This window comes from Polypterus senegalus, chromosome 1 (assembly GCF_016835505.1).
Source record: "Polypterus senegalus isolate Bchr_013 chromosome 1, ASM1683550v1, whole genome shotgun sequence".
Taxonomy (NCBI): Eukaryota; Metazoa; Chordata; class Cladistia; order Polypteriformes; family Polypteridae; genus Polypterus; species Polypterus senegalus.
Genome location: NC_053154.1, coordinates 124,267,218 through 124,339,306, shown reverse-complemented (window position 1 = coordinate 124,339,306; position 72,089 = coordinate 124,267,218). Strand labels below are relative to the sequence as shown.

At 36.5% G+C, this 72,089-nt stretch overlaps 4 protein-coding genes across 4 annotated transcripts in view; all 4 read right to left on the bottom strand.

Moving 5' to 3' along the window:
- LOC120518202 (extracellular calcium-sensing receptor-like) overlaps nucleotides 1-2,873 on the bottom strand; it is a 4,700-nt gene extending 1,827 nt beyond the window's left edge. Inside the window, exons 1-4 of the mRNA XM_039740861.1 lie at nucleotides 2,719-2,873; nucleotides 2,132-2,423; nucleotides 779-1,609; nucleotides 386-613 (exon numbers count right to left, since the gene is read on the bottom strand). Of these exons, the coding sequence (XP_039596795.1) occupies nucleotides 386-613; nucleotides 779-1,609; nucleotides 2,132-2,423; nucleotides 2,719-2,768 (1,401 nt within the window). The 5' untranslated portion in view covers nucleotides 2,769-2,873. The remainder of the gene's footprint in view (nucleotides 1-385; nucleotides 614-778; nucleotides 1,610-2,131; nucleotides 2,424-2,718) is intronic.
- Nucleotides 2,874-14,060: 11,187 nt separating this feature from the next.
- LOC120529828 (extracellular calcium-sensing receptor-like) lies at nucleotides 14,061-20,698 on the bottom strand. The gene is made up of 7 exons (XM_039754051.1): nucleotides 20,484-20,698; nucleotides 19,600-19,891; nucleotides 18,406-18,759; nucleotides 17,932-18,216; nucleotides 17,308-17,535; nucleotides 16,625-16,748; nucleotides 14,061-14,956 (listed from the first exon to the last, which is right to left on the bottom strand). Exons 1-7 carry the CDS (start codon nucleotides 20,696-20,698, stop codon nucleotides 14,061-14,063), a joined length of 2,394 nt encoding a protein of 797 aa, XP_039609985.1.
- A 6,355-nt stretch (nucleotides 20,699-27,053) lies between these two features.
- On the bottom strand, nucleotides 27,054-43,616 carry LOC120529768 (extracellular calcium-sensing receptor-like). Its single transcript, XM_039753932.1, has 7 exons — nucleotides 43,446-43,616; nucleotides 38,536-38,687; nucleotides 37,875-38,166; nucleotides 36,471-37,283; nucleotides 35,380-35,589; nucleotides 34,255-34,378; nucleotides 27,054-27,949 (listed from the first exon to the last, which is right to left on the bottom strand). The coding sequence occupies exons 1-7, from the start codon at nucleotides 43,614-43,616 to the stop codon at nucleotides 27,054-27,056; spliced, it is 2,658 nt and encodes an 885-aa protein (XP_039609866.1).
- Nucleotides 43,617-53,802: 10,186 nt separating this feature from the next.
- Nucleotides 53,803-60,302, bottom strand: LOC120518195 (extracellular calcium-sensing receptor-like). The gene is made up of 6 exons (XM_039740851.1): nucleotides 60,145-60,302; nucleotides 59,576-59,867; nucleotides 58,298-59,122; nucleotides 56,536-56,763; nucleotides 55,954-56,077; nucleotides 53,803-54,698 (listed from the first exon to the last, which is right to left on the bottom strand). The coding sequence occupies exons 1-6, from the start codon at nucleotides 60,231-60,233 to the stop codon at nucleotides 53,803-53,805; spliced, it is 2,454 nt and encodes an 817-aa protein (XP_039596785.1). The 5' UTR covers nucleotides 60,234-60,302.
- Between the last annotated feature and the right edge of the window lie 11,787 nt (nucleotides 60,303-72,089).

Here is a 72,089-nt window from a genome sequence, read left to right as displayed (position 1 = left end):
ATAATTAATACATGTTCATGATTTATTAAGCCTTTATATACAAAGATAATTGGTCAGGTAAATGTTTTATCTTGTATATGTGACATATAGCTCTTTATTTTATGTAACAGTGACCAGTAATAATTATTAAAAAAACATTTCTATAAATAGAGAGCAATTAAATTCTGTTTGTTATGACTATGCTGTGATGGTATCAGGTAGGAATGAAAAAAATGTGCATTTTTTTTTCTATAATTATAGCCAATTAATGAAAACACATCTGAGGTTTATGCCACCAGTTCAATGTTTACAGGTATAAAAGTGTGAGTGATTTAAAGTTTATTCCCTTTATGTATGACTTGTTTATAACTTTAAAAAAGTAGTGAAATGAAATATGATACTGTACTTTTTTAGATTCAAAGTTCCAAAATATTTCATTCTCTGCGAGTGTGACCATCTGCCCAGCAGTGCCTAATTTACTAAAAATGCCAACATTTTTGGCAATCAAAGTTTCATTATCATTCAGTTGCCAGTTTACAATGTCATACACAGCAACGGCATCACCATTTTCATCAAAAGCCACTCTTTCCCCCAAAGAATTCATGAAATCAATATTTTTAAGATAATGTAACAGCTGCAGAAAAAGAAACATTTCAAAAAGGAATTAATATATACATGGAAAAGCTCTTCATATCATAATAGAAATTACATTTTAGATATTTATGATATAAAGCCATTTTACAAGTCATTTTAAACATATAAAGTAAATAAATATAAAACTGAAATAATAAATTGTCACCTGCCATGGCTGCACATTTTGAATATCTGCACAGACATTGTTAGCAAATGGTCCTTTTTTATCCACACACCTCATCATGTTGTCAAGGGCATGTGCTACAGCATAAACTGCCTTATAAACATTATAGGCGTTTCGTAAATCTGATACATCACTATAAGCTGTATTAGTGCTTTTAACATCTTCATGTCCAGAACATAATTTGACATTAAGTGAACGATTTGACATATTTTCTTTGATATTTTCTTCAAATTTACATTGAAAGATAGTTTCCCAAAACTGTACCACTAAATTGTTTTTGGGATCAAAATCAAGATGAATCTGGAGAAGAAAATCTTGCAGACCTTGGATTTTTCCTCTCCGAAATGCTATCCCTATTGTGCCACCAAATGATGCATAGTTCTTATTAATAACTAAAGCACCAGCGGTGCTCCACCCTTCACTGGCAATCCACTGCCTGCCTGTAATGTTTTGTCGCACAATCTCATCCATCAGAGCTTTTAATTCTACCTCTGATGAGAATGCCACAATAACTTTTGCAGATGAATTTTTAATGACTTTCACTATTTGAAGAACATCATCCTTTTCACTGACTTTATGGATGGTTTCCGAAAAGGCTATACATCCAAATGCTTTGACGTCTTCTTGAAAGATTTTAATTGCATTTTGTCCATAATCATCATCACTTGCTATAGCTCCAACCCATGTCCATCCGTAATGTTTAATGATTTCTATCATTGCTTTCACCTGAAATGCATCACTGGGAATTGTTCTAAAGAATGTAGGAAATTCTTGTTTGTTGCTTAAACAGGAACAGGAAGCAGAGTAACTCACCTTTAGAAACAAAAAAGGAAGAAATGAACATGAATTTCTAGCCAAAGTTGCCTAGTTTTGGATTATGTGAGCAGGTCACATAATCTATGATTACTGCAATGAGAGAAGTACAGTATGTAAATATAACGTATGGTAAATTAAAGGAAAATGTATAAAGAATCCATATGAAGCAAAATCTTAAACAATATATGAGTATATTTAATAGTTATTATAGTGGTCTGTAATTTATTCTCTGCTGTTCTGAATTTCTAAGCACTGTTTTATAAACTAGTAAAGCAAACATACTCTGTTAATTATTTGCGAATTATATGAATTGAATTAAAGTTATGCATTCTACTGAACAAATTTTATATCATTTATTAGTTTCATTTATTTATATTGTAACTTAACAGTACATAATAATATCTGTATTATCTTCATACATAATTTATGAATTTTCCCTACCACTTAATCTGTGAGTGTTCATTGCATAGATAATTGTCATCCAGTCATTTTAAAGAAACTGTAATAACAATACCGTACCATAGGTATCTGGAAAAGACTAAGCATCCTTGATATTGCAATTGAATGTGTTGACACGGGGTCCCCTATGATAGCAATGACAGGAGGAGTCCCCTCACAGTCAGATCCACCAGCGACTTCAGTGTTTCCACTAATGAGAGCAGCTGCTACTCTCAGGGCCACTGGCAGCTTCACACAGTTGTCATAAATTCTGTAACCCAGAGTTACATTTGGAAGAATGTTCTCATTCCTGTTGATTTCTTCAATAGCAAATATCATTGTCTGTGCCCACTGAAACACAGACAACTCCAATCTTTTCAAAACAAAACAAAAAGTTCAGTACTGTTCATTTGTGAAACACATCAATGCACGCACATCTTCTTTTCAGTCAAACTTTTTAAAATTATAATAGCTGAATTAAAATAACCTCTAAAGATATACATATATTACAGAGAATTTAATCAGAAAAATAAATTGTAAATTATTCAGTTTCAGCACATTTTGAAATATTTCTCATCTTTAGGCTATTCAACATTAATTTTGCATTGCTGGCATTGTTGAAACATATTTAGTGACTTAAAACTAAACATGTCATTAGCATCACTTACCTTTCACATTTCCATTGTTGAGGTTTAAACTTAAAAGACAGGTCAGTCATAATCACTTCAAAGCTTATTTCAAAAATACCTCCTAAAATGATGTCACCCTTTTTATATAGTCCATTTAGTTCAAATTGTTCTTGAATATTACAGACAGGTTGTTCAAGAACAGGAACTGAAAAGGCAAACCTTATAAACAAAGAGATACATAGTAAGCATTGCATTGTTGGAGCAAGCTGCTGTGCATTGTTATGCATTATATTCTATATAAATACTATATATATACTGTATATACTGTCTCTCTCTCACTCTCTCTCTCTCTCTCCCTCCCTCTCTCCCTGTTTCTTTTTTAGTCTAAAAATACTTCACTGCCATTATGATCATCTTAAATGTGATTCCCAGTACAGAAGTGTGATGCATTTAAAATGTATCCTGTAACATTTTCAGTTTTTAATACATTAAAGAGACTATTTTCCTGGTAAAAGCACAGAATGATTGAAAAAAAATGTCTAGCATTGTTTAGTTATCTTTTTTTGTACATACAGAGGGACAGAGAGCAAGAATCCTGAGGCAGTGTAATGTACTTGATCTGAAATACAATGTGCAAAAATCATAACAAATATGAAAAATACATTAGTGATCAGCCAGGTGAAAATAAATATTCCATGATTGAAGCATAGACATTATATACTGAATGATTTGTACTTTTAGATAAATTGTGTGTTTAAAATTGTTTGTTTTTGATAGTTGATGCCATCTGCTATTTTGAACCAAGTTCTATAATAATAATAATGCAGGAGGACAGACTGAAGTATACAGTGCCTAAAAAATATTCACTTCCTTGGATATTGTCACATTTTATAGATTTTATACATTGAATCACAGCAGATTTAATTTGGTAGAAAAACAGTCTTTAATGTAAAAGTGAAAACAGATCTCTGCAAAGTGGACTCAAATAATTGTGCATATAAAACACAAAATAATTGATTGCATAAGTATTCACTCCTATTTTAAATCTCTGGTGCACTCTGTTGGTTTTAGAAGTCACATAATTAGTTAAATGGGGATCACCTATCTGGGGTTTCAATTGATTGTAGTATAAATGTACCTCATCTGGAATGTCCAGCTTGTTGTCAGTCAGTGTGTTGGCCTAACCTACACAACGAAGGCAAAAGAACACTCCATACAATTCACATTCTCTGGTGGCTCCACTGTGGAGAAGAGAAATACTGGAGAACCATACTTGACTACTTCCATCAGTTTAAGTGGTCCAATGGTGCCACCCTGACAAGAAGGGTGGAACTTTATTTTTTCTTGCTCAGAATGACCAGTATCGTATACAAACAGAGTTGTTTGTTGTATGCAAATGCTAATTTAGACAAGCCAGATTCATCTTGGAACAAAGTGCTTTGGACTGATGATACAAAAATGGAGTTATCTGGTCATAACAAAAAGAGCTTTGCATGGCGGAAGAAGAACAACACCTGCTGCCTACTGTCAAATTTGGTGGAGGTTCCCTCATGCTGTGGGGCTGTGTGGCTAGTTCAGGGACTGGGGCCCTTGTTAAAGACTAGAGTTGGATGAATTCGACCCAATATCAACAAATTCTTCAGGATAATGTTCAAGCATCAGTCACAAGTTGAAGTTACGCAGGGGTTGGATATTCCAACAAGACAATGGTCCAAAACACAGTTCGGAATCTACAAAGGCATTCATGCAGAGGGAGAAGTACAATGTTCTGGAATGGCCGTCACAGTCCCCTGACTTGAATATCATTGAAAATCTATGGTATGATTTGAAGCAGGCTGTCCATTCTCAGCAGCCATCAAATTTAACTGAACTGGAGAGATTTTGTATGGAAGAATGGTCAAAAATACCTCCATCCAGAATCCAGACACTCATCAATGGCTATAGGAGACGTCTAGAGGCTGTTATATTTGCAAAATGGGGCTCAATTAAGTATTGATGTAATATCTCTGTTGGGGTGCCCAAATTTATGCACCTGTCTAGTTTTGTTATGATGCATATTGCATATTTTCTGTTAATCCAATAAACTTAACGTCTACTGTTTCCATAAAGCATGTAATATATTAAAAGGAAGTTGCTACTTTGAAAGTTCATCCAATGATAAACAAAAATCCAAAGAATTAAAAGGGGTTCTCAAACTTTTTCATATGACTGTACTTCCTCTACTGAAGTCTGTGAAAATTGATAGCATACCAGCTATATTTCTGATTATGAAGGTGAGGATACAGTTACCCTCCCTACTGAACAATATTGTTCTAAGCAAAGTTTTAAAGTTCCTGTCTACTATTTTTGAACTTTTTGTAGACTTATTAAATGATTCCATTCATCCAGTATCCAACCTGCTCTATCCTAACTACAGGGTCATGGGGGTCTGCTGGAGCCAATCCCAGCCAACACAGGGTGCAAGGCAGGAAACAAACCCTGAGCAGGGCATCAGCCCACACACGGGACAATTTAGAATCACCAATGCACATAACCTGCATGGCTTTGGACTGTGCGAGGAACCCGGAGTACCCGGAGGATACCCACCATGCAAACTCTACGCCGGGAAGCGAACCCGGGTCTCCTAACTGAGAGGCAGCAGTGCTACCACTGCGACACCATGCACCCTATTAAATGATTATGCACTCCAAATTATATTATATCTTTATGATGGTCACATCATTATGGTGTTATTTTGTTGTTTGTTTTTCTTGCAGGTACAGCTGTTTTGTTCTAGTTTTGCATTGCTAATTTCTCCCAGATTGTGCCTTGTTTGATTATCTGGTGGTGAAGTGCTGGAGATTTAGAGTGGAAATAATAGATTGTTATTTGAAACACATGCATTTCATGTGTGTTTCGTTTCTACAATAATCTGTGTAAACACTTTTTTAAAACAGAAACATTTTTCATATTTTAGTAGTAAATGACAAAATGTAGGCATAAACTATATAATGTATAAAGCCTGATGTTCAAAGATCAAATAAACACTTTCACTAAAGGTTCAAGGAAAACATAACAGCTTCCATGGCGTAGTGGTAAGATTTGCTTGTAACTTGTAATCAAGAGTCCTCGGTTCGATCCCCATTGCCTCCTATATTTGCCGTTTTCAGTAGTGAGCGGCTCTTATTCTTAATATTACATTGTACACTCATAAATTTGGCTAGAGTCTGTAACAGACGGTGTACATTTATAGGACTTGTAAAAGTTACTGTTTTTGTTCACTTTTATTCTCTCAGTCACGATCTCGATACCTACTACCGCCCTAGGGATCTGACGCTGTTTGTTTTTATTTGAAACTGGGAATAACTGTAGATGTGAGTGGTGTTTTGTGGCAATGGAACTGGACATTCTCTGATCTAGAGGGATAAAAGCTGACACACAAATGCTGGTGATCTGCCTTTTTCGTATCTTACCGTCACTTGATTTATTTTATTCAGTTTTATTGAGTGTTCCTGCTCACGCTGAATTAGTATGCGCCTTATGGTCCATGATATCAAAAAAACCCAAAAAAAAAAAACCCACAGACATAGGTACAGGATATATGATACTTGGAATTATTCATTTTATGGCCTGTATAGTACATTTCGGAAAACATTGTGGCACGGATGCAATATTATTCATATTATTCATATTCATTCACATAACATCTTGAGTTCCCCTCAAGTCAGCTTATCAGAAGGTGTTGTGCTGTTCCTCACAGGCACATCATTTTGTGCATCAGACCTTGCAAAGAAATTATTATAGACATGTGTGGTCTTGGTATTAGTGATAGCCTAAATGCCCCGGGACATGTGTTGTGTAAAAGTGGACTTAGTTTTTCCATCCATATGTGTGTTTGGCTGTTTTGAGACCAGGGGCCTCATGCATAACGCTGTGCATAGAAGTCACACTAAAACATGACATAAGGACAAAAGCGGAAATGTTCGTACGCACAAAAAAATCCAGATGCATAAATCTGTGCATTCGCCAACTTCCACATTCTTGTGCTCCATAAATCCCAGTCAGTGTGAATAGTAACTCATGTGCACGTGCCTGCTGCCACTCCCCAAACTCCTCCCAGAATTACACCTTGTTGAATATGCAAATCAATATAAATAGCCCTTAAGCTCAGTGTTCTGTGAAAAGGCAATGGCAAAAGCACGGGGGGCAATAAAAGAATTTCAGCGAATACCAAGTGGAGTCAAGGAAAAACGTACTATTTGTTTGTTTAAACAGTGGTATAAACAACAAAAGGAAGTTGGTTGAGTGACATAGAGTGTCATAGAAACTTGAAAGCTCGCACAGTGCCCGAAATAAAAAAGTAGTTGTCAGATATCAAAGTCACAGTGAAAAGGCGAGTCATAGCCCACCATCTGAGTGTCATATGAAAGCTTATTAGGGTACAGAGAAAAAAATAGACACATAGTGGGAAAAAAGCACGAAATGCCAACTTTAATCTCGAAATTTCCACTTTAATCACAGTGTTTATTTTGTCATTAAAGTAGAACATCATAAACTTCATCTTAAAATCGTTTCATTTGCTTGTTTCTCAAATCCCATCCTCTCCAGGCAGAGGAGCAGCTTCAGCGACAGACTGCTGTCACTGTCCTGCTCGACTGACAGACAGCTTAGCTCGTTCCTCCCCCACACTATGCGACTATTCAATTCCACCTGGTGGGGTAAACGCTAACATTATTCAAAGTTATTGTCTGTTTTTACCTGCATTTGTATTACTATTTAATTTAGTATTTTTTTTTGTATCAGTATGCTGCCGCTGGATTATGTGAATTTCCCCTTGGGATTAATAAAGTATCTATCTATCTATCTATCTATCTATCTATCTATCTATCTATCTATCTATCTATCTATCTATCTATCTATCTATATATTGTCACACACATGTGTTTAGGAGACAGCTAAAGGGCTTGAATACATGTAATTCCATGCCAGACCAGGGGGTGGCGAAGTGCACTAATTTTCCCTCTCAATCTTTTGCAGACCATTCTAGGGAAATCCCACCTGGCTCTGGGGCAGCCAATGACGTCACTTTTGGTTCCGACATTGATGACATCACGTCCTGTACTGGCCTTTAAAGACACCATTTTGTCTCCAGAGAATCAGTTCTGTTTTGGACTTGGTTGAAGGAACATGTCTTTGCTAATGAATCAGTTTTGCAGCTGGGAAAAATTACACGGGTGGCTGCCCCAAACCTTTTCAATGTTTAATGGTTATTTTTGTGACACTATCTATCTATCTATCTATCTATCTATCTATCTATCTATCTATCTATCTATCTATCTATCTATCTATCTATCTATCTATCTAAAGTAGCACGTTAAATGCTTTGTTTTGTATTTGATCTTCTTTGTTCTCTGTGTGTGAATCACTCTGAATAATTAAAATGCTGAGATGTATACTTGATATCATTTTCATGATGATAGAAGTTAAAGCATGTTATTAAACATGGGAACACTGTGGCGCAGTGATTGTTCATGCATCACGCAAGATGCTTGCTGTGCGACTTTCGATGAAATAATTTATTGCAGCAGTACTTTCTCTTTCAAACGTACTAACCCCCAATTCCTGTCCTTACTTTTCTTTCTCTAAATACCCATTTGCCACACAATCACCTCTGTAATAGATGTTAAGCCACCTGTAAGCTTAGAACGCAGTTTCTTCAAAACTTTTAAGGAAAATTGAAATATCTTCGTAGTACATGTTTAATTATTCTATCCATCTATCCTTCCAGTGTTGTGCCAGCCCCAGGAAGAATACAGCACATGGCAGGAACAATCCATGAACGGAGCTCCAACTTCTTGCTAGCGCTGTGGCATCGTCTCCTCACACGTTTAATTATTAACAACATAGATTATTTAAATGATGTTAATGTTTTATCCATATAATATAATAAACATATTTTGCTCCATTTCATCTTAAAAATGATATCATCATCATATGAAAATACGAGCTTTAAAAAGTGGCTCAGATTGTGCAATATTATAACTGTATCGCAAGTTAACAGTGAGGTAATTATATTTATAAGTTCAAAGCTTTCTACAAGGAGCACTTGATGGACTGATTGAGTGTGTTTATAATTCTTGGGATGAAACTGTTTCTGAACCGTGAGGAAAGGCTCTGAAGCATTTGCCGTATGAGAGCAGTTCAATAGACAGCATGGCTGAGGCAGCGTGTGCTTGATGCTGTATACCGATGATTCTCTTTCCAATCAGCTGCTGTACAGCTGTGATTCCCCACTCAGATACAATGATATAAATACTCTGAGTGGTGCAATGAGAGTAATATGGAAAAAGATGATCCGCTGTGGCAACCCCTAACGGGAGCAGCTGAAAGAAGAAGAAGAAGTTGCAGTGAGAGTAACAATGCTAAAGCAGCTATGGTATTTAGAATAGTTTGACCATTATGTGGACCATTATATTGTTACAGGTTAATTACAATCAGATCCATTAAACTAATAAACAAAATGTGGTTAATTTCAGTGTATTTATAAAGTCACGTCAGAGATGTTGATCTAAAAAAGAAAGGGAAACCACACTGGAACAGTAGCACTGCTTTGATGCTGGGTGCCACCAGTTTGCAAAACCGAGCGGAGAACTTGCGTACACCAGGGTTTTAGCTAGCATGAAAATGTGTGTAGCTTTACTCCAAGTTTAGGTTTTATACATTGTGATTTGAGCGTGGAAATGTGCTTGCGCAACATTTTTGTGCATACCCACCATTTATACATGAAGCCCCATGTCACAGGTTTGTCCTTACTGTCACAACGGTGGCCTTCTTTTCGATCTAACGGCCACATCATGGGTTTTCAACAGCACTTCTGAAGACATCCACAGTTTCTGGTTAGCACAAGGTATGATGGTCTTGGAGGCAGTAATATCAGCTGCACCCTTGTTGATAAACTAGTGAAAGATGATGCATACTCCTTTAAAGCTGTGTGTTGTCCATACATGGCAGCTTCCTTGATCATACTCTAATCATTGTGATGGAAAACATCCAACAAAGGTAAGACTGCATCTTCTCACCATTTTGTTATCTGTCTTTGAACTCATTTGAAACATTTTGCAATTGTTTGTGTGTTAGCATTAGCATAATATAGACATGGTCTGAAGATTTAAGGTGAAGAGCCTAGATATAAATTTCACATGTTGGTAAACTTTTGGTAGAACAAACTTTAAATTTGAATGAATAAAATCCACAGTGACAAAAAAACCTTCAGCATTGCAGTGTGCAATCTAAAGATGGCCCTGTAGGGAATGTGCAGCACCTCCTTAGTGTTACAGTCGGGAGGGATGTAATCAGTTAAGAATAACAACTGTAAACTCCAGCTACAGGAAATAAGGACTGCATTTCAATGCTGAAAACTTGACCAAAGGTGAACAGTGGCTTGCGACTGCTTTATAAACCACCATAAAATGTATCTTAACAGACTCTAATGCATTTCTGTTTGTGCAGAAAATGATTAGTATATTTATATTTAGTATATTAGTATATTGAATGGCCCTGTCTGGGATGCTTTTGTGAAGTCATGTTTCATCAAAAATAATAATGTGGTAGTCTCTCATCTTTTTTTAGGTAGTCCAGTTTGTTCTCCAGTAAGCCAACACTGGAAAGGCATGATGGGTGTTAAGGCTGGCTTAGTTAGATTAGTATTTAGCCTCCCTACCACCTTGCACCTTGGTGGAATTCCCTTTCCTGGATGGGACTATAAAATGGATAGCCACGGGAGACAGCACTCCAAGACTATATGCTCCTCCTGTCTACGAGGTAGAAATGTTCCTGGGCAGGTTCTCCAATGCACACACCAGCAGGCATAGTAGGAACTGTAGTCTCTATGTATTGAAGTGAGTTTCCACTCAGATGAATATCCTGGAAAAAGATTCAGTTTATTTTCTGAACTCTGAGTATTACAAATGCACCAAAACATACATAAACAACAAGAACATAAGTCAAGAGAAAAAAAATCCTATTGGAATTATACATGAAGACAAAAACAGCACTGGCATGACCTAATATAGGGCAATATATCAGTGTCCCATTGGGAACCCAGCTGGGTTCAATGGGTGCCATCAACTGAACAATCGAACAAGGTCATTAGCAAATACAGCATATTTGCTGTGAAAAACACTTTGGCAAATTTTTGGCAAATCAACACTACTCACCATGTGTATGTGGACTGGGTGTAAGGAATCGTAGGTGATTGTCTGTTTCATAGCTGGATATTAGAAGTGTGCCATTAAGCACTATCATTTGCCAACATCTGTTGATTCTTGCATGTGTTTTAAATGACATCCTTCCAGTTTAGGCTTACAGGGTGCTCCGCAGGCTTTGCATGTTGCTGATTCAGTGAATGATCTGAGATGTTGCTCTGAAAGACGTTCAAAATTTAATGAAAATGGTATGCCTATCTACATGAAAAAACATTCATCTCTATTTGTGCTATTATTAATATTAGCACAGTTTAAGAAGTGACAAATAAATATAAAGTAAGAGTATACTGTATGTGTATGGTGATCTTACTGCTCACAAAGGGAATCTCAGAAAGCATTTTTGAAATTAAATAACCAATTGCTTAAATATATTGCAATTTAAGGTCACAAATGAGCACTCTTATTATTTGATTCTTGCATTTTTTTAAATTACACTGGAAGCCTTGAACCATGACATTATCAGGAAAAAATTGAGCTCTGTCACAGACAGCAAAATTGCATGTATTAAGTAGACATGTACAACATGAATGATATACAATTTGACAACTATAAAGAAAACTGTTTTTACTTGCAAAACTTTGTCTATATGGGCATTTATGGTGAGTAATACAAAACTAATGAAATGTAACAAAAACTAAAATTTAATTCCTGAAATTCTTAAACTAAATAAAAACAAAATAAGAAAGAAAAACTAAATAAAAACTAAAATTAGAATATGGAAAAAAATTCTAACGTCTAAAACTATTCTAAAACTAGAAAAATACTGCTAAGGCAATAATCATTGAATATGTCTTGAACAGAAACAGGAGCTAGTAAGAATTTGTGTCATCTTCCCCATTATCAGTAGGGCCTTAAGAGTTTGAGACCATATTGACTGAAGCAAAAAGTTAATGTGACATCAACAAGTTGAGTGGTAGGAGCTGTTTTGTAGGTGTTGTATAAGTCCTTGGTGGTGAAGCGGAAACTAGGTCTAAAGACAAAGCTCTTAGTTTAACAACTGATTTTCATCCTTGTCCTCTCCTATGGTCATGAGCTATGGGTAATGGCTGAAAGAGAAAGAATGTGAGTATAAATATGAGAAATGAAGTTTCTTTACAGAGTGGCTAAGTTGGCACTACATGATTGAGTGAGAAGCACAGCGATTTGGGAGAGCCCCAGAGTAGAGTAACTGTTCCTCCTGATTGAAAGGAGCCAATTGAAGTGGTTTGTGCATGATGTAAGGATGCCCCCTGGATGTCATCCCCTAGAGCTGGTGGTGGATTTTAGGAGACCTAGGCCCATCCTGGACCCCTTGATTATCAGAGGCGACTGTGTGCAGAGGGTACAGACCTATAAATACCTGGGAGTGCAGCTGGATGATAAATTGGATTGAACTGCCAATACTGATGCTCTGTGCAAGAGAGGACAGAACCAACTATACAGTACTCTCTTAGAAGACTGGCGTCCTTCAACATCTGCAATAATATGCTGCAGATGTTCTATCAGATGGTTGTGGCGAGTGCCCTCTTCTACGCGGTGGTGTGCTGGGGAGGCAGCATAAAGAAGGACGCCTCATGGCTGGACAAACTGGTGAGAAAGGCAGGCTCTATTGTAGTCATGGAGCTGGACAGTTTGACATCTGTGGCAGAGCGACGGGCGCTGAGCAGGCTCCTGTCAATCATGGAGAATCCACTGCATCCACTGAACAGGATCATCTCCAGACAGAAGAGCAGCTTCAGCGATAGACTCCTGTCACTGTCCTGCTTCACTGACAGACTGAGGGTATCGTTCTTCCCCCACACTATGCGACTCTTCAATTCGACCCAGGGGGGTAAATGTTAACATTATACAAAGTTATTGTCTGTTTTACCTGCATTTTTATCACTCTTTAATATTGTTTTTTATCAGTATGCTGCTGCTGGAGTATGTGAATTTCACCTTGGGATTAATAAAGTATCTATCTATCTATTTGGGCATATCCCACTAGGCTGATACTCCGGGGTAAACTCAATAAGTGCAGTTTGCATTATATCTCTAACTATAACTAGCTTGGGAAAGCCTAGGAAATCTCCAGAAAGAGCTGTAATCTATAGCTGCGGACAGGCAAGTCTGGATTGATTTGCTTGAACTGCTGCAGTTGCAACTGTCACCAGAAAAAGAGTTTTCAGAAAATGAATGAATGAATGAATAAATGCATTAATGAAAATGTTTTCTCTAAGGAGATTCTTGATGTTTATTGCAAATTGAAACAAATACTGTATACAGATATACCTGAAACCACATATAAACACAGCAGTGATCTTATTTTCTCTTAAAAAAGACTTTGCTCAAATATTTGATGCTATATTGAAGTTGTTTTATTGAGGAATAACTATAATTGGTATCATATGCATCATAAGAGTTAGTGAGACACACATCTTAACTTTAACACGGCAAATTCAAACAGTGTAAAGGTAATGAAGTTAAATATTTTTTGTGACAGTTTAGATACTATCATACTCGTTGTCTGTGATGGGTGATCATTTTACCTTAGGTCAGCTCATCAATGACTATTGTGAATTTTTTTTTATTAATCTCAAAAAAACTGGAAAGAGACACAGAATCTGTAGATAATAAAGCTTTACTTTACAAACTTTCACTAAATATTTCAGGTAACAAATAGGTTATAAGTACAGTTTCAGATTTAATAAACAATGAGTGCAAATAAATAACAGAGTGATATATGCAGAGAAAAAAAAGATTTTTTTTAATGAAAAGCATTCACATTATTTAGCAAAATGTGTGGTATATTGTATAGACTCCCCTATATTTAATTACAAAAATATTTTACATGCCAAAAAACACAAACCAATAATTTAATTTAGTGTATTAAACACATCAGTAATTAGTTGTTTTTTAAACGTTCACTATCAAAACATAAAATATCAGGCCTTTAACATCACACAACTCAAATAAACAGAGATGCTTACCAATAACTTCATGTAATATATAAAGAAAATTCCTCCTTTTGCTTGTTCTCTCATCTTTTTGTCATTTATAAATACTTTATACATAAATTATTAAAATGAAAACTATAATAAAGGAATAAAGCCATTTTTGAAACTTTAATATAATAAAAGCATTATATATTATACTATTCAGTTAATAACAAACAATCTTTTATCTACCCATTAGTGCTTTTTTAGTATTTTGCTCAGGTTTAAGCAAAATTATATAACATTTAGGAGTAAATATTGCAAAAAGAATACCAAAGCTTGAAGCTAAAATTGCAAAAACCTCAACTGCCACTGTGTATTTGCCTGGTGAGCTGATATACGCTGGAATAAAAGTGATCCAAACTGCACAGAAGATGAGCATACTGAATGTAATGAATTTGGCTTCATTGAAATTATCTGGTAGCTTTCTAGCAAGAAAGGCTAAAATAAAACAAATGCAAGCCAATAAACCAATATACCCTAGAAGACAGCTAAATCCAAATAAGGAAGCAATGTCACACTCCAGAATAATCTTGGAATTTTGATATTTGGTGTTTTTACTAGGAACGGGTGGGCTTATACTTAGCCATATGACACATATTAACAACTGAATAGCAGTGAAAAAGAACACTGTGCCTCTCTGTTGGGCAATCCCAAACCATTTCATTGCATTACTACCAGGCAGTGTTGCTTTAAACGCCATTATTACAACCAAGGTTTTTACAAGAATACAAGAAATACAGAGCACAAAACTAATTCCAAAAATAGCATACATGAATACACACGTGAAGTGAGAGGGCCGCCCAATAAAACAGAGAGAACAAAGAAAACACAACGTCAGTGATACGAGAAGTAAGAAACTCAATTCTGAATTATTGGCTTTGACAACTGGAGTATTTCGGTATTGGATAAAAATCATTAAAATTCCAATTGTAAGGCAGGCGCCAGATAAAGCAGTTGTAGTTAGTGTTATTCCCATTGCATCTTCATATGACAGGAACTCAATTTCTTTCAAAACACATTGGTTTCTTCCCGCATTTGACCAGAAATCCACTGGGCACTTGAAACATTCAGTAGAATCTAAAAGACGAATGACAAGAATCATGTTTTCTGTCTATTATTGCAAAAAAAATGACTCTCAACTGGCAATTAAAATGATATCTGGTTTACAAAGTAATTTTGGTATGTTCTGCAATTTCTATTTAAATATTTGGTGTTCTGGAGAGTTATTGACATGTTGGTGTTGCTCACCAAACCACACACCATATCTGTGATGCTGAATCTCTGCATATGTGCTAACCTTTAATGATTTGACTGCATATAAAATCAGAATATTGTCAGCGTCCGTACAGAAAAACATTTTTTTGACTTTAGTTTTAGCTATTTTTCATTTTGTAAATTGAAGAAATGCTTGTATTGAATTCTCCAAATATCCACTAGTTTAACTATTACCATGTTAAAGTGGTTCCTAAATTGAGTCTTATGGGACCCTTTTGGAACAGATTTTTATTCCAAATGATCTCATAATCAGTACATCTTTCTTACTTTTAACTGAAACCTTTGCTTACAGAGTTTTCCTTTTTATTCTGTTATGCTCGGAAATTCTGAAATATGTATATTTTTGTTCAAACTTTAATTGATTGTTTCTTTTAACTTTTTTTTAACTCACTTCAATTGTATCCAAATCTTGACTACACTTCATTTCCAAAGTAATTATTACAGTGCCATATTTCTTCTCTGTTCATTTTTTAGTGAGTAGGCTGGTGAAAATGGCAGTGAAGCAGGGGCTACCCTCTAGCATTCAGTGTTACTTGCACTTGTATCTGCACAACTTATCATCTGCCTTTAGATAAAACTATGAATGCAAACCTGATAGAAAAAGGGTAAACATAGCATGAAAACTGCAAAAGAAATCTAAGCATTTAAAGCTATAGGAAGGAATTTAAATATTTCTAAATATATTTTATATATATTTATTTACCAGATAGCTACACAATGAGATAAATTCAAAGAATAATAGAAAATGGTTATAATAAAAATCAAGAGGCATGGGAGTTCCCTGGGGTAAACCTGACAGTCACTGTTACTTACAGCAAATAAAATCTACTGGCACAAAGCTTGGAAACAATGAGGAATGATTTAAGAACATTTATGTTTGGTAGAATGCCCAGTGGAGGCTGGGTGGTCTTTTGCCATTGGAACCCCTGCGGATTTTGCTTTTATTTTCTCCAGCATAATTGTTATTTCTTTTTTTTCTGTCTTCCTAGCAATCTGACCTTATTATTGGACTCATCTTTAGAGACTCACATTATGATATTGTATATAACGATGCTACTCTTCTATATATATATATATGATTTATAAAATCGTATGGATGTATTTATTGACTTTCTCTTTGTTACTTATTGATTAATATTCTTACCTAATCTTATTTTTTTTTTTTCTTGTAACATTCTCTTTTACATATTGTAAAGCACTTTGAGCTTCACTCTTTGTATGAAAGTTTGTCTTAAAAATAAATGTTTTAGTTGTTGTTACTCAGTTAAAATGCAACAACAGTTGTTCATGATATGTGGTATCTTTATTCCAATAAATTTCAACTCAAACTGTTTACATATTTGACAGTCCTAGAGACACAAGATTTCAAGATACAATAAATGCAGGTGCAGCTGATTACATTTCATCTAGGATGAAAACAATTTCCTGTAATAATAGAAAATAGTTTACAGAACAACACACAGAACCTACCAATCTCAGTGCTAATTTCTCCATCTGCACAAGATATGCAGTCAAAACAGCAGATTGGCTGTCCTTTCCGTATTGCTTTTCTGAAACCAGGTAGACAACTTTCAGAACAGACTGATTTGGGAATCTAAAGAAACACAAAAAACAATGTAGAATATGATGTGATATAATAATATATCAGCACATTTTCATTCAAAGAAGGTTTGGATTAAAATTTAAAAATATCTGGAAATCCTCCATCCATTAGTCAAACGAGCTTGATCCAATTTTAGGATAATGTACAACATCAAGCACCAAGCAGAAAATGTCAGCCCTTTCATTGCAGGAGACACACTCATATTTATTAACTGATTTGAAAATGGAAACAATGCACTTGACTTTGAGGTCCCATAAGAAAAGTAATACATATATGGGAGAATGGGCAAACTCCATAAAACCTTCAACTGGACTGAAGCTAGCCTCACGGAACTGGGAGCAATAACATTTATACCACCTTTTCAATATAAAAGAGTTGTTTGACATGCTTTTTCCACATATATTATCACAATGCTACATATTATACTCTCTCTATATATATTAATTATAAATTATAATTATATAACATCAGTATATTTTGTTGTTTGATAAAGCAAAAATTAGCTTTATGGCGACAGTGACATTTTACATCAAAAAAGAGGAAGAACAACCTGCCCAGATTCAAAATTCCAAAACATATTCTCCTTATTCAGCAGAAGTTCCTGCCCAACAGGTGCAGATTCATCAAAAACCCCAATGGCTTTTAGGTTTATAGTCCCATCGTCCAGTTGTTGCCAGTTTATTATGTCATAGATAGCAAGTGCATCTCCATTTTTGTCAAAAGCCACTCGTTCTCCTAATTGGTTAACAAAGTTGACTTCCTTAAAATAATGCAGCAGCTTGAAAGAAAAAAAAAAGTTTTCTTTTGCTAAATGCTTTTCTCTTAAACATTATTAGTATATCATTTAATAAAATGTTAATGTTAATAAAAATATCTTTATGTATGAATTGATGTCATTTTATATTATTTTAAAATGTTTTTTGTGTAAAATGTATTTGTCAATAGTTTTATATTTATGTCATATTAGCCAAAGACAAGGTTTACAGCACTTATTAAATTTTAAGATGCATGGAAACAAATTTGCTCAGCAACTTTTTTTGTATCTCTAAATTCTGTCTAGTTGTTTTTATGGGTATTTTTAATTTTTGAAATTTAGTAAATTAATCTTTAATTACTACAATGTGAAATATAATGCTACCCCAATATATATTTTATTATTAAAGGAATATCCTACCTGCCAAGGTTGAGCATTTTCAATGCTTGCACAAGTGTTGTATTCAAATGGTCCTTTGCCGTTTTCACATGATGATAAAGAATGAAGTGCATGAGCTAGAGCATAGACTGCTTTATAAATATTGTAGGCTACCCTTAAATGAGAGACATCACTATAAGCTGTTTTAGTGGTTTTCATGTCCTCGTGCCCTGTACATTGATCCCCACTTAATAATAATGGACTTTTTCCATACAAATTGTCTTGAAATTTGCATTCAAACATTGTTTCCCAGAACTTGTTAACAATCTGATTATTAGAAGCAAAATCGGGCTGGACTTGAAGAAGAAAATACTGCAGACCAGGGATTTCTCCTCTGCGTACAGCTATTCCTATTGTACCTCCCAAAGTGATCATATTTTCCGGTACGGTTAAAACAGTCGATGTGCTCCAACCTTCACTAGCAATCCATTGCTTTCCAGTTACATTTTGGCGAACAATTTCTTGTGCCAAGTCCATGAAGTCAGTGTCTGCTGAAAATATGACAATAACTTTAGCTGTTGACTCCTTAATTATCTTAACAATTTGAGAGATTTCTTGCGCGGCGTTAGTTTTTGGAATTGTTTCCTTAAAGGCAATGCAGCCAAACTTTTCAGCTTCCTCTATAAAACTTTTTATAGCATTCTGCCCATAGTCATCTTCACTTGCAATGCATCCAATCCATGACCAACCATAATGTTTAACAATGTGAACAATTGCCTTGACTTGGAAAGCATCACTTGGCATAGTTCGGAAAAATGATGGATACTCTTGCTTATTGCTTAAGCAGGAACAGGAAGCTGAATAACTGACCTACAAATAATGACATTGTAAATACGAGACAGAAAGAGAAGTCAGAGTACGATTTAAAAAATGTATATGAAGGTTAAAAGTATTTTTCAGAGTAAAAGTTGGCATTTGCAGTTTAATTTAATAAATTAATCAGTTTTATTATACAGTATATAGCAGCATTAAACATTACTCGATGATGGCAAGATATTACAACAGATAGTGCTGCCGTCTCATACTTCTTCAATGCTAGTTCAGTCTCTAGCTGAGTTTCTCCTTTCTGGAGCTTGCTTATTTTTCCCATGTTTGTATCTGTTTCTTCCCACAGTCTAAACAAGAGCTTTTAGGGTGATTGTTGAATCTAATTTAACCGATTTAGCTATGTTAGTGCCCATGTGCCCAGAGATGAACTGGCACTCCACCCTGGGTCATTTAGAGCTTTTCTTCATACAGCTAGTATATGAAAGAATTGAGAAGAACACACAATATAGAATTAAGTATCTTACTAACATAATTATTTTACAGCTTTTGGGATAGATTAAAATGTATTTACATTTCCCCTCAATAATAATTAATAATAATTAGAATCAATTAATTTTACAGAACAATAAAACAAAACTATATTTAAGATCTGAAGACATCACACTAATTAAAAGTAAAGATAAAACCTTTGTTTTAGAGAGTGTATATAAAATTAAAACTACTTTAAGATGGTATTAAGAGTTTTATTGTAGACAGTTTCCTGCTACTTGAATGTGTTCTAGAAACACCAGAAACACCAACTAATAAGTTGAAGGTGCCTGAATAATTGCTTAAGAATTTAAGAGTTTAATAGTTAAGTATTAAGTATTTACTGTATTTTACCTGAGGTACTTGGAAAGGGTTTAATATTCTTGATATTGCAATTGAGTTTGTAGATGCAGGATCTCCAATAATGGCAAGAACAGGAGGACGCCCTTTGCATTCTTCATCACTTATAACATATTCCAGGCCCCCAAGTAATGAAGCTGCTGCTCTGAGAGCCACTGGAAGTATTGCACAGTTGTCATATATTTGGTATCCTAAAGTTATGTTAGGAAGAAGTGTCTGATTTTTGTTGATTTCCTCTATTGCAAAAATCATTATCTGTACCCATTGGAAAACAACCAAGTCAATCCTAGCAAAAAAGACAAGCATTCATATTGTATGGCTCAAAGAGCACAGCAGTTAAACACATTCTTTAGCACAAGCTGTTTGAAACACCAAATGCTTTGAAGTGTATATTCTCTAAAACTTTCATGATGCAATATAAAGTACCTCAAAACAGTGTTTAGTTAAGGAAAACAATTTAAGGTATTTAAGAAGGGTGTTAGCATGTTGATACATTGCTGGAATTGTAAATACAGAGTTTCAGGAAAATTGTACCATAAATATAAACAGAGGGTAGCACTAATTATATGGGATTGTATATATTTAGAGAAATAAAAAAAATCTCTAATCCTAACCCTAACTTTATATGTATATTCTTTTATCTATAAACACTTTAACTTTCACTTTATGTCTGCAGCCTGTAAGTGCAATTTTTTTTCTTATGCTCAGTTTCTATTGGACCTTATTTAAAAAAACAGATTTCAATATGTACAGTTTTAAAATAAAATCAATATTACAGCATAGAGATGTTAAAAATAAGTTGATAATTCATTTATAATAAAATATTTTTTAAGGCATATCAGTAAGCGAAAGTATCCACATCTATAATCACAACTTACCCTTCACATGTCCATTGTTCAGGTTTTGAGCTGAATGAAAGATCAGGTGTCTTTTTGTTAGATGTTAGCTCAAAAAGACCACCCAATATGACATCTCCTTCTTTGTACAACTGGTTTAGTTGAAATATTTCTTGAATCTTGCATGTTGATTGTTTTACAGATGCAACCACCACAATACAGCATATAGAGAGGGTCACACAGACAATGAATTTCATCATTGCAAAACTTGGAAAATATTTTCAGAGAAGCTTCTTTTATATGCAAAAACCTCCCTCTCAAGAGAGCTTTGTGGAAAACACAGTAATAAAGTGCTGCGTTCATTAGTCCTATAGCAAGCTCTTCTGTCTTGTGCATCTTAAGTTAATTCAGTTGGCAATTTCAATCTAACTTTATTTTTACCTACTGTTTTTTATTATTGTTATTTGACAATGTCTGTCTCTAAAAAACAGCAACTTGTCATGTCAGTGTAGAACATAAAGGGCTATTGATGGTGCATTGACCTTCAGAAGAGTAACAGACCATGGCACATGTGTAGGAGAGAGAGAGAGATAGAGTGAGAGTGGGAACCATGAAGGGTTTTGAGGTGATCCCTTCAAGATGTTTGAAGTCAGTTCACTCATCACTAAAACACCCACATAGACACAGGCAGACCGTGTAAACTCGACACAGAAAATGTCCAATGACCCACAATGCTGAATCCATACAGTGACAGTTATGCCCAATGCACTGCCACCATGCCACTTTCAAATATAATACTTAGATTAAAGAAAGTTAATAATATGAATTTAGATTAAAGTGAGCATTACAGTGCCTAATGTTGTCAGCATCCATAATCAAGTAATTACAATTCCAATTAAAAACTTTCAGGGGTATGAGGCTGGCAAAGTGGCACAGTGGTTAGTACTGTTGCCTTACATTTATTATCTGTACTGTCTAGTTATTGCACACACTGAAAGAGGCAGTGTGCTCCAAATACTGTTGAGTACAGGTTTTATAACTATTGTCCACTCTGTTCTAAAACACATACTAGAAAGTTCTGTTGCACTCTAACATAATGTCCTTGTTTAGTTCTTTTTTACCAAAACAATTCCAATATGTACTTTAGTACACTCTAAATGTAGATTAGGTGTCCTTCAAGGTTTAGTACTTGGACCCGTTTTGTTTTTGTTTTACATGCTGTATCTTGTAGATATGGAGCAAAAGCTTACTCACTTTAATTTCTATAGTACTGTATGATGATACTCAGACCATTTGAGATTTCTCCTATTGTATCCTTAATTAATAGTGTGTGAATTAGTGCTATATAGTGCCCGACCCGGCACAGACTGACATGGAGGCACGTGTAAAATAACACAAAACTGTTTATTTTCTTCAGCTGGAGGGAACGTCTTCCCCATAATTCCCCCAGCCACAACACAGCCCCAAACACAACCAAAACACGCCCTTCTTGCACCACCACTCCTCCTTAGCAACCTCGTCCTCTTCCTCCTTATTCTGGCCCCTGAGTGGTGGTTGCTGGCTCCTTTTATAGTTAACCCGAGTTCCGGCTGCACTTCCGGGTGTGATGAATATGCTGCCCATATGGGCTCAAGAGTCCCAAACACAGCACCCCCTGGCAGTGCCTGCGGGACACAACAGGGCTGCACCCAACTCTAATTCCCAGGGAGCCCTGCGGGAACTGCTCCACCACGGGGCGGGGGGGCATGGGGGGGGGCGGCTATCTAGTGTACAGGGGGAGTTATTGCAGTGTCCAGGGCTGCTCCCCCTGAATATAGTGTGCAGGGGCGTCCCGGTTTGACATGGACGCCGGCCATCTGCCACAAGTGTCAATGAGTTAAATCGGATTAACAATAACTACTTGTATTTTAATACATAAAATGGTACAAACAGCAAAATGATCTTGACACATTTTTTTTAACTCAGTAGGCATAAACATTAGTTTTGCTGTTATTTTTGATCTTTGTGTACCTTTTACCATAAACGTCACAAAACTATCTACAATGTGCACTTTCCACCTAAAAATTTGTTAATAGTAAATTACATTTTTTTTTTCTCAGTTTCCACGATAATAGATAATGATAATAGTTTAACTCATTTCCAGTAGAATTTTCTACAACATTATTAACACAGACTGGTCAACTCATTCTTTTTTTCCAGATTTTAGTTAATTTGCAATTTAAAGAACAAACACATAACTCCAGTTCTTAAATCTAAACTGAACTGTAGCTAACCTGATTGGCTGATTTCAAAACCCTTCTTCTTTAAGTAGCTTGGGCCCTACTTACTGTACGTTATGTATCGGATAGAGACAGGTGCTCAAGTTCTGGAATGGTCTCCCTGCTTTAGTAAGGGGCAACCCATTAGTCCCAGGCTTTAAATCCATGCTGAAATTTCATTATTTAGTCTATAATAAACTGATTATAGTTAGGGATTAGACTGTTCACACTTTAATTATAAATAAAAAATACTTAAAAATAAAAACCTTACAATTATCAACTTTTACCAACATTTCTCTTTCGTAGATCTTGCTGTGACACTTAGTGCCACTGTTACTTTGCCAAGCTGCTATTCTAGCCCATTTTATACCAGAGATATATATGTTAAGAACATTTAGAAACACAGACAACAAGGGATTGAATCTTCTTTTAGCAAAACTGAGTATGTGCTTATGACACTGGCGTAGCAATGGATTGTGCAGATTGTGCAAAGCACAAGGGCCTATGAGCTTGGAGGGCCCACTAGAGGCCATATAGATTTTTTTTTACATTTTAATAACTTAACTAAAACAGTAGTTTCACAGTCTCAATGCGGTGGATTTAACTTTCAATGTCTTGTTATTATCAACTCTGACCTCAATGGCTGACTGTGAATTGTATGCTGCTGCCGATCTTCTCGCTGACAGCTATAGCACCGACATTTCACCACAGTGTTGCACTCAATTGTTGTAATTTCTTGCACGTTTTCTCCCAGGAAAATGCAGTCATGGGAGACAGGTGAGGGTCATCATGAAAAGTAAAAAAATTAATAATGATAACATAAATTTGTCCACTGGTCTGTTTTATAAATTTATTTTTTTATGATTTCAATAATTTTGATCATTTTTATAGTCAAAATCACTGAATTTATGCATTTCTTGTTCAAATACAGGGGAGAAACGTGAGGTGCAGCAGCGACTCACCTCACCTCACCTCGGACTGCACTCTCCCTCACACTGGGATGATGCATGCAATTGGCGAGTGCCTGATGCTGTCTCTTTGTATGTCGCCAATATAATGTTTGTAGAAACGTTTATTATACACCCTGACTTCCAACAGTCTGGCTAATATCTTTAATGAATGTGTGTGACATATTTAGTCTTGCTGATCAGACATAAAACCGCAGTAAAAAGGCACAAGGTGAGGCAGACAGTACCATGTTGCACTGAAGGGGGCGGATGTTTGAGCCCAACAGGTGCTTGTTGCTGCTGGTCTTCTTGGTGATAATCTCCATTGAGGTGGAGAAACTTTTAAAACTAATGGAAAATAAAGAGGACTTTTACAAGAAAGTGACAGAGATTTTCGTGGAGAAGGATAGGCGCATGGACTTCATTTACAAATAAAGGTAAGACCATAAACGGTTTCAATTTTATAAAAAATTAGATCAGACTAAGATAAAAACAATCCAATATTAAAAACTTAATTTTGACCTTAAATGAATATTCTTTTATTTTTCTTATCTTTTTGTTGAACAGTCTGTATTAAAATTGATTAAAGTATCAGAATTAAAAGCTTTTAAAACAAATAAATATTTCAATTAAGGTCAAAATTGAAATCCATTTTTTGTGTACACCACTCTATATTTTCATTTGTATTGAGTGAGTATGAATTGTGGAATTGCAACAACAAATTTAGAACACATGGAGGGGGCAAAGCAACCACTATAAATGTAATGTTCTTTCTTAGCCAAATATGTACCTTTCCCAAGTGTGATTAAAGAATGCTGAGGAGATATGAAACATAACCAGTTTTCAATGTGCATGCTGCCAATTGAATAGTGAATAAGCTACTCTTTTTGGTTCATATATTTGTAAATCTGAATCTGAAGGAGTCAATGCCTTACCAGCCATGAACCTCAGCACATGTCATTGCGTTCTCCATGTTAAAACCCATCAAAAACGAGCTCAGAAGTGCCATGTACCAAAACAGACTTAGTGTTCTGGCTGTACTCGCAATCGAAAACAAGTGCATGTCAAACATGGTTGAGACTTTTGCGCAACAGAAGGCACGCAGATGAGTATTTTAAGGTACTAGTGATATTAGAACTAATATGATTTGTGACTGGTCAGTCAGTTCCACTTTTGTAAGCTTTAACAGTTTAACAAATCTGTTATCTTTTTTAATGTGTACCTTGCATCTTGCCTGAAGAAGGGGTCTGAGTTGCCTCGAAAGCTTGCATATTGTGATCTTTTTAGTTAGCCAATAAAAGGTGTCATTTTGCTTGACTTTTCACTATATTGTGTACCTTAGTATGGCTTACTGGGCGTTAGTGTCACTACCGTGAGGATTTGTGAGTGTCACCACTTTATGATGTCTGTTTTCTCAGAACTTGCGTAAAACAGGTTGATTATGTAGTTGTATCCTGTCAGCCGAAGTTGTCGTTTGAATTTGTTACAAATTTGTTTGAAATGGCTTCATTTTATAGCACAGAACAGTTTCTACTTTGTAGCTTACATTATATTTTAATCACCTTCTTTCATAAAGTTGTCTTGGAAAAGTCCACATTTTACATAAATGTATGTCCTGTAGTTAGGATATAGCGGGTTTGATAATGGATGGATGTATGTACTAGTACTACTACTCACATGTCCCACATTCCATTCCCACAATTTATTTTATTTTTGCTAACTTACATCAGCTGAAATAAAGTGATTTAAAAAGTTATTACAAATTTCATTTAGAGAGCTGGTTTTTTTGTCACCAGCGTGTGATCTGATAGTGACGCAGACGCCACTGCCCTGCTGGCCCCTAGAATCTAGTTGCGAATAAATTACTAAGAGTTATGCTAGACAGGAGGGGCCCACCTCAGGGTGCTGTACAGGGGCCTTCAGCAAGCTGGCTACACCACTGGATTATGACATTATAGAATGCCCATGAAGTTTTATTTTCTAGACGGAAGGCTGCTGTAAGGAGTCTTTGTTTTCCTTTTCTCCATTATCAACTAATCATATTTCAGTTTAAATAGCAATGTAAATTTTCATTTGTTGTGATTTATATTAATGTTGTTAATTGAAACTGCTATGTGTCTAACATAGTTTATGTCATCATATATATACATATTATATGGTTTAACTGTTAGCTGTTGATGTACTGTATTTTAGATGTGCATGTACAGTACTTGAAATTTTTGGACAAGATTAATAAATAGAAAAATAGAATGCATTGTGAAATGTGACAATAAATAAAAGTACAATAATTATGTGTGCATGAGTACATAATTAATTGTTTCATGAAATGTTTTGTATTGCTTATCTCGTAATGTATTTGTTTAACTATTTATTCAAGTGACACCACATGCAAAACAAAATTCACAATAAAATGAAAGCTGTTATTTTCACCTGTCAAAGTTGAGAGGGTGAACTCTAGTGAGTACTGTGTTTTATAATGATTAATTACATAAGTAAACGAGAACAACTAAACTAAATAACTCACTCATCAAATGTTTATGCTAATATATTGTTGTGTTTTATTCATTATCACATTTTGCAATGTCATTTTCTAACCTGCTTAATCCAGGCCAGGGTCATAGTTGTGATTGCGAGGCTGGAGCCTATTCCAGTTAGCATAGCACCCTGAGGGGTGACAGATAATTACAGGGGGAACACATACATACACACACACATACACCAGGGGCAATTTAGCATCATCAATTCACCTAACCTGCATTTCTTTGGACTATGGGAGGAAACCAGAGCACCTGGAGGTAACCCAGGCAGACATGCGGAGAACATGCAAACTCCACTCAGGGAGGACCCAGGATGCAAACCCTGGTCTACTTACTGCGAGGCAGCAGCTCTGACACTGCACCTCCCACATTTTATGACATTTATTTATTTATTTTTGACTGACATATTCCTCCACACTCTCAACCTGTACGTTAATGACACTGTTTGCTGATTTGACCTGAAGCAAGGGATATGTATGCAATGTTCTCCCATTCATTACTCTTTTATTGTATAAATACATGATGTTCATGTCCTGGAAATGCATGCGCCCTCCATAATCAATTGCTGAATGTTTTTTTTTTATTGTTTTCATACTGGTTATTATTAGTTAAATCTTCAACAAATACAGTAGGTTTTGCAAACATAAACAGCTTATTGACACTTTAATAGCTCTTGATCATTAGATAATCTGCTCAACTTAGACTTCCTCTGGTGTCTCACTATTTTGTATTAAGAAAAAACACAAGCACTGAGACACATACACAGGAAACAGATGAAAATATATTGGATTGATATAATTTAATGTTTCTGTCTTTAATAAATATTTGCATATTAAACATTCAAGTCCTTATTAACTAAACTGTAAACAGCTATCGGCTCATGAGTGCCTTCTTCGTATTCTGCTCTGGTTTAAGTAGAATAATGTAACATTTTGGAGTGAATATTGCAAACAGAATACCAAAGCTTGAAGCTAATATTGCAAAAATTTCAACAGCTACAGTATATTTCCCCGGTGAACTAACATAAGCAGGTATGAAAGTTATCCAAACAGCACAAAAAATAAGCATGCTGAATGTAATGAACCTAGCTTCATTAAAGCTGTCTGGAAGATTTCTGGCAAGGAAGGCCAAAAGAAAGCATATACCAGATAACAATCCAATGTATCCCAGAAGAAAGCTAAACCCAGTTACTGACCCAACATTACACTCCAGAATAATCTTTGACATGTTATACTTTGTGTTTTTAACAGGAAATGGAGGGGCTGTGGTCAGCCATACAATACATATTAGAATCTGAGTGAAAGTACATAAGAAAACAGTAAATCTTTGTTGAGAAATACCAAACCATTGTATCACATTATTACCAGGTTGGGTAGCTTTAAATACCACTATCACAACTATAGTTTTTACAAGAATGCAGGAGATACATAAAACAAAGCTGATTCCAAAAATGGCATGCATCATCATGCAACTGATGTGAGAAGGCTGTCCAATAAAACATAGTGAGCAAAGAAAGCACATAGATAGTGATACTAGCAAGAGAAAGCTCATTTCAGAATTGTTTGTTTTAACAACTGGAGTATGCCGATAGTGGATAAAAACTGCCAATACACCAACTGAAATGAAGAATCCTGATAAAGAGACTGCAGTTAATGTAATTCCCATTGCATCTTCATATGACAGAAATTCAATTTCTTTAAAAACGCAGTGATTTTTCCCAGGATTTGACCAAAAATCAGAAGGGCATGGAACGCATTCAACAGAATCTTTCAAAGAAAAAAATAAAATGTATTTTATAAGCATACTTAATTTAATCTGGTTTGAGAGGGCCACTATGAGAGGGCCCTGTCATATTTTAATAGTTAATATTTAGTTTTTTGAAACCAGCAGCCATGCAATGATTTGTTTACAGTAATGACTTACTTGATGAATTTTAAGAAAAACAATGGTATGAGGCTCAGGTGCTTAAAACGGGAACGGGTCCCAAGTTAAACTATATTGTCAAGGCATACCTACCAGCATGTACATAGTATATCTCAAGACACCAATCTTCCACAGGTTCTAACAATACTGTAAATAAAGCAACTCTGGGAATTTCAGTCTTTAGCTGCAGGCACATTTACATAAGGGATGTCCCATCAGTCTCATCACTTAAATCTAGGTTGAATATTTTTTACATTCCCTGGCTAGAGTTTTGCATTAGGTTGGTGATACTGCAAGCATGTGTGTCTATCATTTTCTAAAAATAAAAGCCTGACAATCATTATGAGCTATTAATTAATCTTCTTCTGTTCTGTTTTTCTGCCAGATATGGCCCTTGGTTCTGATTCTTCATTGCCCAGCTACTATTCCTACCCATGGGAAATGTTGTGAGAGATATTGGGAGCCTTCTTTTTAATCTGTCCGGCTTGTGCTCTTAATATAGCAATTAAACCATATGTATCTACGCCCAACATAAAAAGAGAAGGAACAATAAAGACATCTATATAAACATATATAGAATATATTTGTACATACTTGTGTGAAATGCCATGTAAATTTGTAATCCACTTAATTCAAACCAGGGTCATGGTGGATGCTGGAGAATATTCCAGTTAGCATAGGGAACGAGGCAAGAACAAACCCTTAACATAGCACCAGTTCATCACAGGGTGACCAGACAAACTCCCGGGGCACTTTCATGTCGTCAGTTCACCTAACCTTCATGTCTTTTGGTAGTGGAAGGAAGCCTGTGCAGACATGGGGAGAACATGGAAACTTCACACAGGGAAGACCCAGTATGCGAATGCTGGCCTCCTTATTGCAAGGCAGCAGCACTACCTCTGCACTACTGTTCTGTGCTGTGTGACATATACTGTATATAGAAATACAGTATACAGTGTGTAAATCTATATATCTATATATATACAGTATATATATATCTATATATATACACTGCTCACAAAAATTAAAGGAACACTTTAAAGAAACACATTAGATACATCAGATCTCAATATGAAGTTGGATATCTATACAAATAACGACAGGGCAATGTCTTAGGAACAAAAGGATGCCAAGTCTTTTAATGGAAATAAAAGTTTTCTGCCTACAGAGGGCTCAATTGTGTAGACACCCTAAAATCAGAGTGAAATGAAGATGTGGCAGGCTAGTCCATTTTTTCAAAAACTTAATTTCTGCTACTCAAAATGCTTTTCAGTATCTTGTGTGGCCCCACGAGCTTGTATGCATGCTTGACAACGTCGGGGCATGCTCCTAATGAGACGATGGATGGTGTCTTGTGGCATTTCCTCCCAGATCTGTATGAGGGCATCCCTGAGCTGTTGTACAGTCTGAGGAGCAACCTGGCGGCGCCTAATGGACCGAAACATAATGTCCCACAGATGTTCTATTGGGTTTAAGTCAGGGGATCGTGAAGGCCATTCAATTGTTTCAATTCCTTCATCCTCCAGGTACTGCCTGCATACTCTTGCCACATGAGGCCGGGCATTGTCGTGCATTAGGAGGAAACCAGGACCTACTGCACCAGCGTAGTGTCTGACAATGGGGTCAAGGATTTCATCCTGATACCTAATGGCAGTCAAGGTGTCTTTGTCTAGCTTGTAGAAGTCTGTGCGTCCCTCCATGGATATGCCTCCCCAGACCATCACTGACCCACCACCAAACTGGTCATGCCGAATGATGTTACAGACAGCATAACATTCTCCATGGCTTCTGCAGACCCTTCAACGTCTGTCACATGTGCTCAGGGTGAACCTGCTCTCATCTGTGAAAACACAGGGTGCCATTGGTGGACCTGACAATTCTGGTATTCTATGGTAAATGCCGATCGAGCTCCACTGGCTGGGTTGTGAGCACAGGGCCCACTAGAGGACGTTGGGCCCTCAGACCACCCTCAAGAAGTCTGTTTCTGATTGTTTGGTCAGAGACATTCACACCAGTGGCCTGCTGGAGGTCATTTTGTAGAGCTCTGGAAATGCTCATCCTGTTTGTCCTTGTCCAAAGGAGCAGATACCAGTCCTGCTGATGGGTTAAGGACCTTCTATGGTCCTGTCCAGCTCTCCTAGACTAACTGCCTGTCTCCTGGAATCTCCTCCATGCCCTTGAGACAGTGCTGGGAGACACTGCAAACCTTCTGGCAATGACACACATTGATGTGCCATCCTGGAGAAGTTGGATTTCCTGTGCAACCTCTGTAGGGTCCAGGTTTCGCCTCATGCTACCAGTAGTGACACTGACCATAGCGAAATGCAAAACTAGTGAAAAAAACAGTCAGAAAAGATGAGGAGGGAACAATGTCAGTGGCCTCCACCTGTTAAACCATTCCTGTTTTGGGGGTCATCTCATTGTTGCCCCTCTAGTGCACCTGTTGTTAATTTCATTAACAGCAAAGCAGCTGAAACTGATTAACAACCCCCTGTGCTACTTAACTGACCAAATCAATATCTCAGAAGTTTCATTGACTTGATGCTATACTCTGATTAAAAAGTGTTCCTTTAATTTTTTTGAGCAGTATATATATACACCATATATATATATATATATATTTATTGTATTTATCTGTGTTTGTTTGTATGTATTTAAGCATATGGTGACTATCTGCTATCTGTGTGGAGCTCCAAAGTTCCAGATTTCAACCTGGGCACTGGATGTGTACAGTTTGCATGTCACCCTCGTGTTTGAAAAGATTTTTCTTTGGATATTGTAAATTTACTACACATATCTCAAAGAAACATACATTAGGTTATTTAGTGATTTTAAAATGGTCCAGTATGAGTGAGTGTGAGTATCTTCATAAGTGTGCCCTGCCAAGGATTGATAAGCTATTTGAGATGTTATACTAGTGTGTACCCACTGCTGCTGCTGCAAAAGGCATTAGCTCCCCTTCATCACAATTAAAAATGAGATGGCTATACAGTATCTACAATGTCCCACAGTTTTATAAAAATGTCAGCTGGTAGTTTGTTCTAAGCATTTTGCAGAACTTGCCATAGTTCCCCTGAAGACTTTGGCCTAGTTCTTTCTTTTCAGCTAATCCCAGACAACCTTGCTGATGCTGAGATCAGGGCTCCTATTCGCCTTTAAATTTGTCTATGTGGACATCTATGTTTAAGTCTCCTGCTACACAATGAAGTCATGACTGATCAGGTGCCTCCCTGATGGTACTGCATGATGGACGATAAACTGCTTATATTTCTAAGCATCAAATATTCCATTCATTTTGGCCAGATCCAAGTACTGTTTTCAGAAATGTGGCCCCAAGACTTCTGGGAACCTATACTTCACTGAATACGCATCCATGTAGCACTCTCCTGATCTTCTAGAGACAAACTGCCTCAAGTATGTCCAAAAAATTTCAGATTCTGAGCTCATGCTGCTATTGTTCAGCACCCCTGTCTTTGTGTCTTTGCACAAAGCTAAATCTGTTGACTTTGTTTCTTCTTCAAAGGATAAGCTTTTTGGTAGCAACACTTCCATCAATACCATATCTGACAAGATTTCTCTGAAATGTAAAAGGATGTACTTGCATTCCAACAGTTTCTGTGAGATAAGAGTCGACAGAAGTGTTCCTCTAATTTTGAAGGGATGTTAGTTTAATGTATCAGATGTCTGCTGTAAATAACTGTTGTCGCACATGACGTGTGCATGGGGAACAGTTTACAGGCTCAAATACTGTTATTTTTCAGCCAGACCGGGGGTTTGCGCGCTCCCATGATCCTCTTTCCTCTTGATCCTCTGCAGTTCAATGGCATCACCACCAGTCCACCCACTGTTGACGTTACTGGTGACGTCATTTCCAGTACCGAGAATCCGCCTTCCTGCCAAATCAGTTCCTGTTCTGGCCACCCTGTCTCTATGTCTTCCACCTGTTCACCATATTAATAGTCCAGACTCAACCTGTTAGTCAGTTCAGATGTGAACTCTGCATCTGTAAAGACTTGTTTTTTTTATTTTGCTGATTTTCAATGTATGGGGTGGCCATCCCCAAACCTTTTTCTTTCTGTTGCCTAATGTTTTACCACACTGTGTTTTTGGTCCCCAACCTTGCCTCTTTTTTGTGCTTCTTTATTTTATTTCTTGTGCTTGCCAATGTAGTGTGACCACCTTGTATGCTTTCACTATGCTCTCTCAATTGTGTAAGAACTGATGATATGTACATTAAACTATGACATATGCCACCTTTTAGTTTGGTTGCCTTTCACCCAATCAGCTCATTATGTCAGATCATTAGCACTGGCCTATATACCTGAATGTAAAAAAGTTTTCTTTTTTTACCTTAAGTGTTACTTTCTTTAACCAAATTATAGTGGTTAAGGCTTTGTACTTTAGATCCTGAGTTTGTGTGTTCAGTTTCTGCTACTCACAGTGTGTGACCATAAGCAAGATACTTAACTTATTGGAAAAACAAATGAAATGTCATCAATTTTAATTCAAATGTTGTAAGTTCTCTTATATGAAGGTATCAGTCAAGTAATATTATTTGGTCACTGGCGCTGCTTATTCTTGAAAATGCTATACACAATTTTCCATGAGTAAAATGTTCTTGAATTAGATCAATTCCTGATCTTTTCTGCATTTCCTAATGACCTGGGTTTTGTTGATGGTGATTGCAAAACATGTATTTACAAGAAAGTTCATTCTTTTAAATTGAAACAGGTGATCAGTAGGAATAATGTAACATTTGAGTATATATTGTTATCATTATTATAGGGCTGGACAATATGGAATTAAATTGATATTATGATTATTTCACCCAATTTGTGATATTCAGAATTTCTCAATATGCTCTTAAAACACCTTAAATGTTGAAGATCAGCACTAAATAGGAATGTGTGTGCATATATATATATATATATATATATATATATATATATATATATAGTTGTATATATATATATATATATATATATATATAAATATATATATATATATATATATATATATATATGTATAACCACAGTGGTGTGAAAAACTATTTGCCCCCTTCCTGATTTCTTTTTCTTTTGCATGTTTGTCACACAAAATGTTTCTAATCTTCAAACACATTTAACCATTTGTCAAATATAACACAAGTAAACACAAAATGCAGTTTTAAATGATGGTTTTATTATTTAGGAAGAAAAAATCCAAACCTACATGGCCCTGTGTGAAAAGTAATTGCCCCTTTTAAAAATCACCTAACTGTGGTGTATCACACCTGAGTTCAATTTCCATAGCCACCCCAGGCCTGATTACTGCCACACCTGTTTCAATCAAGAAATCACTTAAATAGGAGCTGCCTGACACAGAGAAGTAGACCAAAAGCACCTCAGAAGCTAGACATCATGCCAAGATCCAAAGAAATTCAGGAACAAATGAGAACAGAAGTAATTGAGATCTATCAGTCTGGTAAAGGTTATAAAGCCATTTCTAAAGCTTTGGGACTCCAGCGAACCACAGTGAGAGCCATTATCCACAAATGGCAAAAACATGGAACAGTGGTGAACCTTCCCTGGAGTGCCACAGGGCCATGTAGGTTTGGATTTTTTTTTCTCCCTAAATAATAAAAACCATCATTTAAAAACTGCATTTTGTGTTTACTTGTGTTATATTTGACTAATGGTTAAATGTGTTTGATAATCAGAAACATTTTGTGTGACAAACATGCAAAAGAATAAGAAATCAGGAAGGGGAAAATAGTTTTCACACCACTATATATATATATATATATATATATATATATATATATATATATATATATATATATATATACAATTCAAAGTTGGCTATTAGTTTTTTACTACAAACGCTTGTTATGCGCCATCTGTTGGAATGACAGAGACATAACAACAGTATGGATACAGAAACATTTGTCCTTTTTTTTAAGGTGGATGAAATAATACACTTTAATAAAAGCACAAATGTATCTGTGACTGTACGGTTTTATATATAATTTATTATTTTACACATATGTTTTTCCTTTTATTCCTGCAAATTGATTTCCACACTTTCACATCTTTCTGTTCATTTTTGCATAATTCCTAAATAAGATATTCATGAACTGTGATTTAAAAATTATCCCAAGACAACCTACCAATTTCACTACTGATTTCTCCATCAGCACATGGTATGCAGTCAAAACAGCAGACTGGCTCCCCCTTCCGAATAGCTTTTCTCGTTCCTTGCAAGCAGCTTTTACTGCAGTAAGATTCGGGAATCTGAAACCAAGCAAACAAATTTCTTGTTTTTCTTATATCTGTACAGCAAATGCTTAAGCAAAACAAAGCAAAACATAAACAAATTTATTCAATTCCAGTGGTTTCTTTTGTTGTATAATAAGTAGGCAAAGATTATTTCTATAATTGAAGAAAAATTACATACTGTATGTGTGGATGTGATAATCCTGAAATTCACAGGATTGACATTTCTGTGTCTCAACCTTTTTATGTTGAAAGTATCGCAGACAAAAATGTATTTTTTTATTATTTTTTTTTCAGTATACTCAATATAATATACTATGCTATGTCAGAGCAGCATTATTATGTGTTAAGTGTTTCTTTACATTTTCAGTATGAACTTATCCAAGTAAAGAATATGCCAGATGCTTTAAATGTAGGACAGGAATACAGTACATCCCAGAAAGGATGCCAGTCCATCTCATGACACTTTTCCATTAGTTAAGTTTAAGGAACATCTGTTTAGTTCTGGGTCTCCAAATAATCGGAAATTCTGTCTTTTGACTTTGGTAGGTCTCTGATTTACCAAATGGAATTACTTTGAATGCATAAAGACCATAACATCTGTACACAGAAGGCACTCCAATCACGTTTAAAATTAGTCAGATTAGTCAGATACCCTATCCAACAGCCCTAGGTATCATTTTCTATTGAAGACTTTGTTCATTATATTCAACAAGTCTAACGTGTATATACATGTCACAGTCTGATAAATAATTTTGGGATATTGTGAATGTAAGATTTGTGATTAAAGCTTAAATATACAGTATTGTATCTCTATTGGCAACATGTAATACTGTCTATAATAAACGTGTGTAGTAGTTTCACATATATATATAAATTCAAATGCAATACATGTTGTGAAAAATCACACTTTAAGACAATACTGTCTTAAACAAAAAAACAACCAAAATATGTTCCTACATTAATTAAAAAAAAAAGTATTTACAGATATAAAAACATTAATTTGTAATGTTGCTTACATTTCCCAATTCAAAGTTCCAAAAAATATTGTCTTCGTCAAGCACAAGTTCTTTGTCTGCATTTGCAGATTTATCAAAAATGCCAATGGTCCTAATTTTCACAGATCCATCTTCAGCTTGTTGCCAGTTTACAATATCATAGATAGCCAGTGCATCTCCATTGTCATCAAAAGCCAGTCTTTCCCCTAGCTTATTGGTGAAATTGACTTTCTTCAGGTAATATAAAAGCTTCAAAAACATTAAAAGTAAAATGAATGTACATTAATTTTAATTGTCACAATGAAAAACATTTGAATTAACCTGAAAAAAACATTTAAAAATCTTTTATCATTTTCTTTATTATTATACTTTTTTGCAAGTAAATAACTGGAAAAAAAGATTGGTAAATAGAATATACCACCCATTTATAAGAAATAATGGTTTTAAGTGTGTAAGGATTAGATTTTATATATTAAACTGACAAATTAGGAAAAATAATTAAAAGCAACAAGAGATATACTTTAAAATGGGTGTGTTACCAGCAACATTAGACTCTATTATTTATTTAAGTTTTACTTTTATTCTATGTCTGTTGCTTTAATAATTTTAGCAATACATTTCACTTTCATCAAAATATTCCTAAGCAAAAAAGATCATAGGTGTCTAAATAAGTGAAGAAAAAGAAATACTGAGAATGTTGGTATTCTTTGTCAATATGCAATATAAGTAGCTTCAGATATTACCTTCTAAAAACACAAAATATTTGGAATTATATTAAACTGTTGAGCTATGAATATCATTTAATACAGACCTCAGAATCAATATTCATAAGAATTAACTGAGCAGCCGTACTTCATTTACAGGACAAGAAATACTGTGTATACATGTGCACGTTGACAAATGGCGCTGTAGCCAAAAGTAAGTATAAATAAAGGTTTTTCTTTACATATTTATTATATTTCAGTTTTGGTTGATTACTGTATACCAAAGGTTGGATAGAGGATATAAGTATTTACATGTACAGCACTAACATATGGCACATCTTGGGGATGTTATTAATATCCTCCGATCTTATTTTCCTTTATATTTCTACAAAATTCTACATACGGTACCTGCCACTGCTTCATAGATCTTATGTCTGCACAGGTATTGTTTTCAAAAGGTCCATTCCCTCCTATACAAGAAGCCAAGTCATGTAGGGCATGTGCCAAAGTGTACACCGCTTTGTAGACATTGTAAGAAGCCCTTAATTCTGACACATCATTAAAAGCAGTTTGTGTTTTTTGAATGATCTCAAACCCTGTACACGCCGGCCCGTTAGCCACAGAATAATTCACTTTGGTTTGAAATTTACATCCAAATACTGTTTCCCAGAACTGGATAAATAAGTTATTATTAAACTCAGGTTGTATCTGCAGAAGGAACTGTCCCAGTCCTGGAATTTCCCCTCTGCGTATTGCAATACCCAGTGTTCCACCAAATGAACCAAAGTAGTTGTTGCTGGCCAACACTGTGGAAGTGCTCCAACCTTCACTTGCAATCCACTGCCTCCCTGTTATATTTTGGTTAACGACTTTTTTCACAACAGCAAGCAGTTCCACTTCAGAGCAAAATGCCACAATAATTTTAGCAGATGATTGCTTTATAGTTTTTACTATATTCTGTATTACATCTTTCTGATGTATTTTGGGGATGGCTTCCATGAATGCAATGCAGCCAAAAGTATTTATTTCTTCTTTAAAGAACTTGATAGCATTCTGTCCATAGTCATCATCACTAGCTAATGCACCAACCCATGTCCACCCATAATGTTTAATGATTTCTGCCATGGCTTTGACCTGAAAGGCATCACTTGGGATTGTTCTAAAGAATGTTGGGTATTCATATTTGTTGCTTAAACAAGAACATGTGGCATAGTAGCTGACCTGCAATGTTCAATTAACACATAAAAAATACAAACATAAAAATATCCTGCATCTTTGTACTTATTTTGAATGGTATTTTTCTATTTTTGCGAGTGTTTTAATGTTTTCAATGGGCCATGTCTATTGCTTGTTAAAAATTCAATTATTCAATATTCTTATTTTACTTCAGAAGTTATTTTTTTACTATTCGGAATTACATAGATGATTAAAATATGTATTTTAATAAGTATGTCCAACACAAACATTTTGCATAGAATATGTAGATGTTATGCCAGCTTGTAGGTTTAAATAAGATTCTATGAGCATGTTCATTTAAAACTATTTAATAATCAAATGGAAGATTGTTCTGTGGAGAAGTCAATAAATGATGAAATTAAAACAACCCTTTTAATAAATGAATTATTCAATCAGCCGATTTATTAATAAAATGCGTATTTTACTTGGTTATTCAACTTTTAATAAAAAAAATTCAACTCTTAAACAGTAAGTGAATTAATCGATAAATGAATGACTTTTTATTATTTAATCATAAACAGTAAGTAAATTATTTGATAAATGAATGGTCATTCAATCATAAAAATAATCCCTTACCAGGGGAATGTTGAATAAACCCAATATGCTAAGTATAGCAATCGAGTGTGTTGATCCAGGATCTCCGACAATAGCAACAACTGGAGGCAGCCCCTGGCAGCTGTAGTCAAGAATAGTGTCATCTTCACCAGCAATTAAACTGGTGGCCGCTTTGAGAGCGACTCCCAAGTTCACACAGTTGTCATAGAGCCGATAACCCAAAGATATGTTAGGAAGCAGTGCCGGGTCTTTATTAATTTCTTCAATGGCGAATACCATTGTCTGTACCCACTGAAATCCTGAGAGGTCAAAACTAAATAAAAGTTATAAAGCACACATGAACAAAGATAACTTCGGGTAGACTTAAAAATATTGTATATGCAATATAAAAACACTTTTTATTGTATTAGTTAACATAAGTAAAGGTATTTTAATTGAATTTTTGTTGTGCTAAGTAGATCTGCATTAGGTAGAATTGTTTCACTGCATTTATTAATGATTTTCAGTAATCATTTATTCTTGTTTAGGATGTTATATAACTAAACAGCTGTTATTAATTTAGAAAGAATGTTAGGATTGCTAATAACAAATACAGATATATCATATACAACATATAATGTGAAACTGACAAATTCATAAAAAGGATGTGCTGCATTTGTAACAATGATTGGGTTTCACTTACCCATCACAAGCCACTTGTTCCGGTTTAGATCTGAAAGTGAGATCAGGCAAAGTGACTTTAAAATTAACCTCAAAAATTCCACCTAAAACAATATCTCCACTTTTATATAGCCCATTCAAATTAATTTTTTCACGTAAATTACATTTTAGATCCTTAACAGCAAGTATGTTAAATATTAGTTTCAAGGACATCAAAATGTTAAGAATATATTTCATCTTTGTTGCACCGTGACATGAGATACTCTAGATGATCTTGTTTATATATAGTGCAGACATTATCCCTGGAGAGGACTTTGCACAGCGTATCCATGAATCACATTGCTGTTTCTCCCAAGATGAGGTCAAGTCATTTTTCTGCTATTAGGCTAGAACTAAATGCAATTACAAAGAAATTAGAGCAGGAAATATTTGTGACTGGGTACAGGCAGGCAACATTGTTACTCTGTTAACCTTTTTAAAAAACTTTCTTTGAAATTGTTCAAAATAAAAATAAGAGATCAGCAGAAGTCTGTTTAATTATAAAAAAGTACGGAAAATTATCACAAAAATAACCATTCACTCTGAAATTAACTATATAAGAAATAACATCACATTCCCAACCCTCCTTAATCCAATTTAGGTTAAAGGTTGTTTGAGCTAATAACTGCCTGAAATAAAATCTTAAATGTTTTTAAAAACACATAATGCACAAAAGTTCAGTTTGGAGAGGATATACTACTGACACTGCTGCACAGGAAACATGGCTTTAATTTTTACCAGATGTTCCCTCATAAATATTATTTGGTTTCATGTTAGATGTGTTAAGGAGTAGTTAGATATGCAGATATTATTAATTTGGAAGAATTTATTTGGCAAGATATCACTGGAAGGAGTTTAATCAAATCAGAGTCACTGTTTACACTCACCTAAAGGATTATTAGGAACACCTGTTCAATTTCTCATTAAAGCAATTATCTAATCAACCAATCACATGGCAGTTGCTTCAATGCATTTAGGGGTGTGGTCCTGGTCAAGACAATCTCCTGAACTCCAAACTAAATGTCAGAATAGGAAAGAATGGTGATTTAAGCAATTTTGAGCGTGGCATGGTTGTTGGTGCCAGACGGGCCGGTCTGAGTATTTCACAGTCTGCTCAGTTACTGGGTTTTCACGCACAACCATTTCTAGGGTTTACAAAATGGTGTGAAAAGGGAAAAACATCCAGTATGCGGCAGTCCTGTGGGCAAAAATGCCTTGTTGATGCTAGAGGTCAGAGGAGAATGGGCCGACTGATTCAAGCTGATAGAAGAGCAACTTTGACTGAAATAACCACTCATTACAACCGAGGTATGCAGCAAAGCATTTGTGAAGCCACAACACGCACAACCTTGAGGCGGATGGGCTACAACAATCAATCAATCAATCAATCAATCAACATTTATTTATATAGCACATATTCATACAAAAAAATGTAGCTCAAAGTGCTTTACAAAATGAATAGAAAAATAGAAGACACAATAAAAAATAAACATAAGTCAACATTAATTAACATAGAATAAGAGTAAGGTCCGATGGCCAGGGTGGACAGAACAAACAAAAAACTCCAAAGGCTGGAGAAAAAAATAATAATAATAAAACAACAGCAGAAGACCCCACCGGGTACCACTCATCTCTACTACAAATAGGAAAAAGAGGCTACAATTTGCATGAGCTCACCAAAATTGGACAGTTGAAGACTGGAAAAATGTTGCCTGGTCTGATGAGTCTGGATTTCTGTTGAGACATTCAAATGGTAGAGTCAGAATTTGGCGTAAACAGAATGAGAACATGGATCCATCATGCCTTGTTACCACTGTGCAGGCTGGTGGTGGTGGTGTAATGGTGTTGGGGATGTTTTCTTGGCACACTTTAGGCCCCTTAGTGCCAATTGGGCATCGTTTAAATGCCACGGGCTACCTGAGCATTGTTTCTGACCATGTCCATCCCTTCATGACCACCATGTACCCATCCTCTGATGGCTACTTCCAGCAGGATAATGCACCCTGTCACAAAGCTTGAATCATTTCAAATTGGTTTCTTGAACATGACAATGAGTTTACTGTACTAAAATGGCCCCCACAGTCACCAGATCTCAACCCAATAGAGCATCTTTGGGATGTGGTGGAACGGGAGCTTCATGCCCTGGATGTGCATCCCACAAATCTCCATCAACTGCAAGATGCTATCCTATCAATATGGGCCAACATTTCTAAAGAATGCTTTCAGCACCTTGTTGAATCAATGCCACTTAGAATTAAGGCAGTTCTGAAGGTGAAAGGAGGTCAAACACTGTATTAGTATGGTGTTCCTAATAATCCTTTAGGTGAGTGTATATCAAATGTTTTGAATTAGTTTTGTACCACATGTGGCGGACAGCCAGGGGTTATGCCCGGCCGGGACACCTGGAAGGACTAGGAGATAGACTACACCTCCCCCAGACCACGAGAGTGCAGCCGCCCTGGTCTATATGGGGGCCACGGTAACCGAGCACAAGAGGGCACCCGGAGGATTGTGGAGCTCTGGATGTCAACACTTCCGCCACACCTGGAAGTGCTACCAGAAGGAATGCCAGGGACACACGGAGTGCCTCCGGGTGTTCATGTGGGACTTCCACCACACCAGGAAGTGCCGCCGGAAGACCCTCACGGAGCACCTGGAGCACATCTGGGAGGCTATAAAAAAGGCCAACTCCCTCCAGAATAAGACAAAGCTTCAGAGGAGTGGAGTAAAGGCGGCAGGAGACGTCCGGAAGAGAGAAAGACATGGACTGAACTAGGGTGCTTGGTGCAGGGCAATGTGTTGTGTGCTGGACTTTAAGAATAAATCCGTGTGTGTTTTGGAACATTCTGTGTCTGCCTGTTTGTGTCCAGGATAACTTTCCACACACATTAAATATCCCATGCACAAAAAGAAATGTGAGAATTAGATTTTTTTTTTCTTCCCAGTTCAACCTTTGTTATTTAAAATGCTAAAATTCTATAGTGCTGATTGCTGGCAATTTGTCTTTGACAAACAATGAGAGTCTCTGGTAAGTTCCTTGTATGGTTCTTGTTATTTCAGGTCTTGTTCATTTTAATTTTTTTGATTTTTTTTTAGTTTTGTGCCTACCTGCTCACTTTTATTCTCGTCATTTAAATATACCCATCTTTCTGCTTTTGTGCTCCTCCTTTGTTTTATACTATTGTATAGCTCTACGTAACAGGCTGACAAATACAATACAGAGCTAAAAAAGTAGATAAAACATAATACATCAAGGCAGGCAAAAAAAAAATCTTGAGTAATAATATGATAATATGTTAAGACTGGACTCATCAGTTGGTAGATCTCAGACCAGATATGGCCTGTATGCAAGTTTTAATTTCGTCCTCCTCTAATACATTTTCTTCATTTATAATAAAACTTGTGTTATACAGCTGTGCCTAGAAAACTTCCTAAAACAAAAGGCCTTGGTTATAGTGCAATCAGTTTTTCAGAAGTTTTGGAAGTGCTATGTAACTAACCAAGTACTTTTCAATATATAAAAATTTTTGTTTTTATATAATATTTGTAGTTTTTTTTAACCAGAGCCAATATTAAAAGGTTGTTGGAGCTACTCTTGAACATGCTATCGGGAGAGCCACACATCCCTTTCCAGCGAACTCATGGCCCCACCCATACTCTTTCAATCTATCTATTGACTTCATAGGAAGAGTCACCAGAGATTTGAATGTCACTGCCAATGTAAGTAAATCTCTTGACAAGGTTGACACTCTCTTTGCAGACAGACACACTGCTGATGGCTGTGCCCAAGAGGTCATTAAAGGCCTGGATCTTGATTTTTACCCAGGACACTAACAAGCCGAAACACTCAGACTCCTCATTCAGTCTCTTGAGAGCCCCGATCAGAGCCTCCATTGACTCTGTGAAGATCACAGCATCGTCAGCAAAGTCAAGATCAGTGAATCTATCTTCACCAACAGATGCTCCATAGCTGCCGAACCCGACGACCTTGCCCAACACCCAGTCCATACAAGCATTGAACAGAGTAGGAGCAAGAACACACCCCTGATGAACCCCAGAATCTACTGTGAAAAACACAGAGGTTCTGCCTCCACTCTGTATAGCACTCACAGTACCGGTGTACAGGCTAGCCATGATATCCAGCAAACTTGAGTTGATCCCATGAAGCCTCAAGATGTCCCACAGGGCAGTTTGATCATCTTAGCGGAACGCTTTACAAAAATCGACAAAGGCTACAAAGAAACTCTGCAGATATTCGCATTTGTGCTCAATGAGAACCCGAAGTGGCAGGATGTGGTCGATGGTAGACTTCTTAGGCATAAAAACCAGACTGCTGCGGTCACTGGTAGATGAACAAGTGATCATGGATCCTATTGAAGACGACCCTAGCAAGGACCTTACCCAGCACCAAGAGCAGTAGTTGTGATCACCCTTACCTTTTCAAATAGGGATGAAAAGTCCCATTTTCCAGTCAGTTGGGATGATGCCAGTCTCCCAAATGGAAGCAAAGATTGCTTGCAATGCCTGTAGGACAGCCTTACCATCAGCCTTAAGAAGTTCACCCCAGATACCACAAATCTCTTGTAGTCTTCCTTACCTTTCACTGTTCACCGCCTGTGCAATCTCAGTGAGACTGGGTGGTTCACAGCTAATTGGAGGATCAGCCTCAAGAACTGTGGACCCAGAGATATCTAATGTCCTAGCTGGAGGTTCAGCTTTAAACAGCTGCTAAAAGTATCCAACCCAGCGAGTCACAACTGTAGTGTCATCTGTAAGGACTGTTCCATCAGCTGCTCTTACTGCGACACTCTGAGGAACAGATTTGGATGTGTGTAATGCTTCAATTTCTCTGTAAGCAGGATGTGGATCACTAAACCTCAGATGGTGTGTCACTTGCTCACAGATTCCTCTAACAAATGTCTCTTTATCTGCTTTCTTAGCTCTCACAGACACCCTTCTCAGTTGCTGGTACAGACCAGGGTTGCCATCAAGCCGTGCTCTGAGACTCTTCTCTAAGATATCCAGAGTGCCCTGTGAGATGGAACACCGGTAATACCAACACATCCCTCATCAACCTTCAGGGTCTTGTCCCAGAATGTCTCCCACATCACACACACTCGTCAGAAGCAGCCTGATGTTGGAGTCTATCCAGGTCCAGCCTCGTTTTCCTAATAGGTGGTAACCTACTGGACCTAAGCTGGATCTTCAGAGTAGCAACAACAAATCTGTGGTCTGAATTCTGAACAAAATAAGCTGCTCAGTACAGTATATTCATTCCAAAATAAAATTAATTAGTTTAGTGTTTCAAAACGTCTACATTGCCCAAATTATAATGTGACTCATCTCATAATGCTTTGAAGCACAAAGGAGACCACTCTGATGTGATGATCTGGAGTGAGTTAATATAATTATTGAGTCACATAGTTAGCAGGGCTATTAAAGCAACATTCTTAAAATGGCAAACAATAAATTTGTTTCTTTTGTTGGGTGTTTGATTTTAAAATAATGTTTATAAGTTATAAGCTATGATGTGATGAACACAGTTAAAGTACAAATGCTGTCTGCATTTAGGAGTAATTACTGCCCAGATTAGTGGCTAAACAGTAACAAAATCCTATCACTTATCTTGAAAACAGCACATCAACAGCTATTTTAGAAGAATTCAGAAATACTACATTCATCTTCAATTGATAGTTTGATTTTACAGAAGTAGACCAAAACTTGCAATAGATGTAAACAAATGAGGGAGAGACTTGGACCATGAAAGCATCAGAGGTTTGTGATATTAGACGCTGAAATAATTTGACTTGCCTGTTAAAAATTATCATACAATTTGTGTTACTGTTTATTAATGTTTCTTCCATAAAATGATAGAAGCATAAATCTCACCCAGAACAGGAAATTTCACAAATCTGATAAAGTGATTGTCTGACAGACATGATTTGTGTAAATGAAAATATTCTGAATAATCTTGATATTCATCAATTTATGTGCCACTGATATTGGAATGTTTGAATTTTTATTTTTTAGTGTTAATTTTAAGTAGTATTTATTTTTTGGTTACTGAATAGAAGATGCTAGTGAAAAAAATAGTATAGACAGACAGTAATATAAAAATGGTAGTCTATGGTGATCATGTCATTCTTTATAAATACTATGCTGAAATCCCTCCAAGCCAATAAAGTCCCCCATTTGTTGTTAAATTATGGTGAAATCCCACCTCCCTCCAGCCACAAATTAAATTTGTCTCGTTATCATGCAACCTCAACCTCTTCCCACTCTTTAATTATGCCTGCTGTTCCACTCTGAATTGCACTACATCCAAATAATGTTGTGCCATGTCTGTGTTGTGAGTCAATTCATCAGTGACTACGTATATATTATCAACCTGACTGCATTGGCTGTCACCCGGTTTTCTCAATGTAGCTTGGAGTGAAGCACTTCTTTCTCATTCTTGTTGAGTTAGTGAACAGATGAGTATTTTTGTGCTCTGATTGTAGCTTCTTTTTGAGACTTAAATTTTCTTGTGTCAGGCTTAAAGCTGTAGACAAGATTCACTAAAAGTACCATGTTTCTAAAGATAATGATGGCTCATGCTGTTCTTTTTTTATGATAGCAAGTGTTTCATTGCAGATCAAAAAAGTCAACCAATCAACTCTGAATGATGGCATTGTAAACCCATATTTTGCAGTTCAGTCATTACTGAAATGACAAGTCTCTGTATCAAATTTCTTTCTTTCGATAACTATTACTTAATAGTGAATTCTGAATGTTACTTTCTGGCCTAAAACTAATGAGACTGGGTACAATCACTGCACATTTTCATTAGAAAGCGAAGCACTGGTATTTGGCTAGTTCATAATATGTGCATTTGGCAAGTGTGATCTGACTTGAATTATGTGTCATGTGAATGTGTAGATGATTAGATGAGAATGTCCACAAGGGAATGAGAGAGAGTCTGTTTGTTAAAGTGTATGAAAAGTGTGTGTGTGTGTGTATTGGGAGACTCTTTCTTATACTGGGGTCTGGCCCAAAGAGTATTTGCCCTGTTAGAATATAACCTCAGTTCAAATATGTTTGATGATTCCAAGCTTGTATTACGTTCAACCTACATAGTTTAATTGTTCATAAAAGTAGTAAAATATTTTGTGAAAACATTCAATATTGTCCTGAAGCAGGCTGTGTCGTATCAGGCTTGTTTCTGTTTGCTTTGTAAAACACCTGTTTCTACTTGCATAACAGATAGCAGTCACAGACACCCAGAAAAACAAACAGGATGAAAACTTCAAAAATATAGTATGTTTATTTAAAAAAAGTCAAGGGAAAAATACATAACAACTGAGAACAAAGGGTACAAACAAATATAAACATAGCCAAACCCAGATTCCGCTCTGGCCCTTCCAGAGTTCCTTAAAATCTGCAATCCTAAATGGAAGACATCCATTCTTATAAAATATAAGTGCTCCTTCCACTTTTCCTTCAAGAGAAGAATGCGATGAAAAATGAGAGAAATAAAGCAGTACTTTATTTACATCATGAGTTTAATTTTACAACAGTTCTGTATTTCTCTTTGAAATGTCAATGGCTAAGCTGAAGTTCCTGCATACTGCAAGTTAGCTGAAATTAAAGGGGATGGGTTCTAAATGAACTAAGCTTTGGGGATAGTAATTCTTTCTTGGGAAATGTAACATAAGTTTAAGAAGACATAGGAAGCTGAAAAGTACCAACTATTGATTGGTGGCCTCACCTTAATGTTCAGCATTGGCTCTGGAGCCAGGTTCTTAATGGTGAGATGAATATGTCTCCTGTGGTCCTGGAGTTTCTCCATTTGAGAGGCCCCATGAGGATGTAGAGACTATCAGAAAATGCATTGTTTATACCAGTAAGTGAGAAAGTTACCTCTGTATGAAATAAAACTGCAGCAAATAAACATTTGACTGTTCCTTGAAAGTGTATTGGCTAAGGCTAAGAGAGCACTGTATGCCAAGAGCAAGTGATTAAATGGCTTGGACAGCATAAATGTCATTTTGACAGAGTATGAATATCCAAACAGGTGCCTTTGTTTAGGTTAAGTTCAACTGTGTGATTTGTGAAACATTAACAGTGGTTTTGAAGAAGGTTTTTAGAGTATTACATGGAAGAGAATGAAAATAAATTATTTTTACATGTTTAAGATTAATAATAAAGTCATTTTCATTTTTGTTGGCTGCTGCCATTTTCTGTTGTTGTTGTCATGATGCAGCAGTTGGTTGCTGTTGTCGAGGCTTTGAAGGTCTAACAACAGCAACAATATAAAGAACAGTGTCACAATTTTGACTTTTCTTGTTTCGTATTTTCACTCCGAGTCTTCTCAGTGTTTCTGTTTTGTTACCAGTATTTTTGACTTGCTGTTTTTGACTTTTACTTTCCCATTATCTATGTTTCTCTATTGTTGCTCTCTATTTAATTTGCCTTTGTGGCCTGCCATAAAAACTCCATCAGAGTTGAACAAACTTTCTTTATCCTATAATTGCTCTAACAGGGATTTGACAGACAATTGGCAAGCCATAAGACAACATGCATCAGGAGGCACTAAGCTAGTTCAAAACTCAGGAAGTTCAAAATCAAAAAGTCAAATGATTTTATCCCTTATTTGGATAAAAAATCTAAATACAGAAAAGCAACAACTAAAGAAATCTCAGCATTTTAGGAACAGACAAAATGTCACTTTAATAGCATCATATGTTGTGATTTCTTCCAAGCTTTCTAGCAACTGGTACTCAAAATGGCAGCAATCATGGAAATCCAAAATAGCAATGAAATAAGATCTAAATAATAACAGTTACATAAATATAAAAGTCAGAGCATTAGGAAAAAAATAAAAGTTCAGCAGAACAAAATCCTTTTTAGGGAAAATTAAGAAAAATACCTCATGATCTCCTCCTACCTGTAATAATCTGGAGGCATAGATATCATTCATAGAGAACCCAAAATATTCCTTGGGAATATAACCTAGTTAATGCATCAAATATTAACCTCTAGACCTCTGTTGCCAAGAATCTAAGATTTTTTGAGTCTAATACTCTCTCTGTCAACAGGATGAGGTGAATACATTACTCTAAAATAGGGATGGACAGATGGGAACCATTAAACACAGGATGAATCCTAAAATAGACATAGACAGCTTATTCTGGACAAACCCCCTAAACAGCAGAATGTGGACCTATAAGCTATACTGCCAGCTTGTGGGACAGAATCTTTAGGCAGATGTCACACTTTCTAAGCCACATCTTCTGCCCACACCTACATTCCAGCACAATTCTACTTTATGTTTACAATCAGTAGACTTTGCGGTAGAGGTTTCTCTAACCTTTAGGTTTTCCTGAACAGTGTTCCATAAACTACATAAACTAATGAGGTACTCACCCACACTGGTCAGATAAAACAAGTCTAGCTTAATAAAGTAGGTCTAAAGTCATATAAATATTCAAATGGAGATATTCATGTACACTGGTAAAAAACATTTCAGGTGAGCTCTAACAAAGGTAACATATACTGTTTACAGTCAATCAAAGCATCAACTATACACTGCAAAAAAGCAACAATTTACTCTCTTAGTCTGTCCATTAGATGAAACCTTGTACCTGATGGTACATTAAGGTTACTACGAATCTTGGAAAACATGCAAAATAAATTGCAGATGTCTATAGATTTCAAAGCAAGGTGTCAAAAAATTACAGAAAAAATTACAAAATCACAAAATTGTTAATTTATTTCTTACAAAGACATTTATTGAAAGATTTGAGTTCATCTTGAAATAGCATTTGACAATTTGTAGGGATGGAAATGCAGGTCTAAATGCAAAATACGCCTTACCGAACGATTACTGAGGCCAAGTTCAGAAGAATGCTTCCAAGCAGATCGACTTGGACTGCGCAGCAGGGTTGGTCGTACGCTTTCCACATATTCAGGGGTACGTGCCGTTCATGTAGCCCCCGGCGGTCTTTTGTTCATTAGTGTACCTCGTGTACAAAGTACTTTAACCCAACATACGATAGTGTTACGAGTCGGAACAGCTTTATTTCTGTGGATATTGAAATGGCAATGAAACTCATGCTGAACTGCGTTAATAGATTGGTTGTTCTTGACAAAACAGTCGTACGCAAAAACGCCGTGTTCTATCGTCCATGGCTCCATGGCTTCAACTAAAAAGAAAATAAAAAATGCTAAGACTTCGCGAACCTAACGCTACCTACCGCACATCTGTCACTCCACCTAGTGGTGAGTTCTAGCCATTTCAAAGACGTCCATCCTTTCTGCCTCACCCTGTATTTACAATAAAAATGTCATCCAACTTTTAGTAAATTGGAAGCTCATTTGGAAAACTGATCTACTATAAGAAAATAGTGTTAAAATATACAGGGTGGTCCAGATATAATTATGCAGATCCAGATCGTCTGAATGACTTTGATTTATATGGGGATGATTCCAGTTCGGCACGAAGATGATTCTTCATGTCGTCAGTTCACACATTTCTCAATGGTCCGGGATTTTTCGGGTGATTTTCTATATAATAAACTTAATGAGATAGCGTAATGAAAACTGCATAATTAGATCCGGACCACCCTATAGAGAAGGTGGCAGATCAGTTGTCAAATCCATGAAGATGGCCTCCAAGGTTCTATAAGAAGGAGAATAAAGTGTAACAGACCCAAAGGAAATACTTGAGTAGATTTTGTTCTAGAGCAGACATCATACAAAATTTTCTTGAGAATAATATATTTTCTTATTAATTGTTGGATAATTGATATGTTAGGGTTACTAAACATTTTAAAAATGGAGGTTAGACCCTTGTCTGTTCCATCTATTTTTCCCTGTGATTTTCTGATGGAAGAAAACCTCAGTATTGAAAACACTACCAAAGCACTTCTCTAAGTTTTAAATGTAGGTTGGGACATTAAGATTAAAAGAACCCCATTCTTCAACTCAGTACTTGAAGTGTGTACAGTAATCCCTCGCTATATCGCGCTTCGACTTTTGCGGCTTCACTCTATCGCGGATTTTAAATATAAGCATATCTAAATACAGTGATCCCTCACTATATCGCGCTTCGACTTTCGCGGCTTCACTCTATCGCGGATTTTAAATATAAGCATATCTAAATATATCACAGATTTTTCGCTGGGTCTTTTAATTTAAAGTACATGCTCCCTCAGTTTGTTTGCCCAGTTGATTTCATACAAGGGACGCAATTGGCGGATGGCTTAGAAGCTACCCAATCAGAGCATGTATTACATATTAAATAAAACTCCTCAATGATATACGATGTGCTTCCCGAGCGGTGCTTGATTGTTTGCTTTTCTCGTTCTCTCTCACTCTCTCTGACTTTCTCTGCGCCTGACGGAGGGGGTGTGAGCAGAGGGGCTGTTTGCACAGAGGATGTTTCCCTAGAAGATACCGACGCTACTCTAAAAAATGCTGAAAGACTACCTTCACATTGCTCCCTTCTTTGCAGCTGCTTTATCGCGGTGCGCATACTTAAAAGCTCAACAGCATGTATTGATTTTTTGATTGTTTGCTTTTCTGTCACGCTCTCTCTCTCTCACTGACATTCTCTGCTCCTGACGACGCTCCTTTGAAGAGAAGATATGATTGCATTCTTTTAATTGTGAGAAAGAACTGTCATCTCTGTCTTGTCATAAAGCACAGTTTAAACTTTTGACTAAAGGGTGTTACTTCATGTCTAGAGGGCTCTAATAATGTTAACAGTGTGGGAGAGTTTATAAGTGCTTAAAATATATAAAAATAACCATACAAACATATGGTTTCTACTTCGCGGATTTTCACCTATCGCGGGGGGTTCTGGAACGCAACCCCCGCGATCGAGGAGGGATTACTGTACAAGTAGTCATACTCAAAAGGTAACCAAAGTCTACTATGAGTGCAAATCCAGAACCCACTGTCAGACATTTACAAAGGGGAGGAGCCATCAAGTTAAAGAAAGTAGATTTCCTAACATTTTTAGCAGTAAGTTATTGGAGTGGATGGCTCCGATAGTTTCTTGACAAGACCTTAGTTATCAATTAGGTCCAACTAGAAATCGTGGTATATTGAAGTTGTGTTGGTTAATATTACCTTGGGCAATCACACTGTACAGTAATTTGAATTTTTAAAATATTGGGACAAAGTGTGTGTTTCATTTACAGAGGGATATCCCCTGTCTGACATCCTAAAGTCCTATACCAGAGAATATAGGCAGGCACTGTGTGGTTGTGGTTAAGGCTTTGCATTTCAAACCCTGAGGTTGTTGGGTCAAATCCTGCTACGGATACTGTGTGGCCATGAGCTAATCACCTGACCTGCTTGTGCTCTAACTGAAAAACCAAAAGCAATGTAGCCAATTGTATCATAAATGTTGTAAGTCACCTTGGATAACGACTTCAGCCAAATATGTAAATATAATGAACTTGCACAACCAGCCTATAGCCAAACCTCAGGCCAGGATGGAACAGTGCAGAGTTTAGCCTGTACATAAAACAATAGGCTTTTTTTTCTTTTTTAATGTCAAGAAGAGTCATGGGCCTTAACTTTATTTTTAAGACAGTGTACATTATGAAATATTTGGGTTGCTGCTCAGACTAAATGAGGTTCCAAGAATGTTACAATGGACAATTTATTTACTGTCTGTGTAAAAACAGAGTTGTGCTCAGATACTTGGTAATAAGTTAAAATGGTTTAAAGTAAGCACAGAGCTATGCCAAGCTTGCATCTTGTCTGCTGTTGTTTCGTTAATTACTTTCAAGGTGTACCAAATGCATAAAGGTTTAGCTTGCGGGTCTGATGGCTACAGCTATTATATGCTGTTTGTCTGAATAATGTTTTCTTCCTAGCCTTTATTGTCTTTGATGTTCTGTGACCACTGAAGCAGTCTGCAGCAGAATGTGTTCTGTTCATGATGAGAATAAAGACCTCAGACCTGTGGTCCTGGGGTCTCATTTATAAAACTTTACATGGAATTAAGCATGAAAATAAGCATATACCAAAAAACAGGAAAGTGCATATGCTAAAAAATTACAGTTTATAAAACCTGGTGTACACACATTTCTGCGCAATTTACTATCATGTAAATGCGTGATAGTGAATGTGTCTTAAACTCTAGCCAGCTGCCTCCCAGAAACAACCATATAAGGACTATGCTAATCAACTTCATACATATGCAATCACATATGCTGCAGATCTTCATTGGCTGGTAGTGCAGCCTCCAACATGACACACTGCAACACCCCACTTACATTTATAGTTTCCTTAATATGGCTTTGAAGCATAGGGTCAGGGTAAGGCATAAGGCACCAGTGTATGAGCGGGTAGCCACTATCACCTGTCACATATAATGATGTAATTGCTATCAGAATGAATACTATAGGTCATATGATAAACTCAAGGTTTAGATAGTTACCTTAATGACCAGCCAGCCCCCATATACACTATCATGTCTGCCAAAGCTCCTTCAAAATAAATAAATCACAGGTTGACCCAGGCATATAGTCCAGTTCAGAGCCACAATGTCAATGTAACTGCTTAACAAAAATAGTGTCACTCTTGCTAGGTGCCCATATTGCAATATGAGTGCAATAAAGTGCTTCTACTACATTAGGAAAATTGGACACTACTCTTTTATGTTGTAAAAAACACGCTATGTTTTATGTATGTACATCCACCACACCATATGAAAACTGAATGTAGCACCTTGTCAGTCAGCTCTAGCACAGGGGGCATGATGGAGTGAAGCTTGGCTGAAATATTTCTGCCTTTTTGGCCAGTTGCTGACAACAGGTTGACTATATAAACTGACAAAAATACAAAAAAAGTTGTTCAGTACACCATTTGCCCTCTTTGAAGGGAACTAAAATAGAGTCTGCACATCATGTTCATCACTTCTGAGTTTTAATATGTTTGTCACTTCAACACACATTATAATAACGGCTTGGTGACAAGAATTATTGTACAGGTGAGTCTTCGTTTAGCATGTTTGGCTGCATTTCCATACTTGATGAAGGGTGTCGACATTTCCCAGTTTTTCCAAACTGTTGTCTACAGGTGAATCAGTTTTCTTAAATAAATCCTGACTTTTGAGTGAAAAATCATGTACCCACTTTTCAGGCCTCCTTTTGTGCATGCACAAGTTTTATAAATGAGGCCCCAAGTCCTCTTCGGTAAAAGAGTGTTTTGTTGTCAGCAGGTTAGAATAAGGCAGCTACCCCAAGTGGAGGAATTTAAGTATCTAGATATTATTTCAGCAATGAGGGAAGAGGAAATTTTGAGACAGCAACGGACTGATTCTGTTCTAACAATATTACATTCATTATACAAAAAGGTGGGAAAATTGGAACCAACTAAGTCCTTCAATCAAGTTCTGCTCTGAGTGGCCTGTCTTTGTCAACTTTTGTGTGGTTATAAGATTTTGGCAGTGAATGAAAGACTAAGATTGCAGTTAGAAGAATGTAATTTTTAGTGAGATACCTGCCCTGGAAAGTGTACTGAGCATTGCTCACTTGAAGAAGGGTCCAGGCACTATTGAGAGGTTTTATTTCTCTGGTAGCTCAGGAATTCTGGAACTGCAGACCTTTGCTAAAAACAGGATCTGCTCAGCTGTACCACCAGTATCACCAGGCAAGGCCAATGGGAATCTTAACAGAAGCCTGATTAAAGAACATTTAAAAAATGAACTAGGTAACTTCCCAATTATATGAAAACACAGTAGCATCAGGATGTTTTATTTATTTTAATTTATATTCAATATATGTTTATTGATCTTAGATGACCTACTTTAAAAACAAAATTTCTATATAAATAAATAAATAATTCATAATAAATGGAAGTGCATGGAATTTTTTTAATGTGTAAACATTTTGCTGTCTGAGAAAAATCAAATTATAATATAAAGTACATGGTCTTATTTTAAAACTAAAGAATGATGAATAATTCAGATGTCTAATAAAAATAAACCAAAAAATCAATCCATTTGTTTTCATTATCTGCTTAAACAAATTCAGACTCATGCTAAAACATAGATATGTTTTTTTAATCATTAAACTGAAATCAATTTTTCATATTATACATTTACACCATATCAGCAGTCAAAATGCAGGTGGTGAACAATTTACAAGAATTTAAAGATGATTTGAGAAAATAATCATTGCTGTATTTATTGTTTAAAAGGAGCAGAAGTTAATATATATTTAGTTTAACTGCATGTGCACTTTTTTTAAACCTATCTTCCCATAAGTGCTCGTTTGGTATTTTTCTCTGGTTTAAGTAGGATAATGTAACATTTTGGTGCAAATATTGCAAAAAGTAATCCAAAACTGGAAGCCAAGATGGCAAAGACTTCAACAGCTACTGTGTACTTTCCAGGAGAACTAATATATGCAGGAATAAATGACACCCAAACTGTACAGAAGATGAGCATGCTGAAGGTGATAAATTTGGCTTCATTAAAAGTGTCTGGTAGATTTCTTGCAAGAAAAGCTAATGCAAAGCAAAAGCATGCTAAAAATCCAATATAGCCAAGGAGGCAGCTAAAGCCAGTCACCGAGCCAACATCACATTCAAATATTATTTTTGCATTTTGATATTTGGTATTTTTTGAAGGAACAGGGGGAGATGTACTGAGCCATACAATGCATATTAGAGACTGAATAAATGCGAAGAAAAGGACTGAACCTCTCTGCTGGGCAGCACCAAACCATTTCATCATGTTGTTGCCAGGTAGTGTTGCTTTGAATGCCATTATCACCACAATGGTTTTGACAAGAATGCAGGAAATACACAAAACAAAGCTGATGCCAAAAGCCACATGCCTTAGTGCACAAGTGAAGTGTGAAGGCGGTCCAATAAAACACAAGGCACAAAGGAAGCACAAAGTGAGTGAAACCAGAAGGAGAAAACTGAGTTCCGAATTGTTGGCTTTGACAACTGGGGTGTTCCTGTATCGAATAAAAACCAGCAAAACTCCAAATGATAAGCAAACGCCAAGTGATGTTGTAGAAGTTAACACAATGCCCATGGTGTCTTCATATGACAAGAAGTCTATTTCTTTCAACACACACTGATTACGCTCTTTGTTCGACCAGAAATCAGCTGGGCATTTGATACATTCAATTGAATCTGAAAGGTATTAAAATGTGTACATGCATTAGCTTCATCCTGTGATATACTGATTAAACTCTTGCACAGATACCATAGGTCTAGAGAATTATTCAGTAATTGTAAAGTGTACAACACATTAGAATCATAGGCAAAAAAGGCAATATCTTGTTTGTGTTTTGACTGCCTTGAAATTTTTATCTAATGCATGTGTTCGTGCTATTTGTTTTATTGAAAAGCCTCATTTTATTCACTTCATTCATTCTGACACTCATAGTGAAGGGCTCTATCTATCTATCTATCTATCTATCTATCTATCTATCTATCTATCTATCTATCTATCTATCAATCATGAGCAGAATAAGGGTAGTGATACCACTTATGTTCAACAGGTAGCTAAAACAGACAATAGGGTGTTAATAAATGTCCAGAAATAACTACAAAAAGTTCAAACTCCCAGTAGTATTTTGGAGACTTTTAAGTGACCAGTGGGTATTCTTTATAGTATTTTTGGGCAATTCAAAAGTACTGTGACTTACTAAGAACTGTCTGTGGTGATGTTAAAGATAGCTTTAGGCAAACAGCATTTACAAATTTGGTACTAGTATATCATATAGATACTGAGCTTCGAAAAGGGGGATGCATGTGTCATAGGCCTTCAATGAGAAAGGAAAACCAGGATATAGAGTGAGCGTTGAACAAAGTATTTAGAAGAAAGAGAATGGACAAGAAACTGTACAAGATGGTGTATAGACAGGCCCTGTGCTAAATATAGCATTTTATTGCTTTCCTTTTCTATATACTTTATGTTCCTGATGTTCTGTTGTCTGCCTCCTTCATTATAAAATACTTCTTGTTTTTGCACTTTTTTTGGGTTCCTTGTGTCATTCTCTAGATTTGGAAACGGCTCCAGTCTCTATCTATCCGTCTGTCTGTCTGTAAATGCATATATTAAATCTTTACAAAGTTACATTATTTCACTTATATGTAAATGTGTTTACATTGTCTTGAATGGTAAACTAATGCTGTTCTTTTCCAGCTTTGCACCCTTGATGCTAAGGCGGTGGGCGGTGGGGGAGAACTTTACATCATTGCTGCGGTCTGTCCGCATGTCTTTCAGTAATGTAGCCCCAGTACCAAGCTACTCTCGATACCCACTTCTCTCGATACACCCGTCTTATTGTTGCAGTGCCTTCAGTTCACTAATGAACACCTCGGTGTAAAGTGATCTGTTTAATTTTCGTGAATCTCTACCGTTGCCTTTGGTACCACACACCTATTTCATTGGTTATTTCCCCTTCTGCACACTGTACACAATCAAAACAACAAATTGGCTCTCCTTTTCTGCTGGCTTTTCTTGTACCAGGCTGACAGCTTTGACTGCAGACTGACTCAGGTGCCTAAAAAAGTGCAAAATAAGAAAGTTTTCTTAGGCATAAATCATTGCACATCTTTAACAAACATTTTCCTACCTCACTTTTACAGATTTGTAACTCTTGCGACTGTATCATTAATTCATTTGGCTTAATTGTTTTTAAATAATAATATAGTAATGCTAAGTGAACATTATATATAAAGTTAAAACATTAATGGGAAAACAGAAAGTTTGGCATTTAAAGGTCCCAATTTTCAAAAGTGTGTGTCATATTCTTTTTTTTAACAGCATAACAAATAATACATTTTAAAAAAATACATTTTCACTAGTAAGTATGCATACACTGTTAGAACTTTAGATAGTATAGAATACAAGTACAAAACTTATTTAGATCTGTAAAATATAGAAAGTATTACCACTTCTGAAAGAAACATTTCTATTTCAGATTTGAAGCTCAGATTAACAAAAGGATTTAACCCTTACTTTGCCAGAATCAAAGTTCCAAAAGATTTGATCTTCCTCAAGGAAAAGCTCCTTCCCAGAAGGTGCCGATTCATCAAATACTCCCACCGTTTTAATTTCAACATTTCCATCAGCAGTTAATTGCCAGTTAACAATGTCATAGATACCAATGGCATCTCCATTTTCATCAAAAGCAATCCTATCTTTTAAATGATTTGTAAAATTTACTTTCTTTATATAATGCAGAAGCTTCAATAAAAGGAGAGTACATTAGTTCAATAAATATTCTTTAGTTAAGTAGTAATTGCAGTGACCAGTTGATTAGTTAAACAAATTGTGTCTATGCACTGCAGTGGTCAAGTTTTGCATCATCATTTTCAATATCAAATGTATTTATATAGCAGTTTTAAAAAAAACAATAAATGACCAAAGTGCTGTAAAACCAAGAAAAATATAGTACAAAAGACAATAAAATAGACAAATACAGCTCTTATAATTAATTAAAAGCCAAGGAATAGAAATGTGCCTTAAGAATGGATTTAAAAATAGGCAAAGTAGGGGCCAGCCTAACATGAAGTGGTAACCCATTCTGGAATCTAGTTGCTACAACTGCAAAGGCATTATCTTCCCTACACTTTAGTCTTGATTTAGGGACCACCAGAAGCAACTGATCTGTATACCTGAGTGACCTTGATGGAATATATAATTGCAAAAGGTTAGAGAGGTAAGAGGGAGCTAGACAATTTAGTACTTTATAAGCAAACAATAAAATCTTAAAATCAATCCTAAAACGAATGGGGAGCCAGTGCAGGGAGGCTAGCATGTGTGTTCCTGTTAAAAGACAACGTGCAGCATTTTGGACAAACTGTAAATGTGAGATAGAAGCCTGGCTACCGATAAGATAAAGCGCATTACACAGTCGAGTCTGGTCGAAATAAAAGCATGTATAACCCTTTCCAAATTGTTAAATGATGAGAAAGAATTAACATAAGATAAAAGCCTCAGTTGAAAGAAACTAGTTTTAATTATTGAGTTTATCTGTTTATGTAATTGAACATCACTATCCTTTAGTACAACCAGATTTCTTACATTGGGTCTCACATAAAGTTTTTATGGCGCTCATGTCCATATGAGGGACACTGCTGGTTCCACTTGACAAAAGCATCAGGACCTCTGTTTATTCTCATTGAAATGTAAAAAGTTTAAGGCCATTCAACTTTTAACATCCTCAAGGCAGCCCAACAAAAGTTTTAAAGAGTTGGTATTACTGTACTTCAAATGTAAGTAAATCTACATAGCAGTGGAACAAAATGCCATAACTTCTAAAACTTGCATTGTCATATACAACTAACATAGTGTACCATAACACAATATGACATTCTCAAACCCATTTAATCCAATTCAGGATTACAGGGGGTTAAGATTTAATTATATAGAAATAATTAAAAATGGGTAACAGATAGTATAGAAAAACATAGCAACAAAATATCCAGTGCAAAACTGTGTAGTATACAGAGTAAGAACACTTCAAGTTTCCATTACAAAACATACTGTACATACAATACATGTAACTTGCCTTGCATTATTCATCTTACATTATTCATTGTTATTTTCATTTTAGAATTTAAACTTTTTAAATTTCCTATTCTTAATACTTATACAATGATTTGATTAATATTTTGCAAAGATCCCAGTTAGTTGTATCATTTCTCCAATCCTGAGATTTCTGCATTAGTCAGTTATTAAAATATTGTCATAAAATAAACAATAAAATGTGCATTACCTGCCAGGGCTGAACACGGTGAATATCTGCACAAGAATTGTCTTTGAAAGGCCCCTTTCCATTTTCACAAGACACCAGATCATGCAATGCATGGGCTAAAACATACACTGATTTGTACACATTGTATGAAGCCCTGATTTCTGAAACATCACTATATGCTGAGGTTGTGTTCTTAAGGTATTCCTCCCCAGTGCATAACCTGAAATCATTACTTGAATTTTGCTTTGTTTTGTTTGTGGGAAATTTACAGGTAAACATCTTCTCCCAAAAAAGGTTGATTAAGTTATTACTTAATCCAGGTTCAGGTTGAGCTTGAAGAAGAAATTTTTGAAACCCTGGAATGTCTCCTCTCCGAATTGCAATACCTATTGTACCTCCATATGAGCCAAAATTTTCTTTAGTTGCAATTTCAACAGGAAAACTCCAAGATTCACTAGCAATCCACTGCCTTCCAGTTATATTCTGACGAACTATTTCTTTTGCCAGTGGGAAAAGGTTTGCTCCTCCTGAAAATGCAACAATGACTTTAGCTGTAGATGTTTTAATGATTCTGGCAACCTGCAGTAATTTCTTCTCTTCACTAGGGTTTGGTATGATTTCAGTAAAGGAAATACAGCCAAATTTGTTGACTTCCTCATTAAAAATCTTCAGAGCATACAATCCATAATCATCATTACTTGCCAGGGCACCAACCCAAGTCCACCCATAATGTTTGATGATCTTAACCATTGCTTTGACCTGAAAGGTGTCACTGGGAATCGTTCTGAAAAATGAAGGGTACTCTTTTTTATTGCTCAGGCAGGGACATGTGGCATAATAACTGACCTATAGAAAAATTGAAAAGGATGTGTTTATAACTTTTGTCAGTTTTCTTATTTGCCAAAATCAGATCATGTAGCATCACATAAAGACAAACACAGATTTTCCTTCATGTGACCTTGGAAGTTATTGAGCTAAGAAAGAAAATATTTAACTAGCATTCAAATGTAATTTATATTGGAAAGGCTAAATATAACTAAAATAGACTTTTTACAGTATGATCAATAAAGAAATAAGTAACTCGAAAAAATAATTACAATCCTTGACATTGTGTAAAGATACATAACCAGATCATATAAAGTCAGAACCATTTATCTTTCAAACACTATGGAGAGGGTTATACAATATATATATATATATATATATATATATATATATATATATATATATGTGTGTGTGTGTGTGTGTGTGGGTGTGTGTGTGTGTGTGTGTGCAAAATACATTTTCATGTTTCCATACCAGAGGAATATGGAATAAGCTGGTAATTCTGGAGATAGCAATTGTATTTGTTGAACCAGGATCTCCGACAATAGCAAGAACAGGTGGCATCCCTTCGCAGCTGACGTCTGAAATTACTTCATCCAACCCACTGACCAGTGCAACTGCAGCTCTCAGAGCCACAGGCAGGTGCATACAGTTGTCATACAGGCTGTACCCAAGCGTTATATTAGGAAGAAGAGTTGAGTCTTTATTTATTTCCTCAATTGCAAAAACCATTGTCTGTGCTGTTTGAAATACAGATATGTCAAACCTGTACAAATATAAATCACAATAAAATATATACTGTTCATATAAACCAAATGATAATATACATTAAAAATGTTCAAAAGTTGTAACAGATATTTACTAAATATTTAATCTAGATTGTTATTATTTTGTCTTAAAACACAAATGTAAAGATAACCAAGCATAAAAGTTTCATCATACAGTAAAAGATAGATGAGATTTTAAAAAATGTATATAACAGCTATATGGATCAACATACAAAGTTTGTACGAAATACTTTGAAATGTGTCTGATTTACTCACCTTTCACAAGTCCATTGCTCAGGCTTTGATGTAAAAGACATTTCAGGCATTATTGTTTTGAAACTTATTTCAAAAATGCCTCCTAACATGACATCTCCCTTTCTATGTAATCCATTTAGCTGAAACGCTTCTTTTATTTTGCAAAGAGGTGGCTTAACAACATTCACATTCATAATTAAAGTAAGAAAGCAACACGTTTGCAAGTAGCATTTCATTTTTTCTAAAGGAGACAATTGCATCTATGGTTTGAAATCGGTTTCTTTTAAATATAATTTAGAATACAGCATTCTCTAGAGATAAATATAGAAAATAAACAATTGAATTGTTTATGTTATATCTGCTATGCCCCATGGTTAGCTCAAAATCCCAAGTCAGATTATTATCTTTATTTTTTATCTTTTTGAATATACAAAAATGAGCAAACAACTTTTAATCAAAGTATGAGCCCTAACATATACTTATATTAATTAAAATAATGTGAAGAATATATGATATCAAACCATTGAAAAATCTAAAATAGTTGTATTTGTATTTATATACAGATAGTAAGGTTCATAAAGGCCACAGGATATATTTATGACTATAACATTGTTAGTGCTTCTTGAGCCCTCTTATGTCTTCTTATGCTGTCTAAACACCATACAAGGTTTAGAATAACTTGGTCATACAGGCAAAGTTAAACATAGTAAAAGAAGAATATGATTAAAAACATAACTGATGATGAATTCAAAATAATAAGGCAAAATCTCAAGGAGGAGAAAATAAAACATATAAGTAAAATACCACTAAAAGCTGTGGGAGTCCAAGTAGAAATAAGTGATGAATCAATTGCTGTTATGTCAGTTGTGTTGTCAGTAAATGGACTTTATCTCTTTAATAAACAGATATAGAAACCTTCGCAGGATATCCTGAAAAGTCAATAATGAATGAGATTCCACTCCTTTTCTACAATATTAAGTGAAAGGTCTTTTCCCCACTGTACCCTGGGATCTTTGAAAGGATCTTTAAAATGTTTTTGTATATTATAGAGAGGCTATCTGAGCCTTCTGGGAATGTTTCTAATTTGAAAGTAGTGGAAAAATTATGTAGCTAAGTAAAATTTGAAGCTTAATTGTTTGTAGGACGCAAAGACATTATCTATGTTATGGGGGTGGTACCCAGCCGGGACACCTAGAATGACCGCAGGAGGGATTATGCTTCCTCCAGACCATGAGTGGGCGACCGCCCTGTTGGCTTTGGGGACCATGGGAAAGAATCATGGAAGCTCAACTCTATAAGGGCCCGTGGTCACCACCAGGGGGTGCCCAGATGCCTGAGAAGCCCTGGACCTCAGCACTTCCACCACACCCAGAAGTGCTGGGGGGAGGAACACCCGGAGTGCTTCCGGGTGCACAGCCGACACTTCCGCCACACCTGGGAGGGCCGGCAGAAAGTTATCGAGAGGCACCTGAAGCACGTCCAGGTGAGCTTTAAAGGCGCCGCCTCCCTCCATTCAATGGCTGGAGTTGGGTGGAAGAGGAGAGGAGTGGAGGCGGCAGGAAGGAAAGGCATTGGAGAAAGAGGCCTGGACTTGAGGGTGATTCATGCTGTAGCATTGGGTTGTGTGTGGGTGTACACTTGTAAATATTGGAAATAAATGTGTATGGAAAGCAGGCTTGTGTATATTCATTGATTTGTGTCGATGTCCAGGTCTTTATGGTCTGTATATTTGTCGCTAGGTAAGAAAATCAAAAGTTATGTAGTGCCATGCGCCCTTTTGCTTTGGGTCATTGTAAAGTCACCCTTTGGATATGTGGATGTTTAAAATTCCAAATAAATGAGACTATGATTGAATCTAATTATTAAAAAATGATTTATTAATGAATATGGGGATGCTTTGAAATGCAAAAAGAAGCTTGGAAAGGATGTTCATCTTTAAAGTATTGATTCTCCCTGCTAATGTGAGATGGAGGGTAGACCATTTATTCATGTTTTGTTCAATTTTTTTCATGAAGACAGCAACATTTTGTTGAAAAAATCTTTATATTTACCTGTGAAATTTACACCTAGGTTTTTAAAGTGAACTGCTAAGAAAAATATGAAGGTGTCCAGTCTAATATTGCATGCTAGAGAGTTCACTGGAAAAAGCGCACTATTATTCAAATAGACTTTAAGTCCACATATCCTTTTAAAATCTGCTAGTGCTTTTAGGACTGCTGGTGCAGATTTTTTTGGGTCAAATATATACAGTACCATATCATCTGCATATAATGATGTTTTCTGTTCAAGACCTTCTCTGATAATCCCCTTTATCTTTTATGCATTTTGAAAGTAAACAGCCAATGGCTCAATGGCAATTGCAAAAAACAATAGTGATAGAGGGCATTCTTGTCAAATACTGGGTTCTAGTTTGAAGTAGTCTAAAATACTGTTGTTAATACAAACTGAGACTTCTGGAATAATATAGAATAGTTTGAACCATGTTTGAGCCGAACCCAAATTTGTGGAATTTGGTGAATAGGTAGTCCCTTTCAACCATATCAAATGCTTTTTTCTGCATCCAAAGAAAATAAGATCTCTGAGGCTGTTAAATTTAATGGGTGAACACATTAAACAGACACCGAAGATTAGAAGCTAAGTGTCTGCCTTTAATAAATCTGGTTTGATCTTGTGATGTTATAGAAGGAAGCACTTTCTCAATTCTTCTGGCTAGAATTTTGTATTTTAACTTCATTATTTAGGAGTGAGATTGGTTTGTATGATGCGCCCTGTAGAAAGTCTTTATTTTTCTTTATAAAAATGGTAATTAATACTTGGTGAAAAGTTGAGGTAGAATTTTGTTGTCTGTAGCTTCAATAAATGTTGCTAATAATAGTTGAGCTAACCTATTTGAAAATTGTTTATAAAATTCAACTGCGTAGACATTAGGGCCGACTGCTTTCCCGCTTTGAAGTGAGTTTATAGCATCTAGTAATTCTGTAAGAGTCAGAGGTTTATCCAGTTCAACAGCACTAAGAGTATCTCGCTGTGGTATCTGTAATGAATAAAAAACTCATTAGATTGTGTCTTATCTTCTTTAAACTGAGTAGAATATAAGAACATATACTACTCTCTAAATGTGTGGGTTCTATTTTTATGGTCAATGATTTTATGCCTGTCTGTTTTGGTAATTACTGTTATTGCATTGCAGACCTCCTGCTTGTGGAAGTTGAACTAAGATCTTATTAGCCTTCTCTCTGTGTTCATAGAAATGCTGCTGTTTTGTTTGTTGAGTTGTCAAAACCTGTCTTATCCTATAAGGTGCCTTATTTAGAAACCTGGGGCCTCATGTATAAAGGGTGCATATGCACAAAAATGGTGCATACGCCCGTTTCCACGTTCACATCGCGATGTATAAAAACTAAACATGGCGTAAAGCCACACACATTTTCACGCCAGGTCAAACCATAGCATATGCAAGTTTTAAGCTCGGTTTTGCAAACTGACAACACCCAGCATCAAAGCAGTGCTACTGTTCCTGTGTGGTTTCCCTTTATTTATTTGATTCACATCCCTGACACAGCTTTATCAAATACACTGAAATTAACTGCATATAATTTTTTAGCTTAAGGCATCTGATTGTAATTAACCTGTAACAACATAATGATGTTGTTACTCTCAGTGCACCAGTATTTTAACCCATTGTATCTGAGTCGGGAATTACAAGTACGGAGAGAATTGTCAGGGTGCAGCATCTACCACATGCTGACTCAGCCATGCACACAGTCTATTTGAAATACTCCCATCGGCAAGCGCCTCAGAGCCTTTCCTGTGCGAACCTCGCGTTTCAGAAACAGTTTCATCCCAAGAGCTCTAAATGCACTCAATCAGTCCATCAAGTGCTCCTGGTAGAACTGTTTGTACTTTTAAGTGCAATTTATTGTTGTTCTTGTTATTTTAGCATTTTATAGGAAAATAGGTTTATGGAGGATTTGCATATTGAATCTCATTGTACCATACAATAAAGGAATTCAATTCAATTCAACGGAAGAGAGCGCATACTTCTAAGTAAATTTAGATTTCCAGGAACTATATTCTTGGAGCTCTTGATATATTTTTTTAAGATGAAATGCAGTAAAGTATATATTGCATTATACAGATACATTTTTAACTTCAATTAAATAATGTATACTGATATTAATTAAACGTCTGGACACAGTGGACAGCGCTAGCGATGAACTAGCGCCCCGTTCAGGGATTGTCCCTGCTTGTTGAGACTGGCGTGACCCTGGATCGAGAGATAAGTGGAATAATTAAACATGTACTGCAAAGATATTAATTTTTGAAGAATCTGCATTCTGACTTTTATTAACACTAAAATTACCGAAGACTACGAAAAAACTTGTAAATCCGGCCCACCTTAAATCTCTTCGCACCTCTCATTCAGCGTCATTTATCCTATAAATTTGCCGATAAAGACAAGCAGCAAGCAGTCAGCCATTCCATCCTCCCACCGCCACAGAACGTGCACAAAGTTCTCCCAGCTCATGCCTTGATTATCTGGGAGTGAACTGCTGGAGTTTTAGAGTGGAAATAATAGATTGTTATTTGAAACACATGCATTTAATGTGTGTTCCGTTTGTACAATAATCTGTGTAAACACATTGCACTAATAGAAACCACAGCATAGAAAGAAGTGTGTTCATTACAACAGGTACACATGTTGTAAATGTATGAAGGACGATCCTTGCGTGCATGTGAACTGTTAACATTTGAATGTGATGATTGCATATAGCGCTGAACAGACCTCTCTGTACCATTCTTTCCTCTGCATATCCTGGAGTACAAAAGAAACATCACCATACAGCAACATGTGGGGACTGACAAGATCGGGAAAAAAAAAAAACACGCGGTCACTGATTACAACCATAAGATGTTATGCGAATGAATATGAATAATATGAATAATGTTGCATCCGTGCCACAATATTTTCCGAAATTTACTACAGTTCATAAAATGGACAATTTCAAATATCATATATGCCTATGTCTGTGTTTTGTTTTTTTTTGTCAGTGCGGCTTTGACAGCATGGGCCATAAGGCACATACTAATTTAGCATGAGTAGGAACACTCAATAAAACTGAATTAAAAAAAAAAACAAGTGATGGTGAGATACGAAGAAGGCAGATTCACCAGCGTTTGTGTGTCAGCTGTTATCCTACCAGATCAGAGAGTGCCCAGTTCCATTGCCTCAAAACACTACTCACATCTACAGTTATTCCCAGTTTCAGATAAAAAGTAAAAGCGTCAGATCCCTAGTATGTATCGTGATGGTGACTGAGAGAATAAAAGTGAAAAAAAGCAGTAACTTTTACAAGTGCTATAAATGTACATCGGCTGTTATAGATGTTAACCAAATGTATGTGTTGTAAAAAAGAGACAATACAATTATGAAGGTTTGGGGTTTTCTGGCCCCGTATACTGTACAGTTTGAATATAGATCAGTGATTTGCATCCAAGCTTTTCAACAGACAGTTTGACAGTGGCAAAAGGGAACAATTTATGGGGTGGGATCAGAAACAGACAGGTGGAATGCTGGGAAGGAACCGAGGTGATGTATGGGAGTCATGATGTCATCAGAGGTGGACTAGAGGGAAGGAAGGAATGCGGAAATGGTAGTGCGTGGTTAGGGAGTCCGGGTGAATTCAAGGTGGTGTTGCTTCGGTCTTTCTGTGGAGATAAAGAAAGAGAGGTTAGTACCCCGCCTTTGCCCTCTGGCACGATATACTGCGCTGCTCGTCGGGGCTTTACTCGGCTCCCTATGCGTGTGTGTGTGACAGTATTTATTGTATAATATTAACAATAAGAACAGCTCACTATTCACAACAGTAAATATAGGAGGCAGTCAGGATCGAACCGGGGACTCTTGATTACAAGTCAGCAAATCTTACTGCTATTCCACAGAAGCTGTTGTATTAGCCTCAAACCTTTTGTGAAGTATTTATTTGATCGTTGGACTTTTTTTACATTTTGTCATTTACTACTAAAATATGAAAAGGGTTTCTGTTTTAACAATGTGTTTACGCAGATTATTGTAGAAAGGAACACACATGAAATGCATGTGTTCCAAACAATGATCTATTATTTCCACTGTAAAACTCTAGCACTTCATTCCCAGATAATCAAGGCATGAGCTGGGAGAACTTTGTGCACATTCTGCGCTGGTGTGGGGATGGAATAGCAGGCTGCTTGCTGCTTGTCTTTATCACCACATTTACAGAACAAAAGACGCTGATGGAGAGGTACAATGGGATTTTAGGTGGGCCGGATTTACAAGGTTTTTCGTAGGCTCTGGTAATTCTAGTGTTAAAGAGCTGATTGTGTGGCGATTGGTTACTTGGGGAAAGAAAACAAAGGACAGGGATTGGGAGTTAGTATGTTAGAAAAAGACAGTACTGCTGCAATAAATTATTTTGTCAAGGGTCACACATAGCACAGCAAGCATCTTGCGAGAGGCAGGAACAACCTCTGGACTGGGCGCCAGCTCATCACTACCCCTGCGCCACTGTGGCCCTATGTTTAATACATACTTTAATTAATTTCATCATGAAAATGATATCAAACATACATCTTAGTATTTAAATTGTTCAGAGAGCTGTAATATCATGAATGTAATGTATTCTGTGTCCTGTCGGCGTAAGAGAAAGTCCATTTAATAAGAAGCAAGTAGCGATTCAGACATAAAGTACGTAAAAGAACACATAGAATACAAAGCATATAATGTGCTACTTTAGTTACGATGGGATTTGAGAAACTAGTAAATCAAATGATTTTAAGATGAAGTTTATGATGCTCTACTTTAATGACAAAATAAACTACATGATTAAAGTGGAAATTTCGGGATTAAAGTTGACATTTCAAACTTTTTTTTCCACTGTATCACTATTTTTTTTCTTTTCTCTGTTCCCTAATAAGCTTCCATATGACACTCAGATGGTGGGCTACGACTCACCTTTTCACGGCGACTTTGATATCTGACAACTTCTTTTTTATTTCAGGCACTGTGCGACTTTCTGATCTTGAACTTTTGATTAGCTTCCTTTTGTTGGTTATACAACTGCTTAAACCAACAAACAGTATGTTTTTCGTTACCTCCACTTGGCATTCACTGAAATTCTTCTTTTTTCCCCATTGTCTTTTCAAAGAGCGCTGTACTTAAGGGAATATTTATATTGATTTGTATATTCAAAGAGGTGTAATTCTGGGAGGAACAGCAGGCACATGCACAAGTGATACTTTTCACGCTGACCGGGATTTATGTAGCGGAAGAACGTGGAAGTTGGCTTACACACAGTTTTGTGCATCTGAATTTTTTTGTGCGTACGTACATTTCGACTTTTGTCTGTATGCCATGTTTTAGTGTGAATTCTATACATGGTGTTATGCATGAAGGCCCTGGTGCATTCTAGATCTATTTTGGTAATTTCACGATTAACTCACATGATTTCTTAGTTTCCAATTTATTTCTGTGAGAAAGATATGAAATCTGCCCTCTTAAAAATGTCTTCAGATTTTTCCCAGAGTATTCCTGCAGAGACCTCTAAGGATAATAATCAGTCTGTTTGGAAATAAATTTTGTACATTTCTCATCAGTTAATGACAGGGGGTTACGATGACAGTAATGAGATGAATTTGTAGGTCACAGTAATTTGGTGTGGTCGGAGATAACAATAGCATTGCACTTACAAGATTTGATAATGGGCAAAAAGGAAGAAATAATCAATTCTGCGTAACAGCGGTGTACCGGTGAGAAGAAGAAATATGCTCTTTGGTTTGGATTTGAAAATATTCATGGGTCTGATAAGTTATGATCCATTACAAACTGTGCAATTGTTTTTTGTAGTATTAGATGTTATCACCACTGTAGCTGAAGACCTAATCAGGTCTGGATTTAAAACACAATTAAAGTCTGTGACGATGTGGGTTTGGCTCCATGCTCCCATCGCTGTTCAGGAGCCCTTGAACCCAACACCGTTGGTAATGTCACAGTTGAGGCAATAACAATTGAGCAAGGGGATGGCATAAATGTGCAAAAAGGTGCATAGTGCTCAACAGAAACAGTGTTCAATAAATAGTGCAGTGATCAAAAGTCTTATAAATAAAAAATCCATAAAAGAAATGAGGAGGTTAAAAACATACAAAAAAAAAAACAATCCTTTAAAAAACAAGGTTTAAGCATCCAACAGGAAGCAATCTTTAAAAACCACAAGCTTGGTGCTTCTTCCCGCTTGGTGTCTCACCTGCTCCTCCCGGCTTGGGCTTAGCAGCAGGCATGATGCTCTCTGCAGCTGTCCTTTTCCCTTCACTCACACAAGAGACTGGAGACCTCCCGATCCCTGGCTTCGGTCTGGCACTCATCCCAGCCTCGAGACTTGGTCCAATCCAACGCCCAAGACGCTCACGTTGGATACTCCCTAATTAAGCCTCGCGACTTCTGCTGCCTTTCCGGCCTTCTGCGGCCAGTCGCCTTTCCCTGGTCACTCCCGCTACCAGCTCGTTCAGCGGAAGCAACTTCCAACTCCAACGCCTGGGTGTCAGCCTAACACCCAGCTTCCTCGCAGCTGCCCACGAACGCTCATTCACTCGCCCACATGTTCCTTGTCTCTCTCTCACTGACCTGCTTCCTTGCTCCCTGTAACCTCCGTCCTTTTCGTTTCATTTTTCATCGATCTGTTTTCCAACCAACTCGTGCTTCTTTTATACAGCGAGGGGCCATAGCAGCTGCAGCACATTAGCCATGGGAACAATCACAGATGTGGGCAGTCCCTCACCTGTGCACTCGGTGTGAAACGCCCACACCGCAGATCGCCCCGCGGCTTGCTACAACCACTGCGCCCCCTCATGAAGCCGCCTCGAGTGCGGTGATTGTTTATTTAAAAAATGGCCTTTGCTCAGCGAACTGTGGACCCATAACACCACAAAGTCTCCTGCCATTATAATTTTATGAGATTAATTACACATACATTTTGATTGAAATCTCTGTCATCCATGTTGGGTGCATAGATATTTATCAAAATCAATTTAGTATTTAATAAAGATAGATAGAACTTTATTTCTCCCCAAAGGGAAATTTGGCTTTTTACAGAAGCTCTTTAAATAAATACATAAATAGGTAGATAAGTAAGTAAATAAATAAATATAGACACACACTTTGGTCTGAACACACACTGGAATTACTATAAAGCAAGAAAAATTCAAATGAAAGAAAAGTTCTGACTTGACTGTCACAGTCACATTGAGGCATTATGCAGAAATATTTCTGTTCACCCTTCTGCTGAATAATAACTTGTTGGCTGAAAGTACTTGGTGTTACTGTGTCAGAGAGTGAATGTTCAGTATTTTTCATAATGGCACTCAGTTTTGTTTTAACCCTCTCTTTCGCTCCCTCCATCGGGGTTCCAGAGTGCATTTTGTAATTAGCCTGTTGATTTGGTGGACCTCTTATCAACTGATGTTACCATTTCAGCACACCACAGCATAGAAAATCACACTGCTTATCATAGAGTTATAGAAGATGTAAAGAAGATCATGTAGTATAGCAGGTCCACTGTTCATAAAAAGGTGGCTGTTTTAATAAATAAATAATTAATTGGCCGGCTTAATATCCGTGGGTGCTCATGCTTGCGCACGAAGGTAATGTCTGTCTCTATTGCTTCGTCAGTTTCCTGCAGTGTGCGATTGGGACACTCTGCCCATGGACGCATACTGTATAAGGATGAGGTGACATGAGTAAAGGAAAAACAAATCAGCAAAGAAATAAATGGGGAGATGAGAAAGAAAGAGAGAGAGAACTGGTGCATAAGTAAGCGAATGAGAGAAAAAGAGATGGCGGACAGTCTGAAAGAGAGTCCTTTTTGCAGCCGACACTTGGGTCTGGTGAAATATATCACTCTCGCTGAGCGATGCAGGGAGTTGGAGTGATCAGCTGGTGTTGGCAACTTGCAGCATAAGTCCAGGAAGGCAGTGGGAGTTGACAAGGTTTGGAGTGAGTGTGTTATTGGAGCCATGTGTTGTGTTCAAGTTATATTCCCTGTTTGTCAACCATTGTAAAGATAACGGGTTTCATTCATCTAAGTGTTCACTACGCAAATCGGTACTCGTGAATGTAAGATGTTTAACAAGCATTCCCGGTATTAAGTTGTGGATTTGCCTGCGAATATTTAGTGGGAGCGTGTCCATGAACATAATTTAAACTTAAGCTTTACACCTTGCTTTCCTATTGATATGTCTACAAAGGCTTGTTCAGATTCAGAGGGTTGTTCCTTTCCTACTGCATCAATAAGCAGCTCATCTTCCTCTTTATCTGAGACATCACACACTGCATGCATGGGCTTACCTTTTCCAGTCCTGCAAAGTCAGTTCACGTGAGCCGCTCGGAGTACATGCATCGAAGGTTCTCAGCTGTGCTTGTGCTATCTTATGCGATCTTGCGCTGTCCACGGCTTTATTTAATGTTAGCTTAGACCTGGCACTTAAAAGTTTCTCTCGCACTTTTGCTGAGTTTGTATCTAACACTATTCTATCCCTGACCATCTCATCTTCGTTTGCATAAGCACAGTCCTTCACCAGCAATTTTAACTCCATTACAGCAATTTTAACTCCGTTACAAAGTGATCAAAAGTCTCGTTTATACCCTGTGTCATCTCATTAAACTTGTATCTCGCGAATATCGTATTCGTCGTAGGCATGACAAACGCCAGCGGCAGCGTGTCTGTGAACTTAATTTAAACTTAAGGTTTACACTGTGCTTTATTTCCGCAGTAGCTGCACTTATGAATATGCTTGTATGTGTCACTTGATTCATATTCTATTGCTGCCTTCTCAATTGTGTAATGCGTTTTTTGTTCAGTGCTCTTTGGAGCTCTTGCTTGTTCTCTGCATACTGCATTCACAGTCAGTTCACGTGAGCCGCTTGGAGTACATGCATCGAAGATTCTCAGCTGTGCTTGTGCTATCTCGTGCGATCTTGTGATGTCCACGGCTTTATTTAATGTTAGCTAAGACCCGGCACTTAAAAGTTTCTCTCGCACTTTCGTTGAGTTTGTGCCAAATACTAGTCTATCCCTGACCATCTCATCTTTGTTTGCATAAGCATAGTCCTTCACCCGCGAATATTTACCGGCAGCGTGTCGATTGGATTGCTGTTGCCGGACGGCCTTATATGGGCAGGCACTCAATTATGTGGGAGGCGTGACGATGAGGGACGCAACTCCACCTCACATGGCGACCGAGCTGCAGGCTATGGCTGTATATATGTACGTAAGTAGGTTCCAGTTATGACCGTTACGCGTAGAATTTTGAAATGAAATCTGCCTAACTTTTGTAAGTAAGCTGTAAGGAATGAGCCAGCCAAATTTCAGCCTTCTACCTATATGGGAAGTTGGAGAATTAGTGATGAGTCAGTCACTCAGTGAGTCAGTCAGTCAGTCAGTCAGTGAGGGCTTTGCCTTTTATTAGTATAGATATATAGACACTGAAATAGTGAATGCTATTGTACACTCCCACAGTTGTTGGGACTACTATTATGGAGGTAACATTTACCCAAGTAACTGCTGCCAGAGAAACAGAAGAAACATGATCGAAGGGAAATAAATTCACAATACAGAAGAGAAAGGAACAAAAGGGATGCCAGACAACAAGAACAAGGAAAAAGAAAAAATCTAAGACAACAGTTGAAATATAAACAGAGCTTTCAGGGATGCATAATTCTAGAAACCAGGTAAAAATTAAAATAAAAACAAAAAATGAAAACAAAAAACAAAATAAGGGAAAGGGGAACAATTACATAAATGTTTGAAAAAATTTAAAAAACTGAAAAACAAAAGCCAAATCTTAACAGAATGATGCCATGTTGTCCAAATTTATAAACAATTATGCAGTTATTATGAAAAACATACAAGAGAAGAATAAATGCAGGACTACAAAGT

What these genes read in the sequence shown, in the direction of transcription:
- LOC120529828 (XM_039754051.1), bottom strand. Translation starts at nt 20,698, where the DNA reads ATGAAATTCATTGTCTGTGTGACCCTCTCTATATGCTGTATTGTGGTG. An exon ending in TGGACTTGGCACAAGAAATT is followed by an intron (nt 18,217 to 18,405) that starts GTTCGCCAAAAT and finishes TCTAATAATCAG; the next exon opens with ATTGTTAACAAGTTCTGGGA. An exon ending in GGAATTTTGAATCTGGGCAG is followed by an intron (nt 16,749 to 17,307) that starts GTTGTTCTTCCT and finishes GTGTTTCTTTAG; the next exon opens with ATTCCCAAATCAGTCTGTTC.
- LOC120529768 (XM_039753932.1), bottom strand. Translation starts at nt 43,616, where the DNA reads ATGTGTTGGTATTACCGGTGTTCCATCTCACAGGGCACTCTGGATATC. An exon ending in TTAGAGGAATCTGTGAGCAA is followed by an intron (nt 38,688 to 43,445) that starts GTGACACACCAT and finishes CTTGCTGTTAAG; the next exon opens with GATCTAAAATGTAATTTACG. An exon ending in GGAACTTTGAATTGGGAAAT is followed by an intron (nt 34,379 to 35,379) that starts GTAAGCAACATT and finishes GCTTGGTTTCAG; the next exon opens with ATTCCCGAATCTTACTGCAG.
- LOC120518195 (XM_039740851.1), bottom strand. Translation starts at nt 60,233, where the DNA reads ATGTTAGGAGGCATTTTTGAAATAAGTTTCAAAACAATAATGCCTGAA. An exon ending in ACCGTGTTCAGCCCTGGCAG is followed by an intron (nt 56,764 to 58,297) that starts GTAATGCACATT and finishes CTTTTATTGAAG; the next exon opens with CTTCTGCATTATATAAAGAA. An exon ending in GGAACTTTGATTCTGGCAAA is followed by an intron (nt 56,078 to 56,535) that starts GTAAGGGTTAAA and finishes GCACTTTTTTAG; the next exon opens with GCACCTGAGTCAGTCTGCAG.